The sequence below is a fragment of the Pantherophis guttatus genome, chromosome 2 (genome assembly GCF_059756535.1).
Source record: "Pantherophis guttatus breed Tessera chromosome 2, ASM5975653v1, whole genome shotgun sequence".
Classification (NCBI taxonomy): Eukaryota; Metazoa; Chordata; class Lepidosauria; order Squamata; family Colubridae; genus Pantherophis; species Pantherophis guttatus.
In genome coordinates, this window is record NC_142064.1 from 240,806,288 (window position 1) to 240,875,784 (window position 69,497).

A 69,497-nucleotide genomic window follows, 5' to 3' on the forward strand; every position below is an offset into this window, starting at 1 on the left:
TTTATTTTATCTTGTTTATTTTGTATTTTACCATATTGTCAGTATTAATTTGTTTAATTGTTTTTAATTTTATTATAAACTTGTGAGGTTTTTTTAACAGGGAACAGTATATTTATTTATTCAGGTTTTTTTTTTATCACCATCTGGCTCTAATATGAATAATTTTATATACATTATAAGTATATAATTTTTTTAAAAAATAAACAGCCATCAGATTATCTTCTCAGACCAGTTCTGAAGAAGAACAACATGAGGGAGTAGGTATGCATCACAGCAAGGCTGACCTTGCATTGCAGCTTAACTAGAGTTTTAATATTAACAACAGAAACGAAGACCACAGCAAATGCTTTTATAAAACGAAACTTTTGCACTGTCAAGGTATTGTGGGGTTGGTACAAGGTTATTGGAAAGGCAGGTTAAACAGCCTTTTTTGGCAACAGATATATATTTGCTTTGGGGGAGTTAATGTGAACTTTGGAGCCACTTGAAACGGTTGTACTACTCTTGAATCAGTTTCTGTAGCCACATGATCCCAGGAGATCAGTTCTCTTTGTCAATTCAGCCCAAGTTCAACCTGGGCTGAATCACCTTGACCCTATTAAGGGAAACAGAAGCATCATGCACAGTTTTAGAATGTTATTTCCATTGGCAGAAACACATGCTTTTCTCTTAATTTTCCTGTGTTCTCCCTCCTCCTTGCAAATATTAAGCTGACTGATAAAACCCCAAATATTTCAGACTGAGCAAAGGAATGGTGTTTGGATGCCCTCCTCTCAATGTTGAACGCCTACGTTTTTTTCCCCAAAGCACAACATGATAAACACAGCATGAATTATAAACATGAAAGAAGAGGAGATAGTGATCAGATATCTTTGGTGTGCCTCTTTCTCCTGATGAAAGGAGCACGAGTTACCTTGCATGCTGTTTTCTGCAATCCAACATTGGAAAGAGTGAGGACAACTGGGTTGTATTGAAACAGTTGCTCAGGACTTTGGGAGGGTTTAGGGAGAAAAGGGTGTAGAATTCCAGAATTATAAAAGCTAAAATCTTAAGAGACCTAGAGATGTAAGTAACAATAGATATTGTAGGATTCCAAATAATGATCCAGATACTCCATCAACTAACCAGCTTCTTCCACCTTGGCACCCTCTTGGTGGGTCATTTTTCAATGCCAAACATCGCCAGAATCAAAGGCAAAAGAAAGCAAAAACAAGGCTGTGCTCATACCACTTGTTCATTATGAGTCCTATAAAAATAATAATATTTTATAGGATATTTAAAAAAATAAAGTCAATAAAATAAAAACTCTGGATTTGAGAGGGACTGCAAACAGTTCTATCTTGACACAGTCTGATGATCTGCTTCCAAACAAACCCACACAGGATTATGCCGTTAGAAATTAAGGAAAGACTGGGGAGAACTTGATCATTCATTCATTCATTCATTCATTCATTCATTCATTCATTCATTCATTTTCTATAACTTGCCATCTCAGTTAATGACTCTGGGCAGCTTAAAGGACTCCCTATGGATTTTACTATGGTGGTACTCATCTCCATTTCCAGGTCATTGAGCCAGCGCTGTCCAAAAACATTTCCGAGTTCATGTGGCCAGCATGATGTCATGCAGCACGGTTACCTTCCCACCGAAGTGGTACCTATTTATCTGGACAACTTATAGTTCATAAAATAGATTATACTTAAAATTTAAAAAACACTTTAAAACAGTATGGGATTATTTCTTGACCGCAAACAGAATTTGCAACCAGGCCTACTCTTCATTTCAGTTTTTAAATTGCTGTAGAAATCTTATCTTCTTACTCTTTCAGCATTATAATCTAAAAGAAAGCTGCAACCTTGTGTTGTATACTGATCTTCATATAGTCCCTCACTCTCAATGGTACTGACTCTGAATTTTAGTACTGACCTTTCTAAGGACAGCTGTGACAAAATTATTGCCATTTCTCATTGAACTGTGCATGAAAAATGTTCATGGAAAGGATTATGCTTTCTTTTTTTTTTTTTTTTTAAAAACCCTTTTGTTTTATGGGGGAAAAAAGAGCAGAAAATCATGTTGCTGACCTTTCTTTGGTCTTAATGAGGTATTTTCAGAGCAGGAAAATAATTATGACGAAAAGAAGATGTCTACTTGTATTTGGCTGCAGGGTAATTTCATTGTGGGGGGGGGTTGATAGGAGCTACCTTTCATATATTAGAGCAATACAAATATGTCTATGGAGAATACCATTATCCTCGGCAATATATACAATACATTAAGTCATAGCAGCTAATCTAAAAACCAAAAGCTAAGCCTGATTAATATTTAGATGTGAGACCACCAAAAAATACCAAGATCAGACAGGAAAGTCAAAAGATATATTGGAGAAAGGCAATCACAAACTACCTATTTACTGTTGCTAAGAAGGGCATTAAAGATTTAGCAATTTCCTTCCTCAGTATGATTGCATTGGGTAATTTTTCCCCAACACTTTGTATTCTTTTGTTGACTGATTCTGTTTTTGATTTCCATTTTATTGGATTTTATTGCTATTTTATTGATGATGTATGCCAACCTAAGTCATGGGTGGCTATAGAAATCAAATAAATAAATCAACCGGCACAAAATATATATCTATGTAGTCACCAAGATTGAAGTTCAACTCAAGGAGATTTTATTTTAAGTATATTAAATGGCAGAGCTCAGTGCTTGAGGAACATTGTGTCGATATTACCATCCCTTGGTTGAAATTGAATTTATTTAATGCTGAGATTGATCTAAGCGCTGACACAGAAATGGATGACTCAGTTTTGAATGAGGGTATCCAATTTTATGTCAATAGCATCATTTTCCAGGAATAACTATGTGTTACACATCATTTTCAGTCTCCATGAAAAAAAACAAGTTTAAGTTTGCGTTGAAAGTTAGAATCAAATCTTGATTGCTGCTACATATTGTCCAGGTGCTCATCCTTAGCATTCATAGTTAATATTACATATTTTGTTCTCTTCTCAATACCCAGCTCCTACAAAATCAAACAGAAATCACACCTGGGCCAAAATCTTTACAAAATCATTAAATCCTGAACGCTCATACAAAATTGCATTTCAATTTTGCAATGTTCAAGAGAGATATTGGATCATAAGAAAAAGGTACTGTAATACTAACTGGAAATGCTGGGAATTGTATATATAACTGTATATTATCTGTATATAATTAAAAATTCATACCTGTGTGAATTGACCTAAAGCAAGGGGCAATTTGGCCACTGCCATTTCTGCTGTTACTATAAAAAGCTACCGTAGCTTTGCAATTAAGCATACTATCTCCCACTTCAATTCACAGTAAGATTGCAAACCTTAGCAACTATATTTTTAAAAGAAAAATAATACTGGTTGGTTTCATCATCTGCATTAAACACATTCAAGACGCCTTGCACAGTTATCTGTTTAAAAGATAGGTACTTCATCTGACACCTTTAACTAGATTTGTGGCCATCACTCCACTCCTATGTAATAATCAAAATGATTAGCATTTAACTACTTTGGAAAAAGCCGGGTAAATGAAGTAAATTGGATGTTTAAAAAGCCAAAGGTCATATAATGAATTAAAAGGCAAAGTTCATATAACAAGGAGAATGTCTAAGACAGCACAAGATTGAACTCTAGTGGTTCTTTTGAAACATTGCAAACAGCTTTGAGCATTGTTTCCCAACAACAGATATTTTGCTTTCCAGCTCTTGAGGAAGACATCAAACTAGTAGTCAAAATGCTCCTGGAGAGGAATAACATATGTTTTCCAAAATAAAGGTAGTGAAAGAGAGGTTTTCTAGCACTAGACAGAAATCCTCTCTATTCGGAAATCAAAATCAAAGATGTCTGTGTTTCATTTGGGCCCTGTTGTCTTCCTTTGTTCTTTCCAGGTGATCAAAAAACAGTATTTTCCCCTTGCATGCATATTAGATTAACAGCTAGAGGGGTTCTTTAATTTCTCATCCCCAATTTTATTGACTCAACTTGAATGAAATAAAGGCATGCCTTTATCTACAGCTTTCAAGATTGTGAGTTATTTATTGTACTGATATCATTTTCCCAAGAGCTGTAGCTAGCTTATATTGGTACAGGGATGTCTGCAGAGTATGATTTTTAAAAAATCCAAAATGGCAACCACAATCAAAGCAAGTGACACACATAAATGAAGCAGTGGAAACATCTTTAGTTGAATGGCAAGGTTTACATCTGCTAGCAGCCCAGTCAGTCAGTCTCATTTGCCTATGAGCTGCCCAAAATTATGCTACAAATATACTAATTCTAGGCCACAGGCCTATAGTATATTATTCTAGGCCATAGGCCTAGCAGAACAGACAGGTTTTACAGGGCTCATTTGAACGAGGGTAGGGGGAACTGGGTATTTCAGAAGAGATGCTATTCCAGAGACCGGGTGCTGCAACAAAGAATGCCCACTTCTGGAGTCCTATCAGATGCCACAACAAAACTCAAAGCTGTTAACTATATTGGATCAAATACAGGAGTATAGGGGACAGATAAGTCCCTCAGATAGCCATAGATGTCATGCAGGGATTTATAGGTGATAACCATCAACTTGAATTGTACATGGAAGCATACCGGTATGGCATATCTATAATAGTATAAATACAAAGATGGTTAGGGGACTGGAGGCTAAAACATACAAAGAACAGTTGCAGGAATTGGATGTCTAATGAAAAGGACTAGGGATGACGTGATGGCAGTGTTCCAATATCAAAGCAGTTGCTACAAAGAAGAGGGAGTCAAGCTATTCTCCAAAACACCTGCAGGCAGAACAAGAAGCAATGGATGGAAACTTAAGCAAGGAGAGAACCAACGTAGAACTAAGGAGAAATTTCCTGACAGTTGCAATGATTTGCCTCCAGAAGTTGTGGGTGCTCCAACACTAGAGGTTTCTAAGAAGAGATTGGACAACCATTAATCTGAAATGGTGTAGGGTTTCCTGCTTGAGCAGGGAATAGATCAGAGGTCTTCAAACTTGGCAGCTTTAAGACTTGTGCACTTCAACTCCCAGAATTCTCCAGCCAGCTATGCTAAGCTATGCTGGCTGGAAACTTCTGGGAGTTGAAGTCCACAAGTCTTAAAGCTGCCAAATTTGAAGACCTCTGGACTAGATAGAAGACCTCCAAGGTCCCTTCCAACTCTGTTATTCTGTTAGTATGCCCTAAAATGCCTGTGCCACCACATTCTGTAATTTGTATCAGCTGTAACTTCTGAATAATGTTCAAAGGGAGTCCTTTTGCAGAACATGTTTCAACAATTTCAATGCCACAAAATATGAGTGACTAGCTGGAGGGCCTCTCAGTCCAGAAATGGCAGTACAATTGGCACACAAGATGTAATGTTTGTAAGAATGCTCCCTTGTTATTTTTAAAATTAGGTATGGCGCCATCTGTGTGATCCAGTAGTAAGAACATGGGGTTTTTTGCTCTGTTCCTTGAATACTGGTCATAATAAAAGAAGCTAGCATTTCGTTCTAGTGTTACCTAATACCGAAACTCATAAAGAACACCAGCATGCTGTTTCTTTGATGCTTGCATAACAGCTGTTGTTTTCTTTGAAGTCTTTTACCTGATATTTGCCCAGGTAGCAACATTAATTGATAAAAAGATCTGCAAAGGCTCGGTTCTGTTAGCGCTCCGAAACATTTGCATAAAGAGGGGGGGAAAGATCGATGCATACATTACTCTATCAAGTATATTCTGCTTCTTAGACTGTGTCTGTGTGGGTGTGGTAGGTGTGTGTGTACATATGGATTGCATTTTTATTAAAGCCAGGCCATTATGTCCTAATGCAACAAATGTAGGAGCATCAGTAACATTCTAGTACTGACAGAACCACCACTATACAGATTGCAGAACTCCTGGGAAGCCATTTATAAATTACAGCTGGCAACCACCGAGGGGGAAAAAAAATTCTCTACTTGAACAGCATGCATACATTAGATGGTGAAATTTCATCAGATGAGGAAGATAAACATCATTTGCCAGTACACATTCACCTCAGCAAGGACTAAGATTTAGAGCTACAGGAGGTTTAAACCCCCTGTAGAGGAAACTATATATTTACCTTCTTGGAAATTCTTTTGAAATGCTTTGTTTTCCTGTTACAGATCGTATCTGATTTTGATTATTCATTCTATGCAAACACATCTATTTTTCAGTCACTTCAGACGTGATGAGTACACAGTGAGTATCCTAGGAGTAATTAAACATTACAAAGCATGGAAAGAAATCTCCAATAAAAAAGAAAACTTGCAGGGAAGTATTTATAAGAGGGTTTAATTTGAACAAGGATACTTAATATCCAGAATTAAATTTGAATATTACAAAAAAATATACCAAGCAGTTAAAAATAATGAGAATATCAACAAATGTGTAGAGAATACATTTTCCCACTTTGGGATAAGAAGACAAATTCAAAAACTAAGGGCAAAAATCTTGCAAATTTTAAGCCAACTGGGATTCTAACTATTATTGCCATTCCTCATGGCAAAAGTATTTCATAAAATTCAGCTTCTATGTTAATTAATTTCATAACAAAAACCTTCATAATAATAAAATCCATAGCTGCATTAAAATATATATTTCATTTGTAATAACAATGTTTATAATTTGTATAGTTACATAAAACTGTTCTGGAAAAGACTTCGTGGAATGTATATTTTGCAAACAAGATTTATTATAAAACACATAATGGAGTTTGTTTTAGTCATACTATAATAATAACAGGGCAAATTGTGTTAACCAACTGCACTAGAACTAGAACTCCAGTTACTTGTACCTATCAGTGGTATGATGTTAATCTTAGATGGTGAAGGGAGAACACCAGCCTTCTCATAAGTAAGTCCTGCAGGCTCCAGGTTGGCTCAGCTTAAAGGCTGCTCTGCTGAAAGGCCAGATGTGGGGCTAGAGAAGAAGACAGTAAAATGGTAGATATCAGAAAATAACAAAGCAGCTTGCAGAGGAAGTACTGGAAATTCTCTTATTGAGGGCTATATAAACAGACATTTCCATCTCTCCTTACTTCCTGGTTGGAACCCAGTTCATTTGTCAGGCAGTTCCTCTAATGCAGGGGTGTCAAACTCAATTTCATTGAGGGCTGCATCAGGGCTGTGGTTGACCTCAGGGGGCAGGGCGGGCCCCTCAACTGTGTGGGTGTGGTCAACTGGGTGGGCGTGGCCATCTTGATGCCACTCCCCAAACTGCTGGTATGTTTCCTCTTTGCATTGGGTAGACTGGGCCAAAGCTACACTGGCCTGATCTTTCCTCTTTGCATTAGGTAAACTGGGCCAAAGCTACTCTGACCCAATCTTTGTTCTTTGCACTGGGTAGGCCGGGCTGAAGCTACTCTGGCCTGATCTCTCCTCTTCACATTGGGTAGACCAGGACAGCCCCATGGGCCTGATCTGACCACATCTGGCCTGCGGGCCTTGAGTTTGACACCCCTGCCAGTGGTGGATTGCCCCTGGTTCACACCGGTTCTATAGAACTGGTAGTAAAACCAGCGGGAGGCTCTGCCCACCGACCCTGATGCCATCAAAACACTTCTGTGCATGCGCAAAAGCACGCGTGCGCGCGTGGCCCCGCTGCGAACCGGTAGTAAAGGTAACTAGAACCCACCCTTGACCCCTGCTGTAATATAGTGTTTCTTAACCTTGGCAACTTTAAGCTACGTGGACTTCAACTCCCAGAATTCCCCAGCAACACTAGCTTGGAAATTCTTGAAGTCCATCTAGTCTGCCAAGGTTGACAAACACTGCTCTATTGGAATTCCTTGCTTAGAGGTAAGGAAGGAGGCAGTCTTCCCAAGTGAGGAATTATCTGTTTGCTGTGGGTGCCCATTCAATCTGGTGGTGGAAAGGAAAATAACAAGTCTCCAGTTACTGCTGCTTATCCCATTTGTCTTCCTTGCTTTGAATATTTTGTTTGAGAATTTTTCTTTAGCATGCTTGGCTTGGACTGTTGACACACCAAAGAGTGGAGAAAGAGGAGAGAGAGAACAAACTGCAGCAGGTTTTCTTCATCTTTGGAGTCCAAAGAGTCTCATGAGTCAGCTCTCTGTCTACAAGAGGCTTTGCCACATCTGGATAATCACTTTTTTGTTTCTGCCATGTCCTCATAATGTTGACTTGGTCTTTGTCCCAAAACATACCTTTTTTAAGATTTGGGGCCATCTGCTCCGTACAGGACATTGGGCAGCAATTGTTCTTCAATAATTTTGATCTGCCAATCTTGTTGAATTGTACTTGTTGCAATAGCAAAGGGATTTTTTTAAAAAACAGGGGTGGATTGCTAAGGTTGGCAATGACAGAAACCATACCTGAAGCAACTTTAAGACATCCTTTAAAGATTCTAGCTTTAATAGAATGGAGGAAAATAAATTTTATGTTCAACAGAGAAGATTGGTAAAGATGTTTTATCATGGATATATGTTAATTCTCTAAAATTGCTAAAAAAGCTACTGAATAATTTTTTTTAATATTTGGTGTCCATGTTGTGAATTTCAACATTTCTGGAAAAGGATTTGTACTAGAATGAAACAAAATTTAACAGCTGAATTCCCATTTTAACCTGAAGTAGTTTTATTAAAGTTTACTAAAACATATATTTCCCCTAGCTATACTGAATTAGCTTTGTATATGTTAACACAAGGGTATTATGTTTCTCACAGAAAAGGATGTCTAATTCCCTTTTAACCAACATACTTTAATATGCAAAATAATTTTAAATTGACAAACATTTAATTAAAATAGGACACCAACTCTGGTCTATAACTCAATATAATTTTATACAATAAAATTTGAGTTTTTCTATGTATACAGTCAATATTTCAGTCCTATGGGATATTTAAAGTAAAACAGATTTTTAAATTTGATTGAATATATTGTCATTTATGATTTTATTTGGTGATTTATACTTGTTGATCATTGTTCTTAATTATCCTTGCTTGAAGCTTAATTATGATTTTAGTCATTTTTAAATGATATATTCAATCATTCAAAATTAATTTATACCAGGAAACTACTATCTCTTTGATATTTTAGATCCCTTGTTCATTTTGCTTTACTCTTTTATTCTCTTTGTGTGTTTTTTTATGTATATTTTTTCCTCAAAAACTTAATAAGTGGGGGGGGAATCAAGATTATAGTTTTAAAGAGCTTTCCCTCTTCTTCCAGCTCAGATTTTGCAGTGGATTTGATCTGCGCGCTTCACTGATTCTTTGGCAGCTGATGCAGCCCAGCTTTTATCGGACACAGACCTCCACTAACATTTTGGCTTGCATAAAAAGGAGGGATAATACTTATCTGCTTGTGTCATGCCATCTGGTATATTCCATAAGATATAGCATATCCTACACGAGCACCTTATAAATACCAGTATTTATAAAAGCTCTGTACCTAGTTTCAGTAATACATGATCTGATAGGTAGTAGTTATCAAGAGCAATGGAAAGCTTTTTGCTCTGCCAGTTCCAGTCCCTTAGTAGTTGCCCCTTGTTTGCTAGGCAACTTGTCAAGTACATAAAACCACCATTTTAAGCATCTGCCTACATTCACCTAACCCTGCCGCAGCTGTTAGAAAGTGTTTGAGTGATTGATAGTTTCATCTCCACTAGCAGATGACAATTGGCAGGAAGAAAAAGATGCCAGGAAAATCAACTAATCCCTTTCTTTAAAATGCCTTACAACAAATCAGTAAGAATAGAACCATCCACTGACTTGGTTGTAGCAGAAGAGACATCAGCAGTGGGGGCCCGCACAATTTATACCACCATTTTTTTCAATCAGCTCAAGGATTGATGGTTAGCACGTCAGCTCTGTCTTGAGAAACGGCTGTGCAAAATATCTTATTAGGACAAAGAATCACTTGGAACTTTTAGCTTAGCAGTTATCCAAATATGTCCTTTTTAAAATTAGAAATAGCAAGTCCTTTACAACAAATACCTTATTATTATAGCAATAACAATACCACTTATATACTGCTCCGTAGTGCTTTTACAGTCCTAAGTGGTTTACAGAGTCAGCATGTTGCCCCCAACAATCTGGGTCCTCAAGGATGTAAAGCTGAGTTAACCATGAGCCCAGATGAAACTCCTGGCAGTGGGCAGAGTTAGCTTGCAATACTGCATTCTAACCACTGCACCACTATGTCTTCTATGATTATGGTTAGTGACAGTCAGCCAGATATTTACACTGAATTTGGCATTTTTGTCCATCTATCATCATGTCCTTCTTAAAAATGTGGAATTGCCAGGTGTTGATGTTCAATAATACCAATGCTGTTGTCACAGAACGTAAACTGTTCTGAATCAAGATGCCTTTTGCAATTGACTGGTGGTGATTTTTTCAATGCCAATGGTGTTCAATGGTGCTTCCAACATTTTGGGATTGCATTCAAGACACCTATTATCATTGATACTATCAGTGCTTTATTTTGCCACAGTCATTCTAATTCAATTTGCATGTCTTTGTATTTTGTAATTTTTCTCCAGTTCTTTTTCTTCTATACTGCTGTCTTCAGGTACGATCAGATTATCTAGATTTTTTTTCTTATCTTTCTTTTCAACAACTTGTTAAATCTGGGGTGCTATGTGGCAGGTTGTCTGGGTTCTAAACTCCCAGAGCACTTTAGTTCTTCATTTTCTATTATTTTGGCTATTTCGTGGTCTTACCAGTTCTTGTTTGCAGGCAAATGGTATTGACTGATGATGCAAAGTAGAATCATATCATGCATATATGGCTAGGAATAAGATTCACTCCTTTAGGAAGTGAGAAATTGGGGTGTTCCCTTTTTTAATCTGCAGTTCCCATATGCTTATTCCCTAAACTAACTCACTGATATTTTGGCAACTATGGTTGATGGGGTCCTTTAAGGGATTTAATTTTGCCAAACCCACCAGATAAAGTCAAAAGTAAAATAGAATGATTAACTTAATGCTTAGATATGAATATTGTTCTTTTTTAGATAAGTGTGTTATATTAAGTTCTTGCAGGCTTTGGTCTCTATGTTTGTTCAAATCAAAGGACATATCAATATTCTGAAAGGGCAATTGGACATGTCTCTGTGAGTTCTCTTTCAGCAAGCATATCTCACTATTTTATTCTATGCACAAGATTACCTTCAAATACAAAGCAAATAAAATACCCTGAAAGAAAAAAAAATTTTTTTTCTTTCTTCTCTGAGATTCTTCTTATAGAAAAGTTTTGCAGAAGTGGTATTTTTTTACTGGAATGTTAAGGACCAAATCTTGGATCTTCCAGTGTAAAAAGTGCTGTGGGTTGCTGTGCGTTTTCTTTTTTTTAAGAAAAAAAACTTGCATGTTCTATTATATAACATTTCTCTACTCTTCTAGAACAATAGAAACAATAGAAACAGGAGTACAGGTCAAAAATTCAAGTATAAATTATCCTAAAAAAATTTTTTTTTCATCAGCTAGGACAAGTATACTCTCAGTTCTTTAGTAAAAACAAGATAAGGCTTAGATTTGCAGTACTGTAAAGCCAACTCTAAGTAATTGTCATGTATCCATATAAAATGTGACTATTTTAAAATTTGATTTCATGCTACAGGTAGTCCTCGACTTACGACCACAATTAAGCCCAAATTTTCCTTTGCTAAGCAAGGCAGTTGTTAAGTGAGTCATGCCCCATTTCACAACCTTTTTTTTTGCTACACTTGTTAAGTGAATCATTAGGCTTTAAATGGATCATGTGGTTATTAATCTTTTGATCTGGCTTCCCCCATTGACTCTGCTTGTCAGAAGCTTCCTAGGTACAGTTGCAAATGAAAATCACAAGGCCCTGAGATGCAGCAACCACTGTAAAGACATGGTGGTTGCCAAGCAACCGAAATCTGATCACGTGACTGTGGGGATGTGTAAAAACTGCTCATAAGTCTCTTTTTTCAATTACGTAACTCTGAACCATCATTAAACAAATGGTTGTAAGTTAAGGACTACCTGTATATTTTTAGTCACTTTAAGGAACAATTTTCCATTCAGAAAACTTTGAATTAGATTTAAAGTTCACTTGGGAGGTTTGCCCCATTCTTTAGTCCATTCTCATCATTCTTCAAAGGAGCTGTTTCATTAACATCTTGGATTTTTTCTACTGCTTTTAAGTTTCCTTCATCCTTTTCTGTCCTTGCATCCTCATGATCTTTCTTTTCTCCGTCTTCCTTCACCTTTTTCTTCTCTTCTTTTGCAAGCATTCTGTAGTTGTAGTAATTCATAATGAAGAGGAATGTCCCAGCCAAGACCATCACTGCCCCGCATTTAATGAACATGTATTTGTAGTCTCCAAAGGTGTCAATCAGAGTACCTGTGAATGGAGAAATGACATCTTAATTATTAGTGATGCTTACTGATCAAAATAGAATAAGGCAAATTTTGAATCTAGATTGCTAAAATGGTTAGAGAAAATGGCATCTATTCAATCCCACAATTAAGGATGGGCTTTACTTAAAATAAGAAATCTCAGCAAATCCTAAACTAATTTTGAATCAATATTTTGCCAACTTTTTCACTTGCGGTACATGCATTTCATCCTCCAAATTAATGTGCAATCATGGTTTCCTTTGACCATTTTCTTGACCTTGAGATACTGTGCATTTAATAACCACCATGGCGACAATTTATTGAAAGCATGGTACTTAATTATTCTAACGTCTAATCAAACAAACCATACATTTTGTAACAAAGATGAGATGCTTCCAGCTTGGGTGGATAAAAATACTGCAGCAAGGAACAACATAGCCCACCTTCATGCTTTAATATGGTGGCATTAGCAAAAACATCAAACAGAGGCTAATTGCAGCTATTCTCAATCTCTGCTAATCAGGATGACCTTAAGATCTGCAAAATACATTTCAATGAGAGTTTTAATGAGAAGAGTACTGGAAAATTCAACAGTAGAAGAGTATTTCCACCTCCTCCTTTGAGAATAAGAGAAAGTCATAAAACACACCAGGAAAAATTACTTAGTCCATTAAAGTAAAACCCACTAGTAGGTTGTTAAATGCCAAAGAACCAATCAATTTACCACTTATTAAATAGGGAGCAACATACTGAACTCATATCGCAAACTATTATAAAGCACTTTCTAGCCTCATTAACAGTCTTCAACAATTAGCCCTAATCTGCTTCTTAAAACTGCATACTGAAGAAAACATGCATGCTGACCTCTCACTCTAAGAAAGAAGCCAAGTCCTCGCATTAAAGAAAGGATAATTGAATAATAAATATTTTTTGTAAAACCATTGAAATCTGAGGTTCCTTTTCACTTTTTTGACAATTAATGGTCATCTGGTATAAGTTGAAGTATCATCATCCACTAAACATCTGTATTTCAATTATTCTCTCATTTACACCACATGCATTTAAGGGTACAGCTTTTTGTCCAAAGCCATTTTAGTTCCACTAGAGTCAACAGGGTTAAATCAAATTAAATCCTGTGGAGCAATTATTTTCTTAACAGCAAACCGCAATAACTTAATATAGATTGCAGTCATTTTGAACCTGCCACACATGGTCCTTAACTTCCTCGATTCAATAATACTGTTCTTCTAAAATAGAAACAACAGATACTTCCTATATCTAGATTTAAAATCTAGCTAAATCATCCTAAAATAAATCAAAAGGAAATGGGCACATAAAAGCTGTTAAGCAGTGGATTCTCTCTTGCTGGCAGTTTTCAGATAGGGATGGCTTTCAGGAATGATTTAATGGATTCCTGCAATGACCAGAGAATCAGATAAGCTGATCTGTAACTCAAACATTCTATGGTTCTAAAGTGATGCTGTTACCAGCAGTGATCCCCAAGGATTTATTAAGAAAATTAAATATTTACCTTTGATGCACCTGGCTGCATCCATTTCAACTTATCTTAGCAATATCCTCTGATAAAGATTTCAAATGTTTTATGAAATTGCTAAACGTGTATTAAACATATGTCTTCAGCATATGAACAGTATTGCTATAAATATTCACATATTTATTTGAAAGGCGCCCCAGGACATGTTATCAGTGAGATAGAAGGCATCTCACTGTAATCAATAAAAATAAATGAAGTGTAAAGATCTGAATGATTATTAGATGGTCATGAATAATTAGAACTATCCATGTATTTTAATGTCATCCAATGATCATCTGGATTTTTGCAGTTCAGATGGTAAACTATGTCTGTGCAGTCCTAATCCAATGCTTTAGCTATCTGAAGACTGGTTTTATCTTGACTGCTGCTGGTTTTAATCTTATGACCACTGTTTATTTTTATATTTTGCCTGTTTAACTTTATATTAAGAATAATTAACTACTCAGCAGTACAGAAATGTAATGAATGAACTGAGATCCTATTTATACATTTACTAAAGGAAATTACATGAATATATTATGTTAATCTTTATCCAAAATCTAACTATTAAACTTGCCAGCAAAGAAATTTGAAGTTTTGCAAGGCACAGAACATTTAGTTAGCAAGGTTCATCTAAACTGATTTTTAAGCAGCCTTTAGGTAGTTTTAACAGTTTAGTTCTGCAACATCCATTTTAATGAATGAAAATTCCAAGGGAATGAATTTTCTTGCTGAGTGATAGTTTTATTCCTTGAGGCATACTTCGGATGAACCTAAATGAAATTTGAAAACTTCAGAGAATGTGGAATTGATCAGGACAGTGCAGAATCAAAAAATCAGATTTTAAGAGTAGGAGGGAAAGCGTTAACATCTAATGCTTCTTCCTTGAAATTAAAAGTAATGATTTTTTTAAATTGTTGAGCAGACTAATGGGAAAAAAAGAGTATAAATGTTCTTACCCCCAATAGGTGGCCCAAGTAATATGGTGCAACATTCCACTATAGTGACTAGTCCTACAGCACTCGTGAAACGGCTGGCGCCAACAAGATCCATGAGAGTTTCGAAGAGCATTGCACAAACCATACCAAAGGCCAGGCCAAAAAAGATAGAATAGATGACTAAGCCCATGTAACTTGTTGCCAATGGGCACAGCAGGTGGCAAACGCCATTAAAAGCTATGGAGAAGCTGAAAAAATACTGAATCCTTGGCCGCACCCATTTGCTATTTGCAATGATCCCAGTAGCTGGCCTGGCTATCATGTCAACTATTGCTAGAATGGAAAGGAGAAAAGCTGCTGAATATTCATCAATCCCACGGTGCTTTGCATAAGGAGCCAAAAAGACAATCGGTGCAAAAAATCCTAAAAACATCAGCACGTTCCCTATCAGATAGATCAGGAAGCCTCTGTGTTTAAAAAGCGAAAAGTCAAGGAACTTGTTGACGTTTTCACAACAATCTCTGTCTTCCTTTGTTTCCATATCCTTGTCCCCCATTTCGTCAATGCCTCCATCAGGTTTTTCTCTTGCGTCCTCTTTTGCATCTTTGTTTTTTTGCCTCTTGGGTGTTGGTCCAATTGGTCTGAAGAGGGCTCCAGCTACGCAGCAGTTCAGCAGAATTGCCCCAAGAATAAAAAAGCTCCCCCTCCATCCAAAAGTGTCAAAAAGGAACTGGTTCAAGGGTGCAAGGGTGCAAAGCATGACAGGACTTCCTGCCATGGCAAGTCCATTTGCAATGGGACGTCTTTTCAGGAAATACTTCCCAATGATTATTACTGAAGGCTGGAGGTTCAGGGCAAGACCAAGTCCTGTAATGAGAGAATAAAAAAGAGGAATGTTACATCATTAGATTAAAAAAACATGTTCTATTATCATAGAGACTAATCAATTAAAGGGAGTTCCAAATAGTTCAGTGGCAGGAGCATATTACTAAATCTACTTTGCCCCAACTCAAGATTCCTTAGTGGTCTACATGTTTTGAAATTACGGATCCCAAAAATCCACTCAGCATCACCAGGTCTTGGGAGGTTGGCCCATTTACAGGTCAGATATTTTCTAAAACTCATCTGCGTGAAAACTGATGTGCAGATTTATTTTTAATAAACTTTTCAAAAGTAAACAATAGGTTTGCTAACAAAATCTGTAACCAGAATCTATACGCAGCAGTATTTTGGACAGCCCTATCTGAAGAATAAACTGCTGTGAAAAGGGCATTATTTTAAAGTCATCATGACAAGAGCCAGAAATACATATAAGCGGATGAACATTTTATAGGAGAAGGTTCTTGACTGTGCTTTGAAAACAAAGGAAATCGTATCTATTTTCTGGCTCTATTATAAATCATGACCAGCATGTGAAATAAAGAGGTCTGGCAGCTATTCTTGCTCTTTATACCACATTTCTGAACTTGTTCTGAAAAAAAGTAAATATATTGTCATAGAGGATTTTGAGGACATGGTAGCCAGGAAATTAAATAAATTTTATAACTTCTTTTAAACGAGAATAGTCTGTTCTTGATGACACTTTATGCTTTGGTGCCACTGAATACTAAGTGCTTATTTATTTATTTTTATTTTACATTTATGCTGCTTTTCTAGGAACAGCCCCAAATAACATACCAATAAGGACAACAAACTGATGAAGGGAATGATGGAAACCATCAAAGTATACTACTGGAGAAAGGAATTCTCTACCACCTACAATTCGCCCGAACCTATTCATGAACATATATGCCAAAGTGTTCATTCCACCAAAGTAAATCTTGAAGGAAAAAGGGGGCTCTGGAGAATTATATGTATGTTTTTGGTTCTGATTCTTGTTTGACTCTTGAGAGTCTTCTCTTGGGCTTTTGGCAAAGTGGCTTAATACAGTATGTGATCATAAGAGCTCAATATTACTATAGCAATGCCTCAGTATACAACACTATGGTCAGAATGTGGCACCATGGTCATAAATGAAAACCACCAGGTATCTCTGGGGTCTTCTCTTGGGACATATAACTTCTGTAAACTGGGCTGTGGTGGCGCCAGTGGTTAGAATGCAGTATTGCAGTTTAATTAAGCTCACTGCCAGGAGTTCGATCCTTACCAGCTCAAGGTTGACTCAGCCTTCCATCCTCATGAGGTCAGTAAAATGAGGACCCAGATTGTTGCGGGCAATATGCTGACTCTGTAAATCACTTAGAGAGGGCGGTAAAGCACTGTGAAGAGGTATATAAGTGCTATTGCTCTAGAAAAGAAAAAAATTACCTGTGATGAATCCAGCACAAATGTATAGTTGAAAAATGCTGGTGCAGAATGCTGCTGAAACCATTCCTATGCCACATAGTAGCCCTCCAAATATGACCACCGGCCGGCTACCAAAACGATTCACCAAAATACTGCTAAGGGGACCTTTAAAAAATGAAGGGGGTGGGGAGAGGAGAGAATGAATCATTTTTATAAATATGTCTCTAATGTGACATACTTTAAACATTGATAGGTTTGACAGATAGGTTCTTAAATTCATGAATCAGAATAAGCATTAATTAAGGTGTAGGAATGTCTCCCAGCTGAGTAGGAGAAGAAAGATGCTTGTACAAAGTCTGTCAAAAATTGTCATTTTTGGAAACATTTGTTTATGTACCTGGCTAATCCAACCACTAGCCATAGCATTTGAAAAGAGAAGGTCACATCTGACAAAGGAACATCTAGAAAGAAATTGGAGGGAAAGGAGAGCAGAGGAAAATGGGAAAACACAGGTTGCTTAGCAGTAAGTATCATTATCGTATGATGCATGAATAGTATGAAGGAGAGGGAGGGAGGGAGGGAGAGAGAGAAAGAGAGAGAGAGAGAGAGAGGGAGGGAGGGAGGGAGAGAGAGAAAGAGAGAGAGAGAGAGAGAGGGAGGGAGGGAGAGAGAGAGAGAATTGTGTCAGACCAACAGTTTTTTCATAGGTTCGTGACATTCAGTCTTTCTATTTCAAATGCAGTCAGAACTCATCTTTCCATTTGTAGGCCAGAACAAGATATATGGGTAAAGACATGAATTCAGTGCTGTTTTTTTTTCATTAGGGCTCAGTACCTGAACTGCAAAACTCTAGATGATTATAAATGGTAATACACCATTTCTTTGCTGACAGCTAGTGATTGCCTGGGTTTTTAAAGGTCAGATCTGATAGCCATAACAGAGTATTGCCAGGAGGTTAGCGCAAAACATAAGATAACATGGAAACTATCATAATTCATTATAGAAACACAAGTATGTTTTATCACGAAGATAATACAATGTTTACTAGCAGATTGCTAGATGCATTAGTCTACCAAAATGAAAACAATTGACATTAAACTCTAACCGATCTTTTATGATATACATTTATATGTAATAGAGATGCAAAAATGGATGGATGGATAGAGATTATATCCATAAATATACAGAAAAAAAATGTTAAAAGTGGAGACAAAACACGTGAAATGCAAGACACCCTGTTCGAATTTCTTTCAAAGCTCAAATGTGATTTGGAAATATGCAGTGACAAACTATAACAGCAAAACCTAACAAATGCTAGGAAGATGATATTATGACCATTTAACATTCACTTACCTTTGGTGCACGTATTTTTATATAGAAACGGCATAGACAAAATCTGAATGTTCTGGCTTTGTGACTTCATTGAGCTCACTCGTGCACTTCTAACCATATCAAATCAATGCCCTGCTAATTGTTTATGAGGATATAGCCTGAAGATGCAGATTTTTTTCTTGGCCCGCCCTACAGTTAATTTAGTGTTTTCTATAGCTGTTCCTGTAGCTGTTCCTCTTTTCTACTTATGCTTTTCTGTTTTCCCAACACAAGTTTTACTCATATGAATGGCTTCAGTCAGGATTCAATCCTGGGCTTCATAGTTACTACACGAGTCTAACATACTTCTGAAAGAGCATTAGATTATCTGGATTCTTTTCAATCAGGATTCAGACCTGGGTATGCAATTGAATTGATGACAGATAATAATCAGACCAACCAAAAATCAGAATATCCTACTTTTCATCCAACCCAAGAACTGGAGGAGTGAACATTCATGAAGCTATGAGAAAAGCCCTTTATGTAGACTTTTTATTTCTAATAAATAGCTCTATATATAAAATCTACCAACTGAAAGGATATATTTAAAATATCTGTTGATGATTTCAGGCTAAACTGGATGGAAGGCACCATACGATTCTTTAATTTTAATTGCTATTTTAAGATTTTTTTTATTTTGGGGGGGGAAATATTGGAATTTGATAAAGAGTTGGTTGGAAGAAATTTTGTTAATAATTAAGTCAATTAATTATTTAATTAATTGACTTAATTAAGTCAAACCGGAATTTTTCCTTTTGGGAATGACAGAGGGCAAATATAAGAAAGACATAAATTATCTATTACTGCATATACTTACAGCGGCACGGATAGCCTTTACTCAGAAGTGGAAAGAAAAAGACACCCCAACTGAAGAGGAAAAACTAGTAAAAATTTTCAACTGCGTGGGACTGGATAGACTCACCTTGGAACTCAAGGATAAAAGTGAAACATTGTACTATAAAATCTGATAAAAATTCTACAAATGGTTAGATAAAAGGAGGATAGCCGAGACAAATGTGTAGTGTTAGACTGGAAACATATATGTTATTATAGATAAATATGTATGTGAATTGAATAGATAAGTATATGTAGGTATAGATCAGCGGTGAGTTCTATTCACCTTTACTACCGGTTCGCAATGGGGCCGCGCGAGCGCTCGCTTCGCTCGCTCACTCGCTCTTCTGCGCATGCACAGAACTGTTCTGATGATGTCGGGGTCGATGGGTGGAGCCTCCCTCCAGTTTTACTACCAGTTCTATAGAACTGGTCCGAACCAGGGGCAACCCACCACTGGTATAGATATGTATAATTGTATAGGAATAAGGTATAAATTATTATTATTATACTATGTTTAAATAATGTATAAGGTCTAAGGAATATATTATTATATTATCATTAGTATATTATGTATTAGTTTAAAGTGTTGGAAGATACTTGGGACTAGTGATGTCATATCTATGTCCAATGTTTTTAATTTTGACTTACTGATAAAAATCTTTTTTTAAAAAAAAATTTTGGGGCGGGGGGAAATGAATTAGCATTCTTACTCTTATGGTTCTATGTAAGAGAATTTATACCCTCGGATTATATTTTGGATTGTCCTTCATTGTATAATCTCTGCTAAGTGTCCCCTTACTTTTTATGAAAGGCTTTAAAAGGTGTTTAAATGTCTGCTTCTTAATTAAGAAAGCAAGGTGAGAATGAAAGTAGAAGAAACAGCTGGCAAGGATCTTCTGCTATACTCATAAAGCTGCTCTTTACTTGTCTTGACCTTGCTAAGGAAGTGATGGTTGTGTTGATAGGTTCCCATGAAACATTTCAGAGCTGAGGAAGTGGCCTCAGAGGTTTAGTCAACAGCTGCTGGAAGTTTTATCAATATGGCCTGCAGCTTTTAAAAAAATGGGAGGAAGGGAAACCACCCGAGAACAATCATTACTAGTTGCTATGTGGAGTCAAACAAACAAATGCCTGGCTCCTTATAATAGGGAGCTTGGAAGACTCTGCCTTGACCCTTCTATCTATTAAGGACAGCTGTCTGCCTGACTTGATGAACCAAACACAGGATTTTAAGAACAAATATCTCAGCGATCAAATTAGACCAATTATTTTCTTTTAGTCTCCAACCCAAGCGGGGAAAAACAATTATGTATGCAACTTTGGCAATCTTCCAAATGCTGTCCATTATTTTCTACATATTTTATGCATCATCTCTCTGCAGACAAAAGAGTTGGGGGAAAACCACAGAAAATAAAAACAGGATTCTGATTTTTATGCTGCAATTAAATTATGAACCAGAAATTACCAAGAGGAGACACAGTCCAGGGATAGACTTCACAATTTTCATATGAAGTCTGTGTATACAAACAAATATACACCAACTACATTTTAGACTAATGCCTTACATCAGGGGTGTCAACTCACGATGACACATCATCACATGACGTATCGCAACTTTTCCCCCTTCGCTAAAACGATGGGCGTGGCCAGTGTGTGACGCATCAGGCCCACAGCCCACGAGTTTGACAGCCCTGCTTTATATGAACCCAGCCAATGTGATTTGGGATTGAATAAACCAAAGTTACAAAACGTGACAAAACGTGATCCACTGGAGAAGGAAATGGCAACCCACTCCAGTATCTTTGCCATGAAAACCCCATGGACAGTACCAAAAGGCAAAAAGATATGATGCTGGAAGATGAGCCCCTCAGGTCGGAAGGTGTCCAATATGCTACTGGGGAAGAGCAGAGGGCTAATACTAGTAGCGCCAGAAAGACTGAAGTGACTGGGCCAAAGCCGAAAGGACGCTCAGCTGTGGATGTACCTGGTGGTGAAAGGAAAGTCCAATGCTGTAAAGAGCTATATTGAGGGCAAAAGAAGAGGATGACAGAGAATGAGATGGCTGGATGGAGTCACTGAAGCAGTAGGTGTGAGCTTAAATGGACTCCAGAGGATGGTAGAGGACAGGAAGGCCTGGAGGAACGTTGTCCATGGGGTCGCGATGGGTCGGACACGACTTCGCAACTAACAACAACAAACCAAAGTAATAACGGTGTTACAAAAACTTAAATTGTTGGTAGAAGCAAATGAGTAGAACAACCGAAGTTTGACCATAGAGAATAATGAGTATGTGTAAGAAGGTGAAGAAATGTCTTGTCTAATGTCAATTTTGACATTAGTCAAGAACCAGAGATAAGAATGTTATCTGCCATGTAGCTTGCAAGGCACATTTGACCTAGTAACCTAATGTTCAACAAAAGGACAGCTTTTGTGATGATGAACTACAGTTGACAAAGAATGTAAAGGAAGGTGGAACAGGTCAAAAACTCCTAATACATGCACACGACTATGTATACAGGGCACTCTTGTCTTTCCCAGTCCCTGTACATCACTTAATCAGAGTAGAGTGAGGCAAGTGAATATAAATGTGTGAGTAATGCTTATGCAATTGTAAACTTTTGTAGGTTTATAAAAACCAGGAATAGGGGATGCTATGGCTTCTATACATATCCCTGGACTCTAGAAGATCTTTGTAATTCATTGAAGAACAACCAGAGCTATGGGAGGTAGTCCATATCTCTATTCCCATTGCTCCTGCATAAGAACATAAGCAGCGTCTTGCTGGATAGTCCAGCAGTCTGTTCTCATAGTGGCCAACCAACTGCACAGGAAGTCCACCAGTCTTCTAGTCACCCTGCATCAAGGTTAATAGCCATAGATCCCCAAGACTTGATCCAAATCTCTTTTGAAACCAGCCAAGCTGATACCCAGCATCACATCTAATGGTGGTGAATTCTAAAAATTAATTATGCGCACATTATATATGTGTGCGTATCTATATACCACAGTCATGTTTCTTCTAAGTCATTTCCTTTCTAAACAGGTTGGAAGAAGAGAGTGTTCCCACAACCTTGCAGGAATTGAATATATCTGCGTGGATGGCAGCCAATTGCTGTCTGGAACTTTTAGGGTATGTGTGAGAAGGTCTATTGATAGGAATCCAATTGAACTTCACCCACTATATTTTTATACCTTTGTCCTATGACATCATATAACAAGCCAAAGGGAATAATGCTTGGGGGGGGGAGAAATCAACATAGACCCCTAAATCAGGTATGTTCTACCTTGAAAAACAGTTTGAAATGATAAATTGTGGCTCTACAAACCAAACAAAATTAAGAAAAGTCCTTATATTTATTACGGTGTGTTACTTCAACATGGCAGATAAAGCGTTAATGCTTGAAGATTGCCTAGATCAGGAAACAGATGCCACTGGAACATTAAAGCTAAGCTTCTTTTGAGAGAGAACATTAACAGTGTTCTAGAAGTCTGGATGCGGGACAAGGGACTCAGTGGCTCAGTAGCTAAGACGCTGAGCTTGTTTGAAAGATCGGCAGTTCGGCAGTTCAAATTCCTAGTGCTGCATAATGGGGTGAGCTCCCGTTACTTGTCCTAGCTTTTGCCAACCTAGCAGTTTGAAAGCACATAAAAAATGCAAGTAGAAAAATAGGGACCACCTTTGGTGGGAAGGTAACAGCATTCAGTCTTTGGCGTTTAATCATGCTGGCCACATGACCATAGAGATGTCTTTGGACAGCGCTGGCTCTTCGGCTTTGAAACGGAGATGAGCACCACCCCCTAGAGTCAGGAATGACTAGCACATATGTGCAAGGGGAACCTTTACCTTTAGCTAGAAGTCTGCTTATACTGCATTGAGTCAGGGAGGATCCAACCTGAGTCTCTTCCTGATACTATCTCCTTTCCCAGGGCTGAAGGAATGTTTCTGCCCTTTTTGTTTCTGTAACAACTTCTGAGTATTCCCATCAAGGTTATCTCTATTGCTCTCTACAGTTAATGTCAATACAGATGGCAACCCTCGCTTTGTAGGGAATTTTCCCAAATATGAATGTGCCTATTATCAGAATAAGCTTCAAGCTGTAGATGAAAGATCATAGTAGAATGTTACTACTACAGAGCATTCCTCTTTGAATTCTCAGGTATCACTTGGCCCTACTAAGCAAGTAGAAGCATGCATTTCATGAAAATATTGCTTAAGCAATTGTAATTAATAAAACACTTGAAGGTTATCTGTATTCTGGGTTCCCTTGAGTATTTTCATACTGCATAAACTCCTGAAGTTCAAATCTGTAACGATGGGTAAATGTGATGTGCACATATAGCCAAATGCTCTTAGAATAATATTTGGCATGTCCACCAAGGGAGGTTACAATGAGCCCTGCCTTGGATAAATGAATGAAGCTCAAGGGAGTATAAGGCAGCATCATATGCTCATTTTGGCTGGGTTCATACATCATGACAAGCCATCACTTGTTTTAATAATAGTATAATGAATACGCCACAAATGGCTGAATTCACACATCATGCTAAGCCAAAGTACACAGATGATTAATTGAAGAACAATTTTCCATTTGGGGAAAATAGTTATAGTTTTATAAATTCATTGTTTGAAAATATTTATTATTAGTTGCCCAGATTTTGTGGAAGCTGGTTGCATACAAATCTTTTAAATCAATATACTCTCAATGCTGCTACACCTGAACATTTGCATTTCATTTTCATATTATTTAGTGAGCCAGTATGCTCTGACAATGGATCACAGAACTATGAGATGAGCCAAGAATCCATTCCTATGACAACAGAGATGACTTCCTGATGCATAATATATGGTGTTTCTCAAGTGCCATTTACAATATTGCCCTAAACAGGACTTCCCTTCCATGCCATTAGTAGAGGAATAGGACTGACTTTGAGAGTTTAGAATTTGCCAGAGCAGGAATGATAGCTATTTTAGATACCAACTGACACTTGGCACCAAGTCTGAGAGATACAAAACAAAGGGGAGTTTATTAGGTCATAGAAACAGTAGGAAAAAAAAAAGCTAGATTTTTTAGAAATCATTGAAAACTCCTACTGACAGTGAGCAATTAGTTGCTTAAAATGGCTTTCTTATCTAGTTTATTTAACTTTGCTGTGTTGAGAGAACTTTTTCCAATTTGTTCAGGGGCTTGAAACTTGGGTTACAATTCCATCTGATCTTCAAGGATTGGAGGACTCATCTCACCGTATCATTTGAGCTGTACATTCAAAAGGAAGTTGTTTTAATAGAACTGTTCTTGATTTGGCACAGGGAAAACAGGAAGGACCTGTACTGCTTTAGAAATGGCACATGTAGCTTGTTTCACATCATTAATCTTGATTGATTTGGCACTGTAGCTTAATAAAGTGTTGTCATTCAGTAACTCACTCATCCACTGTTAAAACAGTTTGACTAAAACATTTTTAAATGGCTGCAAACCAGGGGGTAGCAATCTCTTAATGTATTTTTTTTCTTGATGTATATTTTGAATCTATTCTTGAATCTGAGGAAAAACTGTTACAAAATAAAGTACCCTTTGCTAATCCATTTTAAGTATTACCTAAGCAATTATGCAAACAACATCACTCTGGCCTCTCTTATAGACAAAGGTGAGTGAGAACAAAGTTTCTACAAAGATATTTGACCTGTGAATAAGTATACTGTAGCTGGAATGCCTTCTCTGTGTTTGCAAAAATCACTGATTCAGAAAAGAATCTCTGTTCAGCAGCTTCTAAGTCTCAGTGTTATGTTCCTTCCCCTCAGCTGATACCATTACTGGGGTGTTTTTTTTTAATCAGGGCAACCTGGTCTACCCAATTATGGGATGGAGCATACTGCTTCTGTTTTCGCCTTTCAGCCCCAATCCAGGAACCTTCATAGGCAGTTGCTTTCGCGACAAACTATTTTTGTGTTAAATTTATGTTTTGCCAACAAAGAAATAAAGGGAGACTAGTATAGAGACTAGTATATGAGGTGGCTGGATGGAGTCACTGAAGCAGAAGGCGTGCGCTTAAATGGACACCAGAGGATGGTAGAGGACAGGAAGGCCTGGAGGAACGTTGTCCATGGGGTCGCGATGGGTTGGACATGACTTCGCAACTAACAACAACAAGTATAGATCTATTTCAAGCTATTTAGCTCTCATCAGCTAGCCATACCCTTCTGGAATCCCAGAATTCAACACATACATGCTACTCTAAAGGTCTTGAGAATAAAATGGTTACCAAATCTTAATAGAACACTAATAGTTAATTGCTGCTGAACTCCATTCTGGAACCTCAGATTAGTCTTGATGGCTCCTTGGCTGTTTGACTTGGATAGGCTTTGCTTCCTTGTCCAAATATTTATTATTTTATCTCTACCTATGTCAGCCTTCTTGGATAAGTCAGGCAGGAAAGACGAGTAGATGAGCCATATCTATTTTGTTGTAAGGCTACATTAACAGACTATTGCAAGTTTGAAAGTTCAAATGTCCTACTTGCCACATTTACTGTAATTGCTGGACCCATTAGGACGGACTTTCCTAAGTTTCGTTCTTTGACTGTTAAACCACTTGCGATTAAAACCTCCTGCCTCTCTTATCTGATCGTTTCCTAGGCAGCATCTCCTCTCTCCTTTCCTCAAAGTTATCTATGCATTCCATTACATCCTCTTTCGAATCATGCTTTCAACTTCACTCAAGGTTCTGCTTAAATTATTGACTCGGATTCATACATTACACTAAGTTGTAATGTGGGAGTTTTAATTACTTCCATCATAAATATTCTATCTTAGATAAAAGATTTGCATGGCTCCTTCCAGTTCCTGAACATGTTTGCAGTCTTCCGATTAAACTAATGCATTATTTAATTTACACCGTGTTTATATTTTGTAAACTATTTATTTACATTCTACTAAAATTATTGGAGCAAATATTATTGTATTAGCAGCTTTATCATATTGAACTCTCTTCTGGGTCCATACAACCCAATTTCTGTATTTGTGTATAATTGAATTTGTCTTTTGCCTGATCAGACTAAACGTGTTTCCAGCATTTGTATTTGATTTCTATCAAAAGGTTTTCCAGAGATGCATTCTGTTTAAGAAGTTACTAAAGAGTTGATGCAAGGATTGGTTTTAAGATATAATTCTTCCTCTGTCCAACTCCAATCTTCCTTGGTAATGAGATCATCATATGAAACTTCTTTGTGGGCAAGTCTCTACATAAGGTAGACTATTGCAATCATTTCTGTGAGCAGAATGGTACACTTGCCAGTCTCTGGAAATTCCAATAGAAGAGAATATATGTAGCTCAGGGTTGAACTGTGAAGTCCACAGTGCCCTCTGAGCTTGGTTGTTTCCTTGTAGACATTTCATTCCCTAATGTAGTCAGGGAATGAAACATCTGCAAGCAAATAATGAAGCTCAGAGGGCACCATGGAGAGTTCAACCTTAAAAAGAAATATTTCAAATATACTGCAGAACCTTACAAGAAACATATTATGTATTTTTTGTATTATGTTATGTAATCTTGTTATGACACGTATTATGTAATCTTGTGATCCATGTCTTGGCTGTTATAGGAGAAAGCTGGAACCCTATAGAACAGGGGTGTCAAACTGGCGGCCCATGGGCCGGATTCATGGCGCGCAGGCCACGCCCACCCCTGCTCTGCAAATGGGGAAAGTGTTGCGAAACGTCACGTGATGGCAACATGACACAGCAAGTTTGATAACTGTGGTATAGAAAATGTAATTTTCTTAAGAATGTAATTTATTTTGTTATACTAAATAAAATAGAAATAATAGAAATACACATACTGGTTTTTCCCCAAAGGAAATTCTTTCACCTTTGAGAGAGGTGGGGGGAGAGGAAGGGAAAGGGGAAGGGAGGGAGGGAGAGAGGGGGAGGGGGAGGGAGGGAGATAGAGGGGGGAGAATGAAAGAATCCCTTTCTTATCTGTCTTTCTTCCTTCTTCTATAAAGATACTTGGCTACATTTCAGTATAACTTCTGGAAACAGTTCTTTTTCCTGCATCAAAATATATGAACATAAATAAACACATATAGCAGGCAGATAATGTTACCGTGTATGGTGATGCCTGCTTCTCTTTACACAATAGTATCAGTCACCCCTACACAAAGGTAGCGTTATAGCTCTTTGCTTTAGCTTCTGTGTAAACTTTTAGGCTCCAGAGCACTTGCATATCACCAGCATCATGCCATTTATCTTCAATTTAAAGTCACTTAATCGTTATTAATAAGGTAGTATAATGTTTATATGAATAGGTAGAGCAGAAATAACACACACGGTGATGTCACTGACAAGTTAATGAGCTACTGTCATCTCTTCATCACAGACAACGGAATAGCTAATAACAGTGGATGGATATTTTTTTCATCCAAAAATGTAAAAGCGAATGTTTCATTGGGAACTTGCTCAGGAACTAAAAACTGGTTTTAAGATGCTAATTTCTATGAATCTATGATTTCAGTGCTCTTTACTGATCTGCTTATCTACCGTGAGTTGCAACTACAATCTCAGGCTTTACTTATGTCTCAGCTAGAATAGGCTTCCTCTATCTGCCACTGCAATTTATAATAAACGTTGGGTAATAAAACTATACAGGTTTGAGTATATAGAAAATATTCAAGGCCAGTTACCTACTAAACGTCCTAAGTGTAGTGCAATGGCCTACAGGCCAGAGATTCACCAGTTGAGAAACTGCTGGCTGAAGAAAGGGTTTGTTAATATCACAGGGATAAAAAGAGCTTCATATTCCAGAGTTTAATCCAATACTTTCAAAGAATAAATAATGAAGGCCAGTAATTAGGATATCTGTACAGTGTCTCAGATTAACAATATTTCAAATACTTCGGTACATATGTGGGCATATTGAAGACATAGATATTAATTCTGTAAGCCATCTAGAATCACTTCATGGGAAGATGGGTGGCAGGCAAATTTAATTAATTAATTAATTGATTGATTGATTGATGAATTAATATGCTACGTTAGAGGTTTTCTGCTTGTCTGACTCAGACACATGAGGATTCATACCTATCAGGTATGAAGCAAGAGGAGATATAGTGGCAAATGTTGTCTATTAAAGCTCCCTTTCTGTGGGCAATCTGCACTCTGAAATTAGGACAACCCCACAGAGTTTTCCAAAAATTAGCAAAAACCAGTCCTTTTATCTGGCCCTGTAGTATGACTTGCAAAACCACTGTTGCTTATTTTACTGATATATTCATGTATTGTGATTGTTATGGTCTGCAACAAATTATATAGCTACAACTTTTCCCAAGACTATAGGCTGCCCTCCACTGCTGCTGCAAACCTTAGAAAAAATGGGTTTGGGGTAAGATGTTGCAGAGATGGATTCTATTTATATTCCTTTTTGTCGGAATCCAAAGCACAGCACAGTCCTAATAAAAGCACATTCCTAAAACACCTAAGTACTACTTTACAGGGAAAGTCTACAGTTTTATTTGAAAGTAGCCCTGGTCAACAAACATCATTAAGCTTGCTGTAGATTGAAACAAATGTATAGTTAATTTCAGAGGAACAGCAGGAACTTCAAAATCCCTACTTCCTCCCCATCAGCTGGGACTTGGGAGGCAGAGAATAGATGGGGCGGGGCCAGTCAGAATTTTTACTACCGCTTCTTCAAACTACTCAAAATTTCCGCTACCGGTTCTCCAGAACTGGTCAGAACCTGCTGGAGCCCACCTCTGGAAGAGGGGCAGAAAGATTCCTGGATAGGTGGACTAAGAGCAATGGGGATCAACCTCAGAGAGCTGCTTCTGGGAAATAAATGTGTCTGGGTCTCATCACTATGGAAGCCATTTTGAAAGCAGACAAGCCTATTCCATCACACTCCATTTTTGCCCCAGGCAGCCATTGTGTAATAACATTTAACCAGTGGAATAGTTTGCCTTCAGAAATTGTGGGTGCTCCATCATTGGGGGCCGGACCAGAAGACCGCCAACATCCCTTCCAGCTCTATTCTATTCATTTCAGTTCTCATTCAAGAAGCTTCTTCAATTCTGATTTAAGGGGAATGGAAGGATTTGCATTTTTACAGTCATCTGGTTGTTGGCATTCTGAGAATCAGTCATTAGCTCTCTAAGAATTGTTGAGGTCACTTGGAGGTTTATTTGCATCCTCAAAGACACCTGAATCAGAGTGCAAATAGGTATGAAACCTTCTTGGGACTGCTGAAAGGATTGTGTTGCAAACAGATGGTGTAATATCTTTCCCCCTCTGTTGAGGGAAGACTGTTCAATTTTGACATAGATGGCCTCTTATCCTTCCGTTTGAAACAGAAGAGTGTTAACGACCAGATGACTGCAAAAAATATAAATCCTTCCATTCCCCTCCAGTCAGTTAGAAGTGAAGAAGCTTCCTGGATAAGAAGCTAAATGTTTTAAATATTTATTTTTTAAAAGTCTAGTTGTATTTTGGAAAAAACATCTTTGGGGCAACCATGACCTGGATGATTGAAAACGTCCATAGACATTGTAAAATAACATTCACAATGTATTCTTTAGATTCCAAACTTATAAACTAACCCTAAGAAAAAGGTTACCTGCCTTTTTCTAGGAACTAAAAGTAATTGTCTCATTTTAAGTAGCAAAACATTGAAGTGTATAATTTTTGAATTCAGGTTAACCTTCAAATTGCATGATTATAGTAAAGAGAATGCATATTTAATTATTCATGTATTAACTGCAGCTAGAATTGTATTTGCACAAAATTGGAAAAGTGAAGAGATCCCTACTGATGATAATGTGATTAGGAAAATATTAGAATGTGCAGAAATGAACAGATTAACGCTTGCAATTAAGGAGAAAGAACAAACTGAATATTATATAATATGGGGATTATTTTATCAATGCTTAAAGAATAAAAATTATTATTATGGCTATTAGAATTATTTGCTTAATATTATTATTATATTCTTATTAGAAGATATATTAAGAGGGAAAATGAATAGGTTTACTATGTTCATACTACAATTGTAAGATCAGAGAATTAATATCAATGTAATGAATGCTGTTGTAAACCTTGATGGTTATTGCAGAGAGATATTGTTTAAGGGAAGATGGAATGTTTATATTAAATTAATTAATTAATTATTAAAAATTCATTATTTAAAAAATTAAAATTAATTTAAAAATTGCATGATCCATTACTTTCTTTCTTCCCAATTCTTTACAAATGTCCTCACTTTACTGGTCAGTTTTAACCAGAGTATTTTACTATTTCTTGATATGCTTAATTACAATTACCTCTCCTTCAACTGAGAATTAGTATTTCAAATTCCACTTGGGGTGAATGCCTACAGATTGAAACAGCTTCAAGAATATAGCTCTTCTGTTTCAAACACCAGACAAAATTGAGCAGAGCTGATATTCTGTCCATGACAGAGAACCTCTCTAATGAAGATCAGAAAGAAATTATGAATAACAGCACATTTAAGAGGTCTACCAATCAAAACTATTATTGCCAGAATATCAAAGGCAGCCAAGCATTAGCTAACATAAATCAGTGTAAAATCACATTACTAAAAGCATGTTACTGATACACAACATCTGGTTATCAAAGTTATTTTTCTCCCAAATAATCTATCTGAAATAAATATTTTCATTGCTTAAAGAAGTCTGTTACTGAAAAATTGTACCACAACTTTGCATATTCAGTTTTACGCAGATGGAAATATGTTAATATTTTGCATAGTCATTCCTATACAGATGGAAATTTATCAATAATGAGGCATCCCCTTCTGTCTTCATTTTATGTAGAATTAAGATGGTTTATGGTTTGATATCTGATGTTAAGAAAAGGCACATGATGGGAAACTGTTCAGGGAAGAGCAAGCAGAAACTCGCTGGTTATTTATAATGAAAAGTTTGATCTAAAATTTGTAAGTCATTGTCACAGGACTTTTTGTTTTTTATTTCTAACATGTATGTTTAATTTTTCAAATTTATGTAGTATGTTTGTACAGCTGCTCACCTTACAAAAGTGTGATTCTGGGCAATGTATGACAATTAATTAAAAAGAAAAACCAATACATTTATAAAAGCAGTCATCTTTTACAAAACTATAACCCCCTCTGAAGGAGATCGGCAGTTTAGAAACAGGAAATATAATAATTAAAGGCTATAAAACCACATGAGCAATGGGGGAAGGTGCTAACTGTAATAAGAAAGACATCGCAAGATCTCCCCAGTCTCCACACCCAAACCATTCAAAGATGCAGGTTGTCCTTTATTTAGGGTCACACCTGGCATCAGAGTTTGCGTTGCTAGGCAAGATAGTTGTTAAATGATTCACACCTGAGATTTTTGTCATGTTTGTTAAGCAAATCACTACAGTTGTTAAGTGAATCATGCAGTCATTAAGCGAATCCAGTTTCTCTCTTTGACTCTGCTTGTCAGAAGGCGACTGGGAAGGTCGCAACAGGTGATCACATGACTCCAGGACACTGCAGTCATTGTGAATACATGCCAGTTGCCAAGCGCCCAAATTTTAATCAAGTGACAGTGGGGATACTGTAATGGTCGTAAGTGTGAGGACCAGTTATAGATCATATTTTACAGTGACATTGTAACTTTGATCAGTTGCTAAATGAATGGTTGTTAAGTCTAGGGGTACCTGTAGTCACAGAAGTGGACATGCCTCCCCCATCAGATGACCTCTAGAGCAGGGGTTCCCAACCTGTCAGTGGCTGGTTGGTAAGCACACGCACAGCCCCACTTGCAGGAACATCTTGGGGGCTCATGGCTCCACTCACACAAGCATCATGGCCACTCACAGCCCTACTCACAGGAATAACAGGTGTGCCTCTTTCCCCTCTCCAGGCTGCCAACCCGGAAAGGTTGGGGAACTCTCCTTTAGAGGTATTGGAAATTTCTAGATATTTATGAGATTTGGAAAACCAGAAATCATGTAACCTACTTTTGCTATTTACATAAACTATGTTTTATTGATCGTCCAAGTACTCAAAGCATGTCAGCTGGATCCAAAGTGCTAATAACAGGAGGCATATTAGTAAGGTTGTACTCAATTCTGTCTCTCTGGGTTTTTCCTTTTTTCCTGTTGACGCTCCTTCCAGCATTTCTGGTTTAATGCTAATGTAGCCTGACAGCAATACAGGCAATGGTCAAGAATGCTATGGGACCTGAATGTATAACATTCCTCAGGAAGTCTAGGACTGCAGCTAAAAGTGATTATGTGCAGCAAATCACCAACAGTGATATAAACCAGCCCCCTAAGTTCTGCTATATTAGCTAATCATTGGGGAAGGGATGAAAGAAGAATGCCAAGAATATATGCCATATATATATATATATATGTGTGTGTGTGTGTGTGTGTGTGTGTGTGTGTGTGTGTGTGTGTGTATGTATGTATGTATGTATGTATGTATGTATCACACCCCCACTAGCAGTTAAAAGGAAGAAACAGCTGCGATCTCACATTGCTCCTAGAAGCATGAAGCCGAAAACACCAGCCTGAAGATGACGAATGAGACTTCGTCGAAACGTCGCCAAGACACTTCCAATTTTACGTGGGAGAAAACCCGAATAACCAAAGACCTACATACAAATACCCGCGAAAACCTCAGAAAACATATATATATGTATGTATGTATGTATGTATGTATGTATGTATGTATGTATGTATGTATATGTATATATATATACACACACACACACCCAACAACAACGTTATCTGAGAGCATTAAGGTCTTTCCAGCTGCCCAACTAAAGAAGCAGGCAGCCCTGTTAGATGGCAGCAATATAGGAAGATGCCAGAAGCAGGTGATCCCTTTAGTGACAATAGCAAGGTTCATTTCATACTGTATAAGAAAAGACACTCTTTTAATTGATCAAGAAATCTTATATGTACAGACAATATAACATAGAAGTCTGGTGGTGCAGGCTAAACTCTGCCCCCAGCCCAGAGTTCGATCCTGATGGGCACACTATAAAAAAAGACGGTGAGACTCTAGAAAGAGTGCAGAGAGAGCAATCAAGATGATTAGGGGACTGGAGGCTAAAACATATGATGAATGGTTACAGGAACTGGGCATGGCTAGTCTAGTAAAGAGAAGGACCAGGGGAGACATGATAGCAGTGTTTCAATATTTGAGGGGTCAAGCTATTTTCCAAAGCACCTGAAGGCCAGACAAGGAATAATGGATAGAGATGCAACCCGGAAATAAGGAGAAATTGAGAGAGCAATCAACCAATGGAACAGCTTCCCCTTCAAAAGTTGTGGGAGCTTCATCACTGGAAGCTTTCAAGAAGAGACTGGAGTGCCATCTGTCAGAAATGGTGTAGGCTCTCCTGCTTGGGCGGGGGGTTGGACTAGATAACCTACAAGCCCCCTTCCAACTCTGTTAATCTGTTAATCAAGGTTTACTCAGCTTTCCATCCTTCCGAGGTTGGTAAAAATGAGGACCCAGATTGTTGGGATCAATATGCTGATATTGTAAACTTCTCAGAGAGTGCTGTAGAACACCTTCGGCCAGTATATAAGTCTGAGTGCTATTGCTATATAAAGTGACTGCCAATACAGTATTGGATGATGGACCCCTCAGGTGAGACAGCATTCAATAAGATACTGAGGGGGAAAAAAACCTGAGATCTTTCAAAATGCCAACAGTATTTATGATGCAGCCAGATTAAAACCTTTGGGACTTCTAGGTGCTGATTTTGCCATACAGGAAAATAAATCTGAAGCTGTAAAGATAGAATTACAGTGGAAACATAGAATGTAAGAAGCATGAACACGAGAAAACTCAATATAGTGAAAAATGAAGTCATTCTTCTACATATTAGGTAGCAATGAATTGAAATGGACTAGAATTGGGCAGTTTCTGTCAAAAGATTATACTCGGGACACAAAAAGAAGATGTGCCATTGCTTTCAAAGGCAGGAGAGATACAGCAAAGACAGTACAATGGATACAATGCAATCAATGAACAAACACTCTCAGTGGGGCTTTGCAGACAACTTAAGTTATCAAAGTTTATATCACAACCACTGTAAAAATGCTTAATTTTCTAGTCAAGTGCAATCTGAAATTCTCAGAACATGAAAGAATGATGTGCTGCTTGTGAATGTAGCTTCCAGCAAAGTTGGAAACAGTAAGGAGGAAAAGTCCATTATCATGTTTGGTCGTGATTGGGGTTGCACTGTCCCAGACAGACTTGGTGTGTAATCTGGGGCTTCTCTTGGATTCATGACTCCCGGACTCATAACCCCTGACTTCATATTGTGCACCAGATACACCCATTCCTGGACCCACAGTCACCCATGCCCTGGTCATCTCTGTTTGGACTGTTGCAATGCACTCTACTTGGGGCTGCCCTTGAAGAGTATGTGGAAGATTCAGCTGGCTCAAAACACAGTGGTCTGCATAGTTTTAAACAAGTCCAAATTTGCACATGTGTCAAGTCAATTTGCTTCTGTGTAAAATTCAAGCTGCTGATTATCACCTTTAGAGCCCTACATATCTTGGGGCCAGGTTATTTGAAGGACCGTCTCTTCCCAGTTACAGGAACTGGAGGGGCAGGTTGGGGACAGATCTTTCTGGAGAAGGCCTATTGATCTGACTGTTAAAATATGACACTTGATAACACACAATCAGTTCTAAATCATGTATGCAAAAAGTGCTGACAATTAGCCACACAAGCTCCTTCATGCCATCAAAGTAGGCAGGGGTTGAAAAGATGGACTTTCCCGTAAGTTTTAAAAGAATTTTAAGAGGCCAAATCAGTATTTGGGACACATTTAACCTGTTAAAAACCCAAGGCCTTTCCCAGAAATTTGCACTCATTTTGAGTCCAGACTCTGCCTGTTTTTCATATGTGACCCACACTATGCTGTGCAAAGCATTGTGTCCTTCAAGCCAACAGGCACTGCCAACACTCAAACTTCATTATCTAAAAATACAATTGCTGTAAATTTCCACGTTCTACTTTTCCCCATTCTCTCTGTAAGGAAGAGCAAGCTTAGACAAAGGAGCAGGGTTCTCATGTATATAATAGGAGCATACTTGGAAAGAGTATGAAGATCTGAATTTGTTGTTCTTTGACCCTTTGTTACAACACAAATACTGCAGAGGGAAATCTACTTTCAAGGACAGCTACTTGTCATTGGCTCAGAGTAAAAGTCCTTGTGGGGAGGGAGGAGGAATAAAATACATATCACCCTTTATTCTTTTACATGCTTTATACACGCAACAGCCTATTTATACATGAAACGATATTGATCCAGTTTGCGGTATTCAGCATAAATTTCTGAAGAGCACTAACATGACAATATGTTTCATCAAACATTAACCCTACAATTCTGTCTGAATTGGTGCAATCCTATCTGAATTAGTGACTAATCACTCTAAAATAAATGGCATTCTTCCCTTTCACGGAATTATAATATATATCTACCCGTATCTTGCGGCTTCATGATACTGGGTAATTTTTTTCAATGTTCAAATGATTAGCGGAAACACAGAATATTGAATATTTAAAAGTAAAAAGCATGAGAAAATTAAGTCTTCAGAGCAGCTTTGAAAGATTCAGAAAAGGACCATTAAATGATGCCTATTTGTAATTATTTAATTTAAATATATTTCAGTATTATCAGTGGATATAGAATGGTCACCTGTAGCAAGATGATAATACTTTAAATTCTTATGTTTCTACAAGAAACTATTTTGCAAATTTTTATTTCTATTATCCTCATTCATAATGGTTCTGTAAACTGATTGAACTCTACCTCATGTGAAGATGAGGAAAGAAACTGAACACAAGCTAGTCTAATATAAACTATTATACATTTTCATGAGGATACAGTGCCTTAGTGAATGTCATGATTCATTAGTTAGAAGTTGAGAATTTTGCCTGCGCAACTGAAAAATCAATGCAAAAACACAAAGTGATTCTTTAGAAAAGGAGTTCAATACTCTAAAATTTTAAGGACTTTTCAAATATGTCTGCAACCAGATAGCACTTGACCTGTGTTTACAAAAGGAGTTATCCATCTTATATTGCTGCAGAGCAGAATATCATTGGTTTATATTGCTTTATAATTCAGGTTATAAATTGCTTAGAATGTATAAAGGCACTTTAAATTTATAGTGTAATGTGAACAAGAAGAAACATTTCATCATGTTTGTAAGATGTGCAAAAAATGCTTGAAATTTCTGGATTCAAATGCATTCACTGATTCAGAGGATTTTAAAGATTAATATACAATTGAGAGCAGTAGTAGTTCTTTTGGGATCAATGCATAAACAGTTGGGGGAAAAAAGTTATGGAACTTTATTCCCATACATAATAACTGCAGTGAGATTATTGTATGCATAAAGATGGAAAGATTCAGCACTACCCACAATGGAGGAATAGTTGGTGAAGTTGATGGCACTTTTTTTTTTTTTAATATACTTTATTGAGTTTTTTAAAAATGGCACTTTCTGATTGATTGAATTCTTTGATCAGAGAAAAGACAATATTTATGTTAATGGTGATTGCAAATCCCAAATCCCACTTTTTGCATGAAACAAAAAATATAATTCACTTATGATTTATGGTTTTGATAATTAGACAGGATAAATTATAGAAAGAGGTTATGTTGTGACCACCACAGAGTAAGAGATATAGCTATAATTGTACTTATAACTGCTGTAAAATAAATCAAAAGTAATGCTTTGTATCTGTTTTCTTTTCTCATTTTCTTTTATTTTTTCCCATTCTTGCACATTTAGCTTTTTTTTTCTATTTCTAACTTTGTATGAGTTTATATTCATTTTAATCTTTCTTTTTAAGAAAAATATTTAATAAAATAAAACTTGTTTCCCAGAATTACTACTGCAGCAATGCAAACACGAAACATTTTGCATCCAACCTGATTACATAAGATCAGATTTGAAGAATTCAAATATCTGGTTGAACAACTATTTTATTTTGGTATAAACCAGTACCATGGACTACTATGACTGAGCATAATGTACCTGCCAATTTCAATAGCGTCTGCAGTTTAATTTGGGAACATTTAACTTCTACAAGTCAAAGCCAAATCAACAGATTACTCTCTTCTACTTACCTCCACCATATGTAGCAGCCAACATAATTGAAGAAACCCATGCAATCTCACTGTATGATGTACCAAAGAAATCCTGGATTTCTTTGAAGAAGATTGCTATTCCTTTCGGGAAAGCATATGAAAATCCAATGGAAATGAACGCTCCAAAGACCACTGCCCATCCCCATTGGCCATCTGGAGGGGTATAGGCCAAACCAGTGTCTGCTGGAGGTGGCATGGCAAGACTAAATTAAGTTCCTGTAAGCACTTTTCTGGAAACCCTGAAAAACAAAGTGCACACCCATAATAAGCTAATGACACATTTTCATAATTAGCTTGTTACTTTGGCATAATGTTTTCTTCGCTCTCTATGTACTGTATTTCTGAATTGTGGCAGCTCCTTTAATACACAAAACAATTGCTAGAGATACCTAGAAACCCTATTTTCCAGAAAACATTTACTCTGCAGCATGAATTTGACGAGAGGTATTGATGGATTGTTTCTTCCCTTCAGCTAGCTTCATGTAGCTTTTGGGATTCTCAAAATCTTAAAAAATAATCTCCAAGAATGTGAAGTGATTTATCTGTGGACTTCATCTCATGTTTTTAATGCAATACTATATCTCTATTTACATCCCATATAATATCCCAAATGACTATATTGTAGTCATAATAACAGATTGATTAGAACACCTTCTTCTGACACAAAACACTGATTTTTTTTTTCTCATGGTGCCTTTAAGTCAGCACTGATCCCAGGTGATTCTCTGGACAAGTTTATTAAGTTTTCTTGCTATGGTTTTTCAGAAAACTTGACTTGCCATTTCTTCCTCCTTAAGGCTAAGAGTGATTGGCCCCAGATCATCCATATGGTTTTAGGCCTAAAGTTGAACTAGAACTCCCAGTCTCCAGGTTTCTAACCCAATGCCTTACTCACTCTGATTTTTAGAGTGCATGAATCCTGCATGACAAGTCTGAAACTTGTCATATGAGTAAGTGCCAGGGATTTAAAACATAATCAGAACTGCATGAAAAATTAACCTATAAGACTAATTTTAACATCAGGTGCCCATATAATAATACAATAAAAAGTAAGTGGCACAGAAATTATTCATCGGGCAAACAAATTAATCATTAGCTTTTAAAATAAATTGAAATGCCTGGACAAAAAGGAACAAGAAGGCAAGTTATTAGCAGCGGTAATAACTCCCATAGGATGACAACATTTGAAAAATATTTGTATTAAGAAACAAATGATGAGTAATAAATTGTTGTGCTGCTTCCTAACCATTAATGCTCTGATATTAACCATGCACTTGGTTAAACTGTAAAATATAGAAAATTTGGGAATAATTATTTTTCCAATTAACCCTTCCACAGAAAATCTATCGATGTAACAAAAATGCCATCCATATCAAGGAGACCTTCAGAACAGGGACAGGCAAAAACCTCTTTGGCTATGCGTGCTACTCCAAGCTCGCTAAGGTGCTCCAGATAATTCAGTTTAATTTCCAGAGGTGGACTACATTTTTTTCATCTCTGCCAAAAAGAAGACTCGTTGACAATTCAATCTTCATGAGGGAGTAGCCTGAAAACAAGAACCAATTTAATAAGATCCCTCTCCTCCCAATTCAATACCATCTCACACAGTCTCAAATATTACTTCTATACTGTGTCCTGAAGAATATATCCAGCTGATGACAGGCTTATAATAAGTTAAGACATTGTCATGGTTGTCACTGTGGCCTGAAATCTCAGTTGGCGGCAGCATGGGAAATGAAATATTTTGGGATAAATGCCTTGTGGTTTGTTTGTTTTTAGCTCTGTCACATAGATTAATATGTGGGTTTGCGGGATGATTTTCCACTTTGTTTCTTTGTGTTGGTACCTAATTAAAAAAAATCAAATATTCATTCGCCATTGGAAAGCTACATAGATTTCTTATTGATGGGGAAGATTTCTTATTGATGGCCCTCTTTTTGTATTGGGCTGCATACTTATGCAGACAAAATTAACAGAGATTTATTCTATCCACATAATTGCAGCAATTAAACTTGCTAGGTGTTTCTCCTGTAAGTCCATAGTTTTCCATCTTGCCCTATGGAATGATGGAAAACATCATCTGACCTCTTTTTTAATTTTTTTAAAAATATACATCAATATCAATACATGAACATTGGGGCATCTGGGTATCATTCATTTGAATACAAGTAGTAATGATAGTATTAATATTATTTGTTATTTAAATCATACTTACATAATTATAATAATATTGTTATACATACCCTGTTTCCCCCCAAATAAGACATTCCTTGATAATAAGCCCAATCGGGCATTTGAGCGCATGGCAATAAGGCCAAGCGCTTATTTCAGGGTTCAAAAAAATATAAGACAGGGTCTTATTTTCGGGAAAACACGGTATTTGTATTAAAATATGAGCCTTTGTTATTTAATTGTTCAACATTTTATCTGACCCCTGATGTAACAACTTTTAGGTATTTGGAGAGTGACTATTCCTGTCATCTCAATTTCTTCAATTTCTCTTCATGGGCCTTAGTTTCTAAACCTCTAATTCTCCTTTCTACTCTTCCCCAGGTTTCTTTCGGTGTGCCTTACCTCTCAGGATATTAGTTATCTCCCCCAGGTTTGTGTAATCTGGAAATTTAATAAACGCTTGTTCTACCTTATTCAAGCATTAACAAAATGTTAAAGAGTATGGGGCTAAATACTCCACTTGATACTTCTTTAGGGTTTGGCAAGTATTTTTTAAATAGAATTTTTAATCCAGTTATGCATCCACTTTATTATCATGCTATCCAGCTCACAAGAATATATTTTTCTTCCATTGAACAACCCCAGTTTGCTCTACATGTTTTCTTGCTTTTATCTTGTTATATCTAACCATCTTATTTAACTGGGTTATCCAGGCTTCATCTTCAAACATTTCTAGCTTTGACCATTGAAATAGGATCCTCTATTCTATTTTTTCTCTCATTTGTAATAAACAAAAGGACTGCTTAAATAAGTGCAGGAAAAAACACCCCAAATATATGAAAAAGCAGATAAACAAAACTATGGTATGATTAAAAAAATTTTTAATTGTTAAGTTTAATGGAAAAAATAATTGATATTATTTGCATGTTTAAATAATCTATGTTTAAAAATTGGGCTGAGTGACTCTTGGTTTAATATTTTGATTCTTTTTTATTGACAACTTATTTGAACCCAAGAGATGCAAAGAATTATCCATTCACATATGATTTTGCTCAAGCACTAAGGACTGTCATGAAAAAAAGTCTCTCTCTGGATGTCTATGGAGATTCTCAGTCATGCAGGTCATGGTTGTCCCAAAGGTATTTTTCAAAAGGCAACTGGACCTTCTTTGTTTTTTGAAGACGTTCTGCTCCTGATCTAAAAACTGAAGAAGCTTCTTGGATGAGAAGCGAAACGTCTTCAAGGAAAAAATGAAAGTCCAATTGCCTTTTGAAAAACTCCTTTGGGACTCTCTCTGGATTCCTCATTGGGTAGTAACTGGAGGCCGCACCTTGTTAATAGTCTACTTCGATCTACTTGTCCTTATTTATTTATTGGATACAACATTGCCAACTTCATTTAGATTCATGAAATCTTACAAAAATCAGGACATGCTGTGATGATTATTCAAAGCAATAAAACATCATGGTAAGCACAAAGAATAAAATAATATCTACAAAGAACTGTAATCAACATAACAAAGAACTGTACAAATAATTAGACTCAGTAATTAAACAATCTTAACTAAATTACACAAGAGAACAATTTATCAACTGTAATAATAGGCAATATTCAGCCTTCAAAGTTCTTCAGAATAATTCAGTCTTTAGTGTTTTCTGGAAGGGAATCATAGGGGCACAAGTCTAACATTTATAACAAGGCTGTTCCATAAAGCAGGAGCAAAAACCAAAATGCATCTTCTCCTGCTTTAGTTTCTACACACAAGTATCTTCTAGAGCCGTCGTGGCACAGTGGTTAGAATGCAGTATTGCAGGCTAATTCTGCTGACTGCCAGGATTCAATTCTCACTAGCTCAAGGTTGACTCAGCCATCCATCCTTCCAAAATCAATAAAATGAGGACCCAGATTGTTTGGGGACAATATGCTGACTCTATAAACTGCTTAGAAAGAGCTGTAAAAGCACTGTGAAGTGGTATATAAGTCTAAGTGCTATTGCTATTCTAGTAATGTGGAAACCCATACCACCTTCTTCAGCGATGACCGCTGATGTTTAAAGAAGACAGCTGTAAAATTATTTGAAAGGGTATAGAATTTTTATTTATCTATTAAATTTATTTACTGCCCATCTTAACATAAGGAGATTTTTTTATAGGTCTTACCTATTTCACCACCACCACCACTCTTTTTTTTTGGTACTTGTTTTATTTTCTTGAAGTACTAGATTAAAAATGATGATCGCCTTACAAAAATATTGTACAAATTAAGTTTTCCTGCTTTTAAAAACTTGGTTAAGAGGATAGGCATACACTTCTAATTACCTTGATGAAAAAATGATGACACCAGAACTCAAAAACTCAAAAATCACAAGTTTTGCACCACAATGACATGATATACTTCCATCAATTGTCCCCCTGCCCCCAGTTTGGATGCTAAACTTCCACTATATTTTGAGGTCACTTTAGTTGGATGTTTGGGGCTTTTTTAATGCAACAATTCATTTCAAAGGATGTGGCTAGGGGGTTTGAAACATGCTCTTTCTAATGAGAATGATTTAACAGTTTCCAGAAGGTCTTTTTTTGTAAAAGTGGGCTGAAAATACCCTAATTTTGTCGTGTTTACAAAAAATGTCAACTTTACACACAATTTGTAAACTATTGGAAAGCAGTAGGATGAAATTTTATATTGAAAACCTTGTGTTGCTAAGTTATTACACACAGTTTCACTTTCTCATACCTTTCCTTCCAGAGATATAAAAAGCCAAACTTTAACCTTTTTTTTTTGAGCCGCAATATTTTCGGCCAACTTTGCTCCAAATTATCTAGATGGAGATCACACATGAGAATGTTTTTATTATTTTGTTTCATAGAGCACAAAAAGTTGTACAAGATGGCCAGGTTTTGTTTCTCTCAACAAAATATTGCCGGAGATATTACATCTCAAAGTTGCTGGAACCTGAGAGTCATACTGTAGAAGGCTGGGGTATGGGGTCACACAAATGACTATATCTCTGCAAGTATTGCATCTGCTCACATAAGACTTTACCAATGTTCATTGGGGACATGTGTGCATGTTCACACAAAATTTCATCGAAATCCGTCATGGTCGAGCAGGGCACTTTTTTGAAATCATACCACTTGACATGGAATGACCCAAATGCTATTAATTAACTTCAGAATCAATTATTACTTACGACCCAAAGGCCATGTTAAAACTAGTTCTGAGCCTCTAGGCAACTGCTCCTGAACAAAGAGAACTGACCAAAGATGCAAATCAAGCCGAAACCTGCCGCAATCAATTGGTGCTTTTCCCAAGAGCTGCTTCTATTGTTTCTTCCTTCATACTCGTATCTAAACATCGGTGCAAATTTCACCAAAGGAAAATGAAACATGAGCTGAATATCATTGTAAATATTCATGTTTAAAGAACTGTTTGGCAAATATAAAAAAGACCTGATTTTCCTGCAGTTACCTTGCATGTTATTTATGTTATTTAAATATAAATAACTGGATAGTAAGACACAACAGCGAGTGGCTGATCACAACACAAAATTAATCAAAGTAGGGCCTGCATACTTCTTGGATGGGAGACCACCAAGAAAAGCCTTGTGGGGCAGAATGGGAAGTTGAAAAAAGCATCCTAGAGGAAGGCAATAGCTGACTACATCCATAGACAGTTAAAACTATTTGGCTAGTCTACCAGATTCTAGCTTTACTTTCTAAAATTGAAATCAATAGGTCATAATCCTCAAATAATAAGATATTTTGTACTTCCAGAGCTGACACTCTTTTGGAGGAACACCTACACAAAAATGCACAGAGTCACAAGCTGCCTTTCTTTACATACAATGTGGTTTTATACCAAAACAGGTTGCAGTTTCGGCTTACACACACTACACTGCTGTATAGAGGCATATCATCTGTTGCCTGTATTTGGAAACTAGTACACACAGGTAGATTTAAGCAGGTAAAACAAGACAGCAGCTTATGCCTCTCAGCGATGCTGCTTCTACCATGCAGCCCAAAAGCCAACACATCCTTCTCTTTCCCAGACTGAAATACTCCTTGCCCAAGTGTCAAGAAAAAGAAACACCACACCAGCATCGCTGAAAGGCATAAACTATTATTTGTTTTTTTTTTAATCCTGCCTTCATTATTTTTATAAGCAACTTGGGGCAGCAAGCATATCTAATACTCCTTCCTCTTCTTATTTTCCCCCACGACAACCCTGTGAGATACGCTGTGAGAAAAAGCTACTGGCTCACAGACACTCAGCTGACTTTACAATTATAGAATAACAGAGTTGGAAGGGACCTTGGAGGTCTTCTAGTCCAACGCCCTGCTTAGGCAGGAAGTCCTACACCACTTCAGACAAATGGTTATCCAATCTCTTCTTAAAAACTTCCAGTGTTGGAGCATTCACAACTTCCAGAGGCAAGTTGTTCCACTGATTAATTGTTCTGTTAGGAAATTTCTCCTTAGTTCTAGGTTGCTTTCCTCCTTGATTAGTTTCCTCCATTGCTTCTTGTCCTTCCCTCAGGTGCTTTGGAGAATAGCTTGACTCCTTCTTTCTTCTTCTCTTTCATGCCTAAAGCAGGATTAGAACTCGCTGTCCCCTAATTTATAGCCTGGTGCCTTAACCACTACTAGACCGAACATCCCTCAGCGTGATGGGCACATGCAACTCTGTAGCAGATGGCGCCGTCAGAGGCTGAATCGTAGCTTCTGTAATGCCCTAGCCATGGTAACAGACCACGCTGACGACGAAACATTTTTCCCTAGTTTCTCGGGACACACCGAGTATACATTTGTAAGCGCGCACTCTTGCACACCCACAGGACACGCTGGCAGATGACGCGCGCCCACCAGTCCCGGCCCCTCCGAGCTCCACGCGTGTGTTAAAAAGCGCTCCAGCCGCCTGTGGAAAGGCTTTCCTCCACTTTCCCTTGACTTCGAAACCGCGGGGAAAGTTGAGCGACTTTGGCGCGCTTTTAGCCCTCCCCACCTCCCGCAGCTTCTGCTTTGGAGCCGGCGGGCGAGCGGGCGCTCTTACCTTTTGCTTCAGGCCAGGCAAGAAGTCTTGCCTGAGAGCGCTGGGGACACGAGGCGCTCGGGGGTGAGGGGCGGAGACCTGGATAGGCGGGGTTTTAGGCGGGGAGGGCAGGGAATATCCCCCCCCCCGCCCCCGGCCCTACATCTGACGCAAGAAGGGCGAGCTCCTCGCGGTCTTTCGCCTCTTTGGGGGGAGAAACCTTGCCCCGGTCAGCGCGCGCGCCCTGCCTGCAAGCCTTTAAATGGGTGCGCTCTGCCTCACGCTGCCCCGGGGCTGGGAAAGTCTGGCTGTGCTTTCGAGGACTTCGTTGAAGGCAAAGGCAAAGCACCAGCAGGGACCCCCAGAAATTAAGGCGAAGAGCGTCTCTATGGAGATTTTCAATCATTCAGATCATGGTGGTCCCATAAGTGCTTTTTCCAAAAGGCAATTGGACTTTCTTGGGGGTTTTTTGTTTGTTTGTTTGTAAGCGTTTCGCTTCTTATCCAAGAAGCTTCCTCAGTTCAGAACTTCTTGGATGAGAAGCGAGACATTTTCAAAGAAGAAAAACAAAGAGAGTCCAGTTTTTTTGGGGGAAAAGCACCTTTGAGATCACGATGACCTGTCCTGGATGATTGGAAATCTCCATAGAGAGGCTCTTCACTTTAGCTTCTGGGAGTCCCCTGCTGGTGCTTTGCCTTTGCCTTCAGTGAAGTCTTGCTGCCTGCTGTACTTTCTATACCAAAAAGTGTTCAAAAAGTGGGGAAGGAAAGTTGGAAGGAAAATTCAAACTTCTCGATTGCTTCAAAATATCTTGGGATTATTTAAAATCACAGAAGTTACATATAGAAGGTAGGCTACCAGTAAGGATTACTGGTTAGGAAAGTTATTGTTACAATAAGAACTCATGTCATTGGTTCAGTAAAAAAAAATATCAAAGAAAATCTTTAGAGAGAAAAAAAATCCTTCAAAAAAAAAGAAAAATGGAAACGTTGGCCAAATGAGAAATACAAAAAGGAACATAAAAGTTCATAATGGAAGGAAATGCTGAACCAGGCAACAAATTCAGGGGCAAATTCTATGATTCTCTGAAGAATGCGAAACAGAACTTTAAGAAAAATGTTATTAAGGCAAACATTACAAAATTATTTCAGGAAGGAATTCTAAAGAACTTAGTACGGTATCTTTAGGATCTCACTGCATCACTAGGCAAGCTTGATCTTTTGGATTCGTGCCTGTAATGTCACAACGCACACCAAAAAGTACTGGGCCTTGCATTGCAACATTGCTTCCATCAACTGGACCTTGCTTGCCTCATTCCACATACATATGGTATGGTGTTGAACTTAGATAAATCTGTTGTATCAACAAATGAAGCCACTCTGCAATTCTTGCATTACGCAAGAGATTGGATTAAAAGATTTTCATTTTCCATTTACTTTCCAGTCCTTTGACTCTTAGATTTTACTGGCAAACAGAAAACAAATCACTGTGTTCAGCTGATAGCTGTCAAACTCTTAAAGAATTTATCATGCGAAAATTGCTCCTGCCCACCCCCATGTAATTGTAAGCCTCAATACAAGATGACAGAAAATGTGCTTTATAATGATAATTTTTAAGCAATGATTGGATGGCAGGAAGATCTAGTAAATTACACATCACTTGGCATAATATTTATTCCAGGCAAATTGATACAAAATACCATTGTTGTGTTTCTTTGAAGCAGATATGACTATTATAAATGTTCAATTCGTGAAAATGCCTCTCTCTGAATTATCTGCTTCTGTGTTTCCGTTTTTCCCCCACCTTTGCTCCAGTTTTCTAACCTGTGGATTGTAAGAATAAACAAAGACTATTGAGAAAGCTCAAGCTTTGGTTTATCATTGAATTGAGTGAGGTTTACCTTTCTTACTAGTTAGATGAAGGGTCATACAACAAAAACTTTTTACAGATAAAATGATTAAGCATTTAAAAGGCTTTATGAAAGAAGATAAATCCTGTCTCATTAAGTACCAAGCATGTCAACAAATATGTAGATAGCGGTGGTGTGGAAGAAATTATTCATTTAATTTTCCAAAAAGATTTTGACAAAATCAGATTCAGCAATTAGAATAATAGAGGAGAGGTCCTGTTATGGATCACTGTTCTCTAAAGCTCGTCAGTAGCAGCCTTTGGCCTTCCATTATAAGGAAATCTTCCTAGGGTAGCGCAACATATATGCACTCATAAGCCTTCACATCCAAAAATGGCATTGTCCTTTATTCCTTGCAATTGGGTGGGCATGATGCAGAGGTGGGTTTCAGCAGGTTCTGACCAGTTTTGGAGAACCGGTAGTGGAAATTTTGAGTAGTTTGGAGAACCGGTAGTAAAAATTCTGCCTGGCCCTGCCCCCGCCCCCATCTATTCTCTGCCTCCCAAGTCCCAGCTGATCGGAAGGAAATGGGGATTTTGCAGTAACCTTCCCCTGCCATGCCCACCAAGCCACGCCAATCAAGCCATGCCACGCCCACCAAGCCACACCCACAAAACCGGTAGTAAAAAATTTTGAAACCCACCACTGGCGTGATGGCACAGTGGTTAAAGACGCTGAGCTTGTCAGTTGGAAAGCTGACCGCCCAGATTTGAGACCCGAGCAGAGTGTGAAGGGGTGAGCACCTGTTACTTGCCCCAGGTCCTGCTCACCTAGTAGCTCCAAAGCATTGCAAATGCAAGTAGATTAATAGGTACCACTTTCAGTGGGAAGATCATTGCTTTCCATGCATCTTTGGTATATAGCCATGCTGGCCACATGACCACAGAAATTGTCTTTGGACAACACTAGCTCCCTCAGCCAAGAAATGGAGATGAACACCTTGCCCTACAGTCAGACAACTACAACTACTGTAGACAGGGAAACCTTTGCCTTTTATTCCTTGCAATTATTGTTAACAAACCAAGAAAAAATAACATTCTGGTCCATCCAGGAATAATCCAATTGGTTGGCATGAAATTTACTTAGGCAAGCCAACAGCTCAAAGCACTTTCTGCTTTGTGCCTTTGTAGGACTGGTATAGCTAGTCTTAGCCAGCATAAACCCATTATGTAAAAAAAAAAAAAAATCTTCATTTTGCTTTTAGGTGCTTAAGTTAACTTTCCCTTTCCTGTTGCAGATAAATGAGCTAAAAGGTTTTGCATACTTAATTATCAGCCTTATTAAGTAGGAAATGAAAGGGCATTTTAGTAATGAATTGACCCGGGAGAACCATTCTCTGCAGGGCTGAGAATCCTTTGTTGCTTGTTGCCTGTTGCTTGCTAATGATCGTGTGCCTTTGTTTTCCAAAAGTGAATTAAAACTATGCCAATTTGTGTACAGATAATGTTTGAATTACAACCGTTTGCTTAATGACCATTTTTCATACTTATGACCAATGCAGCATCCCCACGGCATTATGAGCAAAATCCAGACACTTGGCAACTGGCATGTACTTATGACAGTTGCAATGTCCTGGATCATGTGATCACCGTCTGTGACCTTCTGACAAGCAAAGTAAATAGGGAAGCTAGATTCACTTAACAACTGCAGTGATTAACAGCTGTGGCCATAAAGGTCCTAAATGGGACAGAATTTCCTTAACAACTGTCTTTTTAGTAACAGAAATTTTGGGCTCAATTGTGGTCATAAGTTGAGGACTATCTGTATTGGGGTCTCTTGATTTGTAATGTAGTCCTGAGAGTACACCTGATCCCGCTGTGCAGAATAAACAGGTTGCAATTTCCCGTCTTGTGTGAGAATTGGCTTCTTTGCAGCAGGGAAAATTTGGCCTTGGCTGGGCCAATTCATGGTCTGGCACCTTATCTACTTGCGGAAAAGTGAATTCACCACTTTTCCTTCTTGGGATCCAGAGTTTTGATGGTACAGAGTAGGATTAAAACAGCCCCACCATCTCCTTAACTGGAGAGTTTGTTTTATAAAAAGGGAATTGAAAGCAAGCAGGTGCCAAGAAAAGAGTTAAGCTGGAAGACGGAAGATAGAGAGCTTAATTTTGTACAGAAAAACAGCTTTGCTTGTGGGGGTGGGGGGGAACAGATACAGGTTCTGCATTTGTGTTCTATACCCTATCAAGAAAAACATGTCAAAATAAATATGCTAGCCAAGATCCAAAGCATTTGGGATACATGGTAATCCTATCTGATGTTTCCCTCTACGACAGGGACATCAAACTCAAGGCCCATGGGCTGGATGAGGTCTGTGGGGTGCTTAAATCTGGCCCATGGGGCTGGCCTTGAAATAACAAAGGACCGGCCCACTGTGCCTCTGGCAGCCAAAATGGGGTGCATGTGGTCATATGCAGCCCCCCTACACCCCATTTTCAGCCTGGACGGCCTCCTCCGCTGTGTGCGGCCTCCCCCACCTGTTTTGGTCGGCAGGGTATTGCAGGAGGCATCAGTCCCATCTCTCCCCCCTGGACAGCCCATATAGGAGAACTACAATGCTGATGTTGTGACTCCGACCCCTGAGCCCCGAAGCTGATCTGGCCCTCGAAGAAATCCAGTTTGACACTCCTGCTTTATGAGGTACCTCAAGCATCTACGGGGTTTAGCCCGCTTGATTTGTTATACGTCAGACAACCTAGAGGGATATTGGATAAACAGTAATTAAGAAAGGTGGCATAAAAAGCTCAAAGAACGTTTTGGAATATATTCAGTGAACATTAATAAAACAGTACAGAAATACATTTGATAGCTGGTACGTTTTCCTGTCAGGATACGCATCCAAAATAATCAGTACTGTCTTGTTGGAAATTATATGTGCTGTTTATTATTTTTATTTATTTATTTATTTGTTAAATTTATATGCCGCCCCTCTCACTATCTCAAGTGACTCTGGGCAGCTTACGATAATATAAAAACATATCTGTAAAAACATTAAAATTAAGATTAACAATCAAATAAAAGGTTAAAATCAAGAGCACGGATGGTATGAGGCTGGACTATTGTGTATATATGTATATATAGAATGTAGTGTGTAGCATAGAAAAAAAAAACCTTTGTTGTGAAACTCAAACATAATTACTGATTACTCTAGGAATTTCTTCACACTAGATAATCTGTAAGTATTAAATCTGTGTTTATTATAATTTCATTATGATTTCAACCAAACATACTTCCACAGTAGCTTACAGGTTAGGCAGAAACATCACCTTCAGTTTTATCATCTAAAAGCACTTTACAAAAAGTGGAGAGAAGGAAAGAAGGGGGTTCTTGAAACAACTATCAAGAATCCCCCCTCCTCATCAGTTCTTGAAACAACTATCGTGAGTGGAAATAGTTCAGATAACCTGATGGAAAATGGGTAAATACTTAGGGTACTTACTTACTTACTTACTTACTTATTTACTTACTTACTTACTTCTCAACAGTGTCAAAGAAAAAGTTGTTTTTCTCTCCCCTTCCTTGCTATCCTATCTGAAGGATTAACTGAAGGTAAGCCTTTGAACTATGATGCTGGAGAAGACTCCTGCAAGTCCCTTGGACTGCAAGGCAATCAAACCGGTCAGTCCTAGAGGAGATCAACCCTGCCTGCTCTTTAGAAGGCCAGATCCTGAAAATGAAACTCAAATAATTTGGCCACCTAATGAGAAGGAAGGACTCACTGGAGAAGAGCCTAATTTATTTTATTTATTTTATTTTATTTATTTATTTATTTCGTCAAGCATGTATTTATGACAGATACAAGTGTAAACATAATTATAAATACATGAAAAGGATATGAATAAAAGAAAACATTAGGACAGGGACGGTAGGCACGCTGATGCACACCCTTAATCATTCCCCTAATGCTGGGAACAATTGAGGGCAAAAGAAGAAGAGGACGGCAGAGAATGAGGTGGCTGGATGGAGTCACTGAAGCAGTCGGCATGAGCTTAAATGGATTCCGGGGATGGTAGAGGACAGGAAGGCCTGGAGGAACATTGTCCACGGGGTCACAATGGGTCAGACATGACAACAAAGCAGCATTGTGGAGCTTGGGAAAATATCTGTCTAAGTAGATATAGGGTGGTGAAGTCCCATCCAAACCCATCAGGTAGATAGCAATGGACTGATTTTAATCATATACAATCTCACCAACGAAAAGTGCCAAACTTTAAATGCTTTTTAAAAGTGTTTCAGCAACATTGAAAGCAATCCAATTCCCTTACAGCTTCTTTGGTGTCACAGTTTCCTATTACTTCCTATCTTGAAGGTTTTGAAGTCTATAATCACTTCTCCATTAAACACAATTTATTATATTCAGAAATAATTTTGAATTCAATGCCATCTCACCCCTCGAGGAGATAAGACAGAAAAAAATGGTCTTCTTTTACAAATATTCTCAGGAAAAGCAAACAACTTTTCCATTTGGAAACATTATTTCTGTTGGTGATATGTGCAGACAGGCACTTTATGTATGTTTTATATATGAAGAAAACCTCTCATTAGATTATAAATCTCCTTAGGCTAGAATGCTCTGTTTCTCTCAAGCATAATCATGTTACTTGGAGTCTCCGAGCTGGCCAATAATCAGTTCCTGGGCACAATTCAGATTGCTGCTTTTGGCTTATGAAACCAAGTTGGCACAAAGATATCTTCAAAATTAACTGCTCCAATCAGAGTTGACTTGTTGAAGTTACTCCTAGGAAAAACCTGCTACACAGTGATATAGGGAAGTCTGAAAATCTTGCTTTTCTGTCTCAGCAGCACCCACATTGTGAGATAACCTCTCCTTAGAAGTGAGACAGGACACTACTGTAATGGCTTTAGAAAACTAGTGGAAACTGAGCTTTTCCAGAGTGTTTCTGGGGAGTGCTAGTTTGGGTGGTATTCGTTATTTAATTTGGTTTGTATATATTTGTTGAGGGGTGGTATACTGTGGTTGGAGCTTTACATTTTTATTGCATGTTTTCTATGTTTATAAGGGTTCCCAAAACATTTCATAGCATATAAATCCCATAAACACATAACTAAAGTTTATAATGAGCATTCCACAGATGTCTGAAATGAATTTTAAAACTTCTGTGCAAGTTATCAGTTCTTGTAAGGACTATTTGTCCCTAGCCCAGCTCAGATGAAAACAGCTAACTATCCTTGATTTATTGTGAAAAAAGGTAAGCAAGGTTAGGCTTAGTATTTGGTTGGGAGATCATTAAGAAATCCCAGGCCTATATTCTGAGAAGCTGAAAAAATACTCCAGAAGACGACAATCTCTCGGTATTGTTGCTGAGAAAAAAAAACACATATTGAGATGTCTTGGTAGTAGGACTGAATGCTTAATTTTAACAAAAGTTCCAGCAACTCTCAAAACTACTTCATGATGCAGTATGGATGTCTTGTTTTTAAAGAGAAGCAAGACCTTTTTTTAAAAAAAACTGCAATCTTCAGGTATGCGAGCAGTGCAGTGGCTCAGGTGTTAAGACGCTAGGCTTATCAGTTGGAAAGCCGGCATCCCAGGTTCGAGACCTGAGTGCCACATGACAGAGTGAGTTCCTATCCTTACTCCAGTTCCTGCCAACCTAAAAGTTCGAAAGCATGTAAATGCAAGTAGATAAATAGGTACCACTTTGGTGGGAAGGTAAGAGCCCTCTGTGACATTATGCTGGCCACATGACCTATGAAATGTCTGCAGACAGTGCTGGTTCAATGTCCTTGAAACGGAGATGAGTAAAATCCGCAGGGACTCCTTTATCTTTCCTTTTTTCTTCAGATATGCACATACTTGTACATTTGAGCTTACAGTCAAATCAGATCAAAACCCACAGAAGACTTCCAATATAATTCCTTGGTTGCACTGAATACTAACTGGAGAGTTTAATTTATGTGGCTACTATTACTCATCGGTTTATTTTACACCAGGATGTTCAAGTTCTTACTGTGGAACAAGAACACTGGATAACATTTTCTTTTTCAAAAGTTTTGTTTCCTGAAAAACTTTTGATGACTATGATAGAGCCCTCAAACGGAACACAGATATAAATTCAGAATGATTGTATCACATAGGAAGTTTGAGAAATATGAAATTAACTTTTAATGACTATAGTGCATTTAATATATAATGTTTACAGCATGCTACATGAGTTCAGTAGTTCTTTGCTTCTGATTGTCATTTGTATTCAGTGTCCAGTATACCTCATTGCAGTGTCCAATAATAATCAGCCAGCACTGATGGATTCCAATTGACCTGATATCAAATTTTCATTGTAGCCGTGTTTCATCACTGACTGCACCTAAAGAAGTCCAAGTGTCAATGCAGGAAATGAATCTTCAGTGGCATTCTCCACTTTGTGGTCTTATATGTTGTAAGAAGTTTGTCAACCAACTGAATGTAGATTGATGCTCTATAATTGCCAATAAAATTCTCAATGACCTCCTTGAATGTTTTTCATGGCCATTTCAAAGCCATTTTCTCTGGCCCCACTAGCAAATCTTTGAACTGTTTGTCATTGATGACGTATCTGATCTATGGACCAACAAAAATGTCTTCCTTAATCTTGGCATCAATTATTCCGTCTCACATAACAAAACTTCACCTTCCTTGTTCAACACTTTCACAAAATTTGAAGTTGTTCTGGGATCAAATTCTTTTGGAGTGGCCACTTCTTTTTAATGTAATGGGACTTTCTTGCACAGCTGTCCTATTTGCATATGCAATAATAATACTTGGTATATCCTAGCTGTATTCCAAGCAGCAAAGCCACTACTTGTGGCTCACTACAGATATTCTAGTTGTACTTCAACAACAGTTCCATGTTTTCATATGTTTGTTTTATGCGTGCAGTTAGCCAACAGGTACTGAAGGGTATACATTGCAAAAACAGATTTCTACAAAACGGTATATGATAAGTTACATTACAGGTTATTTTTGCGATTAGCAGCCAAAGATTGATAGGATACACCCAAAAATGTTCAGGAACCAATATGTTTGTTTTCCAAGCACAATAAATGTATGACACAAGTGATCCATAATTCCAAAATAATGTAACAAAAAACAGTATCTACAGAGATCATATTGGTTGCACTTTCAGAAGGAACTGTTTATTTCATACTGATAAATTATTCTGGAAAAATACAGAGTTTGATATTGCTTTCAACCCCTTTGGGACAAGTGTGTGTTGATTCAGCTGCTGCTTTGGAATGCTGTCCTACTAGCTAATGTTTCTAGCTTAGTATTGCTTTACTAAATCTTTTATTTTCTCATCTGATTATGAAAATCTCAATAACTTGATTACTTTTCTCTAGAGCAGGGGTATCAAACTCGCATCGTCACAGCGTCATCACGTGACGTATTGGGACTTCCCCCCCTTCACTAAACCAGGTGGGGGCAGAGCTAGCACGTGACGCATCCGACCCACGGGCCGCGAGTTTGACAGCCCTGCTCTAGAGTGAAAAAAATATCCTGTCTGGCAATTAGGAAAAAAACATTCAGTTGAATGTTAGAATTGTTAAAAACTGCAAGGCTATCTAGCATCACGTTATCGTACCCACATCTTAGTATGCATTTATGTTGCAAGAATATTGCATATGAAATATAGGTAATATTCAACAAATGTTAAATCTGACATAAAAATTGAAAAAGTTGCAAATTACCGTGTTTTTCACTCCATAAAATGCACTTTTTTGCCCCCAAAAGTGGGTGGAAATGTCTGTGCATTCTATGGAGTGAATATTGCAGCTGGGCTGCCGCAGTGTGGTCCTTTTACAGTGCTGAACCCTGCCGGAGTGCAGGAGTCAATAGGCAGAGCTGGCGCATGAGAGGACACCTATCTGTGTCCTCTCCAAATTTTAAACTATATTATAAAACAAGTTGCCTATAATGGGTAATAGAGTGGATGATATTCCAAAATAATAGACTAGGCCTAGCTAATGGACTTCACAGAAATTTATGTTACAGAGATACAAGAGGATGAAAATTTTTTTAAAAGAATATATTATCAGACAAAAGTTGATAAGATCATGGAATCTACAAGGAAAAGATACAACAAAAATAATTCAATGAAGGCTGGATCAGGTCATGGAAGGATGTGTTTGATAGGTTTCCTTATTGTTGGAAGGGTAAAATCTAATCTTAAGAATGAGGCAGGGATATTAAGAAAAAAGACAGAATTTAAAACACGTACTCAAAATGAAAACTATCTTTATATAAAGATTTATATAAACTCTTATTTAGATATGACCCAAAGAGAGAACTAATTAAAAAACTGTATGATAAAATGGATGCAAATTTTTTTGAAGAAACGGTCAGAACAGAACAGAAGAAAAACTATGGCCCAAATCTATAAAATTTACTCCAAACTGCAATCTAAAAGAAAATTGGTACAAACTGTTTTATAGATTGCACACAACAATAATCTACAGGATATTAAATCATACAGTAATAAATGTTGGAAATGCCACGAAATAGAGAGGTTTTCGGTTTTTTACCTCATGTGGTAGACATGCAAAAACTTCAAAAGTACTGGAAAAATATACATAGTACAATGCAGAAAATTTTGGCAGTTAAATTTGAAACTGAATCACAACTTTTTTTTACTACCATAGGTATAACAAAGTAAATATCATAATTTACTGTCAGGTGCAAAGGATCATGACCATACATTTAGTTACTGTTTAAAAAGTCTTTATTGCTCACACCTATACACAAGAATCTAGTCATCTAAAGTTCAGTACTAATTTGGCATCAGATAAGGGTCAGTGGAATTCAAGATTCTAATTCTAATTCCACATTAGATTGTTTGTGGTAACGTAAAGATTCTAAGCTGATGATGTGCCTAACTCCATCTCTCACCTCTGCCTGTTCTTCTCCTACATTTACTGAGATATATACTCAGAACAGTGAGAGCAAATTTTGATCAATACTAGAAGAAAAATTCAATTGTGATGCTATTGGGAACGTAAACTTGAAAAGCATGAAGCAATGGCAAAATTAACAACATATATTCCCAAGTGAAATTTAAGCCTACTCAAGCAAGAATGGTCCCCATATATACAATCCTTTTGTTTCTTTTTTCTTTTTTAATATGCATAAACAATAACAAGTTTAAACAGTGCAGTGGAGACTATAATGTTAAGTATTAGCCTTCAGACAGAAACCTTTACCATATAACGAACAATTTAAAATATATTGCTGTGTTTCACAGTAGATGTAAAATTTGAACAACTTTATGTTTAACAACATTAATATTTTAGACATTATAGCTAATATTGATATAAAATTATTATTTTTCTTTAGCATTATATATTTGAATTAGCTAAACATTAAAGTCAGCACTTTATAAATAGCACAGAATTTGAAGAATCTAATGTATTTCGTGCATACAATTTTAAAACTAAGAAAGGCAAGATTTTTGTTTTTCAGTCTGCTGAGTTGAATTGAAAAAAATAGGTGTTTTTAAATTTTGTTTTGCATAATGAGATTCACTCTTACTATGGAAAAACCGAGAAAGAAGGAAATGGTTACATCTCACTCACCTCCGCCATAAGTCGTGGAGCACATAATGGATGATACCCATGCAACCTGACTATAGGATATATTAAAAACAGTCTGGAGTTCTTTGTAGTAGATTGTCAAAGCTTTGGGGAAAGAGTAAGCAAATCCAACTGAAAGGGAGGCTCCAAAGACCACCATCCATCCATATCCACCATCAGGAGGGATATAGCTCAAGTCTTTGCTAATTGGAGAAGACATGGCCAGGTTACAGTTGACAGCTGAAGACAACTAGGAAGAAAAGTGAACAAAATGAATGATTTTCTCCTGAATCTCATCTCACTTTTTATAAAACATTTAAACAAACTACTTAAAAACGATAGTTTACAGATCATAAATATGCAATCACTTTCTGTACAGATAAAAACCAAAGTGGACAACATGCTTGAGAGTTTACTTCTATTTTTGCTATTTTAACAGACTCTAGCTGATCAATCACAATCAGGAAAAAAAATATTTTAGATCAATATTTTTTCTCTCTTTTGTTATATTTTAGTTAATACATTATTATCTACATATATTTAAAAAAAAAAACCTCTTAAATTAGAATGTACAGGAGTTATCTTAACTTCATAACATAACATTCATGGCCGAATAGAAAAGTTGGGCAATTTATGAAAGTATTTTGGATTTGCACCCAAGACTTTTAGAGGTCATATATAATCCTGGAGCTGCAAGATGTACATCTCTTCAACTCACCTCAATATATTCTTTTGCAGTAGTGTACTAAACTGGATAATTTTGTCCTTCCTTCATGAAAATCACTGCTTTAGTTTATAGGAAAACAAATGTATCCAAATCATAGAAACCAGAACTATTAAATGTATGAGAAAGAATCACACAGATTTATCTACGTAACGCCTGGTTAAGGATTCTCTTCACCGTTCTGCTAATTCCCCCACCCCCATTAACCAAAAAAAGTAGAAATTTCCACTTAGGTTTCTCATTCCCAATCTCCTGCTGGCACTTATGCTTTCTCATGTTTAAAACTATGAAAATTAAAATTCAAAACAAACACAATTAGGGCAAGGGGCTTCTGCTTCATTCACATGCCTAATGGGATCGTCACCATGTCTCCTACCTTAAAATGCTCTTCCAGTAAAACGTCCTGGGATCTCTCTTCTTCTGTCTTCACCTCTAATGTGAACTTTTTCTTAAGGGCAAATGCCTTTGTAGAGTTTTCAGACAGCAGTAAAAATGTCTTCTGGGTCTGTATGATCCTGGCTTAAAAGGATAAGCCCATTGCATAAGCAGCAGGTGATCAGCCCTACAATGTTCAGATTTTAGGATTGAGCATTTAAAATTACAGGGCACTGGGGAGGGTATCGAACAATCTCCTGAAACAACAGCAGAAAATTCCTAAAAAGTTCCCGAGAAAGTAATTCAGCAATTCTTACAAGGTTTGAGAGACATTGTTCATATCCTGGTGCCAAGATCTTGAGTTGGATCCAGAAGCCTTAGATGCTATTACAAAACTATTTTTTTTTATTTTGTTGTTGAAGTTTTAAAATGGAAATTCTTAGGAGCAAGTACAGGTTCCTCCTCCCAAGGGGTAAGGATGACAAACTGAAAGGGTTGGCCACTTTTGCTTCAACTATAAAGTAGAAAAAAACAAAACAAATAAGGCATAGATGGGGTCTTCTTGTAACTTCTACATTGTAAAAAAAAGAAAGAATGTGGTTCTTTTTTAGTTCATAAAGATTTGACAATGAATCACCTTTAGTAAATACGATATATGTTTAAGAGGGCAAAAGAGTTTAAAGATCAATGCTTTGTCTCACATCTTTGCCCATCTTTTTATTGAACTATTGTATGTAGAGTAGCAATTAAAAAATTTTATAGTATGGGAAATGTGAATGAACTCAGCAACCAGAGTATATACTGTAATAGGAAGTAGAATAAGACAGAAGTTTAATTTTGTATAATAAAACAGTTGTGGGGGAGGAGAGAAAACAAAGAGTTTTTGTGTCTGAATTTTGTACATATTAAGGGGGGGGGAAACCCTAACAAATGGAATCAGAATTAGAGAAATCCTGTGGCTCTACCCAGATTAAAGTTCAAAGTTAGGGTGATAAAAAAGGGTTTTATAAATGCAGTAAACCTGGGTACTTAACTAGGGACTGTGAGACATAAATGCCCAAGACGTCTCGGGAAAGTTCCAGCTTAGCTGTTTTACGAGAACCTCTAGGAAAGGAAATGATTGTTCCAGCAAGAGTAAATGGGAGTAATGTGATTGCTCTTCTAGATTTAGATTTAAAGGTGGACTTTAGCATGCTCTTGTTGGTAAAGGCAGTCCCTAGGGTGGGTAAAGAGGTAGGTAAGGGAGAACTCAAAAAGTCCCTATAGGGCAGGGGTTTCAAACTCAAGGCCCACGGGCTGAATCTGGCCTGCGGGGTGCTTAAATCTGGGGTGCTTCAGGGCCAGCCTGGAAATATCAAAGGACCGGCCCATGGTGCTTCTGCTGGCCAAAACGGGCCACAGGGGGTAGCGTGCAGCCCCCATGTGGCCCATTTTTTGCCTCCACAGTCTCCAGCAGTGTTTCTGAAGGCTGGGGAGCCCAAAAATGGGCTGCACTGGGGCCTCCCTGGGAACTATGGAAAGAAAGAAGGGGAAAAGCACATCTTGAGCCTGAGTCAAATGCCCACCATGACCAAGCCCATCCCGGCCATGCCCACCATGCCCACAACCACCCCTGGACACTTACCCACTCCCCGGCCCTCTGAGGACAAACACAACCCTGATGCAGCCCTCAATGAAATTGAGTTTGACACCCCCTGCTATGGGTTTTTTTTAAAAATACTTTTTTATTGGTTTATCAAAATATGAAATACGAAGATAAATTTTAAAAAGTAAGGAAAAACTAGGAAGGGGGAGGGGAGAAAAAATATGGTGTAAGGAGGGAAACGGAAAGAAAAAGACACCGACTTCCGACTCTCTTTAGCACAATAGAAGATAACAACATTACAACCACAACTTTTTACTTTTACACAATAGTATGTACAAGCCATTTCTATAACAATAAATCTAATTAGCAAAAATAAAATCAAAGTTTCTTTTTTTTTTTTTTTCATCACAAGCACGAAATCCGGAAGCAATTTTCAAAATAGAAACAAGGTTAGATATATTCTCTTCTTTGGATAAAAGAATCAATTAGACCATCTCTGTTTCTTTTTGCTGTGGGGAATAATACAGTATATGCTTTTGTTAACTCATTAATCTTTATCGTAATTCATATTAAGAGAATCCTCTATATTATATCAATTTTTTAAAAACCCAAAAGGGAGAAAATTCAAATCTCTCCTTCGAGTTTATGCTCATGGAATAGATCTTTTTCTTCTCTTGTTTTCAAATTTAATCAATAGTATTTTAGAAACTTTGGGAATTATTCAGCATTACGTAAAAAGACAGAAGACATGAATTTACAAACTCATTTTATACATACAAAACTATCTTAAAACTTTCTTTCAATACATACATCAAACTTATAAAAATCCATCCTAACTAATTTAGTCATTAAATTTAAGTCACTCCCTCCAGTTTATCTTCATAGGATGAAATTGTTTTACTCTGAGGGGTGTCTATCAAGTCTCTTTTCTTCTCAGCCTTATTTATTTCCATGAAAAAAAATGTCCCACAGCTGTTGTTATACTTTGTAGATTAACCTGGGACAAATCCTTATACAGTATCCTTCTCTAAGATGACTATCATATCTTTTTTTCTCAAAGAGTTCTCAACATTGTTAGTATCCATAAAGAAAAAGTCCCAAACTTGACCTCTTGAAAATTGTGAATTTACTTGGCACTCTTATTTCAGTTGCACTGGGAGGATTATATTCAAACCATCATCATAATAAAAGATGGTGTCAGATTTATATTAGAAAGGTTCAGTTAGATTAGTTACATTGTCCAGCATTTGGAGAGCTGACACAGTGGGTTGATAATTTTCTACACCTAATTGTGTCACATGTTCTTTTTTTTAATATCCTCTGTATAATCAGACCCTAACTGATTTAAGGTAAAAATAATTTTCTGTATTGAGTTTTCAAAAATTTCCTTGACTCCAGTTCAGAGTTAACTCCAGTTCAGAGTCAAACATCTTCATAGCTCCCTCTAGTGGTCAAATAATGTTATTTATTTCTTTTTTTCTTTTTCTTTTTTTTGAAATATTTTTTATTAAACAGTTTTTTTAAAAAACAAACAAAAACAGATATTTACATCTTCTTCCTTTCAATATCTTCGCATCAGTAATCCATATTTATACATTTTCTTTCTTATCTTAACATATCTTTTATACCCATATTTCTAGTATATCATATATATATCGTTATAATATATTCTATTATTCTAATTATTTTATTTACATTTGACATAAACATGTACCTAATTTCCTTTCCACAATTTTTATATCTTCCCATTTGTTTTTATATTTCTCCACCTAATTTAACGATTATTTAGTCTTCCTTTGTCCCCCCTCCCTTCCCCCCTCCTTTTTCCTCCAACCATTTATACCATTTCTACCAGACTAAGTAATATTCTGTTTCATCTTTTTCTTGTATCTCCTTCGTGAGCTTATCCATTTCCGCACACTCCATAATTTTTCTAATCACATTGTCTTCTGATGGTATGTCATTGTTTTTCCAGTTTTGGGCGAAAACTATTCGTGCTGCTATAATTATGTGAATGATTAAGTATCTTATTTCTTTTTCATATGACACAGTAATTATTCCCAATAGGAAAGTTTCTGGCCTCATTTCTATTTGTTGATTTATAATTTCTTCTATTTGTGTTTCAATTATTTGCCAAAATTGTTTTGCCTTATGGCAAGACCACCATATGTGATAATAAGTTCCTTTTTGGTGTTTAGGTTTCCAACATAGCGGGGAGCTTTTTGGAAACATCTTTGCCAATCTGGCAGGTGGGAGATGCCACCTATAAAACATTTTATATATATTTTCTTTATAGGGTACAGACATTGTTAGTTTGTAATTTATATTCCATAATTTCTCCCATTTATCTAATTCAATATTGTATCCAAAATTTTTCATCCAAATTATCATGTTTTCTTTGACTACCTCTTCTTCCAATTTGCATCTTAATAAATAGTTGTAATTTTTTTTATCAATTTGTCCTCTGTTCCATGGAGAATTTTATCTAATTCATATGTTTCCTTTTGAAATCCAAATTGTGCCAAATCTGTCTTGTATCTAGATTTTATTTGCATATCAATCAATGTCTGTACCCTGTTCTTTCAATTTCTGTCTTGTTCTTAATTCCCCTTGATTATTTAACAAGTCTTTATAAGTTTTCGTTTTACCAATATCTAGAGCATTTGGGTAAGTTTGTGCCTTCATAGTAGATAGCCATTCCAGAATTTTATCATAATGGTTCTTTTTTATCCCGCCATATTTGTAGCAATGTTTCCCTAATTAAATGTCTTTGAAAATATCCGTGCTGTCTACTTTTTCCCTCCCACAGGAAAGCATGCCACCCTCTTTGAAGGTCGTATCCCTCTAATGTTAATATTCTTTTGTTTTTCAGTTCCATCCAATCCTTAATCCATATCAATGAGATTGCTTTATAATAGGTTTCCCAATCCGGGAGTGCTAATCCTCCTCTCTCCCTAGTGTCTTGTAAATATTTTATTTTGATCCTTGCTTTCTTCCCCTGCCAAATATAATTCACTATAAATTTATTAAATAAATAAAATAAATAAATAACTTTATTGTCATTGTACATGTATACACAATATACCCATAGAACGAAAGATACAACAAAGATTAAAATCTTTAAAGAATTTTTTTCCCAATTTTATAGGTATCACTTGGAATAAGAATAACATTCTTGGTAGCACATTCATTTTGATTGAAGCTATCTTCCCTAGAAAAGATAACTGTAGTTTGCTCCAAGTTTCTAGGTCTTTCTTTATCTGTCTTGTTAATTTATTGTAATTGTCTTCTCTAATCAATGATCCTTTATTTGTTAGCCATATTCCTAGATATTTTATTTTCATAGGGACTATACCAAAACTCCTCTTTCATCTTTTTTTGGTTGCAGGCTTCTTGCAGATGCAGGTTTCCTGCAGACGGTTGCAGGAACTGGGTATGCCTAGTTTAATGAAAAGAAGGACTAGGGGAGACATGATAACAGTATTCTAATATCTCAGGGGCTGCCACAAAGAAGAGGGACTCAAACTATTCTCCAAAGCACCTGAGGGTAGGACAAGAAGCAATGGGTAGAAACTAATCAAGGAGAGAAGCAACCTAGAACTAAGGAGAAATTTCCTGACAGTTGGAACAATTAATCAGTGGAACAACTTGCCTCCAGAAGTTGTGAATGCTCCAACACTGGAAGTTTTTAAGAAGATGTTGGATAACCATTTGTCTGAAGTGGTGTAGGGTTTCCTGTCTAAGCAGGGGGTTGGACTAGATGACCTGCAAGGTCCCTTCCAATTCTGTTATTCTATTCTATTCTTCTCATTGGGATTTATTTTCTTAGATATTGGGAGTTAATGAAAGAACCAGATGAGAATGAGAAGAGTAAGATGCAGGTCAGTGGAATCAGCATAATGCAGATAAGCATTGAGGTCAACCAGTAGAGAATTTCTTTCTTCTCTGGGGGGAATGGGTGTTAGCACAATACAAAAAGAGTAACCTAATTGAGAAGAAAGGAAAGGACTGGGAGAAGCGAGCCAGGTTTGAAGAAAGAAATGGAATCTTACATTGGGTCAGAGCACATCCCTTAACTAAAGAAAAAATTGAATCAATCATAGTGCCTCAAAAGTACAGAGAGCAGAGTCTCCAATTAGCTCATGAGAATCTCTGGTCAGGACACTTAGACATGGATAGGATATTATATAGGATGCGAGAGAGAGTCTAATGGCCAGGCATTGCCAGAGATAGACTGTACTTTTTGGAGTATACAGTAAGACACACTTTTTCCCCTCTAAAAGAGGGCGGGAATGTTGGTGTGTCTTATACACCGAATACCACCATTTTGGGCCTCCCAAAGCCCTGCCCGTGTCCAGTGTGAAAAATGGGCCCGTTTTTTGCAAAAACAGAGTGTGCAGAAGTGTTGGGAGGCTTGCAAAGTGCTCCTGGGAACCAGGGAGGGCAAAAACTTTTTTTTTCTTGCTTATCTCTTCGAAATCTTGGTGCATCTTATACACTGGTGCGTTTTATAGTCTGAAAAATATGGTAGTACTGTAAATCATGTCCAGAGTGCCAGCTAGTCTGGCAAAAAGGGCCAGAAGATTAGCACCATTAGTGAAAACCCTGGTAGTAGCAGTACCATTTACAAAAGTGGCAATGGATATTGTGGACTCATTCCCAATATATTCCCAATATATTCTTGTCCCATGTGATTATGCAACCTAATACCTTGAAGCAGTACTTCTTTGGACAACCACAGCTAGAAGGATTGCTGAAAAGTTAGTTAAACTTTTCATTTTTTAACAGATTGGAGTACAAATTTCCATAAGAAACCAAGTACCACACCATTGAAAAGGAAGCATTAGCTTTGAGTGTCATAGATGTCCTCAAGGTATATTGATCAGGCCAGAATTTACAGTTGTACCAATAGAAAAGAATATTTGTAGCTCAAGGTTGAACTGAGGGGTTATTGGTGCTCTCTGACCTTGGTGGTCTTCTTGAAGATGTTTCATTACCCAAGTAGGTAACATCATCAGGGCTAGGGTTAGCCCTGATGATATCACCAAACACTAATGATGTTATCTAGTTGGATAATAAAACATCTGCAAGAAGCCAAGCTCAGAGGGTGCCAAGGATCCCACATTCACAGAAGTTGTGAATGTTCTAACACTGGAACTTTTTAAGATGATCTTGGATAACCATTTGTGTGAAGTGGTGTAGGGTTTCCTGCCTAAGCAGGGGGTTGGACTAAAAGACCTCCAAGGTCCCTTCCAACTCTGTTATTCTATTCTATTTACAGTTCTAACATACTATCAACCACTGATATATGGATACAACAGATGAAAGACTGTATTCCATGAATTACACAGTATCTATCATTGCAATCCTACAAGTTCATTATCTGGCACACAATGGGGGGAAAATATCCTTGCAAATCTTGTGTCACATCAAGAAAAAGAACAGAGACAAATAAAGAAATGGCTAATGAAAGTTGTGTGACAAAAGTACCAGGAAAAGATCTTGTTACTTAAAAGAAGTAAGTGGATTGAACAGGCATTTTTTTCTCTTTCTTGGGAGCAGAGCTTTGATATTACCTGGGTAGAAGGCTTAACAGAGTCCCACCCTCTCTAAAATTGGAGAGCCTTTTATAAAAAGGGAACCAAAAGCACTCAGGTGTGTTGGTATGTCAAGAAAGTTTAATTTTGTATATAAAAAAAAAACACCACCCAGTTTGAGAAAAACAATTACAGTCTCTGTGCCTTGTTATGTACCATATTAAGAAAAACCCCTAACAGAAAACAAGTGGATTTTTCCTCAGAATAAACAAAATAAAATGCTTCACTTGTTTACTGCATCCCCCAGGCTGCTTATATAAAACAGAAAAATAATGGGGTGTTTTCCATTATTCTGAGATACAGGCCTATGGGGCTTTATCATCCCCAAACAGTTGCATCAGATAAGATCTATGATTCAGTCTAAACAAATAGAGACCCTTGACGATTATATTCTGAAGTATAAGTATAAAGATATACTTATTTCTAATGATCAGAATCCTAGAGTTTTGTTCCAGATTCCTGACAAGTATTCTAAAATTACTTTTACATTTAGATGCGTTTTGTTTTTTCCTATCCTGATTTGACTTGCAGAAAGGGGTGTTACATTTTATATTTACAAAATGAGCTCCAACAAGTTTATGGAAATTTTTCACAGCAAGCTTTCCTGGTTCAGAAAGGATATTTTATGCATATCACTCCACCACCTCCTAAGGCGGTTTGTTCTATTCTTGGGCAGTTATTACTTTCCAGATTTTTTTCCTGGTACCTAACCAAAATATATTTCCTTTTAATTTGTATGACATATTTGATAGCTATTTTTCCATAATGGGTTTTCAAGGCTGAACAGCCTTGAAGTTCCTCCAAAGTTCCCTTGTACTTTTTCTCTTCCAAGTTCCTTATCATCTTGACTTCTTTCCTCTGAACATATCCCAGTTTTGTAATGCCTTTCCTAATATGCAGTAATATTCTTATATTCATTGGCCTGACCAATGCATAAAATAGAAGAATGAAGATTTCTCTCTTGACATTATACTTTAGTTACACTGTAGACATCTATTGATGTCAAGTTGTGCATAGAAGAATAACGATGCCACCATATTCTCAAAAGTAAACTAATTTTGCAGATGCTTTCTTCCACAGAGAGCTCTTGAAGCTTAAAGACATTTCTATTAATAATGTAATGCCACAGTTTTGTGCTTTCATTTTCAAGATGAATTGATGGATGGATAGGGTAGGAGATAGGTAGGTAGATAGGTAAAAAGTAGAAGGAAGGAAGGAAGGAAGGAAGGAAGGAAGGAAGGAAGGAAGGAAGGAAGGAAGGAAGGAAGGAAGGAAAGGTAGATGATAGATATGATAGATAGATGATAAATAGATGATAGAGAGATAGAGAAAGAGGTAGGTAGGTAAGTTAGTAGATGAGAAAGAAGGAAGGTAGGTAAATATAGATATGATAGATGATAAATACATAGGTGATAGATAGGTTAAGAGGTAGGTAGCTACTAGGTAAGTAAATACATAGGAGAGATAGAGAAGCAAGGTAGGTAGATGAGAGAGAGAAAGAACAGAAATAAATAGAGGAGAGAGAGGGGGGATTTTAAAAAAGACATAAACTCTCACACAATTAAAGGAAACTCTATGGGCAGGTATTATATTGCTTATCCTTGTACTTGAGACAAGACTTAAACATTGGTGATATTTTTTTCATCTCCACATTTCATTGCCCAGATTTTAATGATTTTGCCTCATGAGGAGTTCTTGGAACTGCAAAAGATAACTGCTTTTAAAGTACAATTGGCTTAATAGAGATAATGTCCCAGCATGGATTTCGGATTATAAATGGTATTGAAAGCCATGGATTTTAGAAGGTCATTCAGAAAGACTCTTTACAAAGAATCGCAGAAATCAGCATGCTTTTGAAAGATCCCAGCAGAGAAAAAGAAAGAAGGAGCTTCAGTTTATGGAGGTATACAAAGAATGATTAGATTAGGAACAATAGCAACCGAAGACCACATAAGGCATAAAGAACAAACAGCCTCTGACTATTATAGGGACCACACAGACCAAACAACAAAATATTTGGATTCAACTAAAAGACAATGATGGGTCATGGAGACATGAAAGCAAAGGTCAGGAGCAGATAGGATTCAGAGATCACGTCAAGGAGCTAAACAAGAGCACAGGACAGTCAATTTTGCAATTGAAATTACGAGTTAGATGGGTGGGAAGAAAAATGTACAGAAAAATATAGGGAAAGAGAAAAACCCAGAGGACAGAACAAGTAAGACATTACAAGTAGCATGCATGCTTGGCTGACAAATGTAGATAGCTAAGCAGACAATGAGAGCCAGTTTGGTGCAGTGGTTCATCATGATAAAAACCAGGAGTTTGTAAGTTCTAGTCCTGCCAGGCACAAGGCTAGCTGCATGATCTTGTTCCAGTCCAGTGGTGGATTTCAAATTTTTTACTACCGGTTCTGTGGGTGTGGCTTGGTGGGCATGGCATTGCTTGGTGGGCGTGGCAGGGGAAGGATACTGTAAAATCTCCATTCCCTCCCCAATCCAGGGGAAAGTTACTGCAAAATCCCCATTTCCTCCTGATCAGATGGGACTTGGGAGTCAGAGAATAGATGGGGGCGGGGCCAGAATTTTTACTACCGGTACTCAAAATTTCCGCTACCGGTTCTCCAGAACTGGTCAGAACCTGTTGAAACCCATCTCTGGTCCAGTCCCTCTCTCTTTCAGCCCTAGGAAAGAAGCAATGGCAAACCGCTCCTGAAATTTTGCTGAGAAAACTACAGGGACAAATTATTCACGCATTGAACGCTGGCCATATGGACCCTTCTGGGATCAACACCGCGCAGCCTAGCCTTGCTTTGCTTCCCTAACACAAGCTCTGCAGCATTCATCCATTCAATGTGGCTGCTCAGAAAATGGAGGCCCAGCAACACAGCGGTCTGCCCTCCTTCCCTCCTTCGGCCTTCTGACCTTGGAGATCTAGGAAAAGTAAATGAATTAACAGGATAAGCGAGTTGGAAGGGACCTTGGAGGTCTTCTAGTCCAACCCCCTGCTCAAGCAGGAGACCCTATACCATTTCAGACAAATGGATTTCTTAAAAGCCTCCAGTGATGGAACATCCACAATTTCTGAAGACAAGCTGGTTAATTGTTCTGTTAGGAAATTTTTCCATCGTTCATAGTTGCTTCTCTCTTGATTAGTTTCCATCCATCGTTTCTTGTCCTGCCCTCTGGTGCTTTGGAAAATAAGCTGAGCCCCTCTTCTTTGTGGCAGCCCCTCAAATATTGAAACACTGTTATCATGTCACCCGCGGTCCTTTTCTCTAGACTAACCAATTTCTGCAACCGTTCTTCATATGTTTTAACCTCCAGACCCCTAATCATCCTTGTTACTCTTCTCTGCACTCTTTCATCATCATCATCATCATCATCATCATCATCATCATCATTTGGTGATAAAAACAGGATGCAGTATTCTATGTTTTGTCCTACTAAAGCTTTATAAAGTGGTGCTAATACTTCATGTGGTCTTCATTCTATCTCTCTGTTAGAGATGCAGCCTAGGATTGTATTAACTTTTTTTGGCTACTGCTGCACCCTGCTGGCTCATATTTAAGTGTTTGTTCCTTAGGGCTCCAAAATGAGATGGGGCCTAGTGGGCAGGAAGCAGATCCAAGCCCTGTGGGGACCCAGTGTGGGAAATGGGGGCAGAAGAAAGGCAGTGGAGGCATTGCAGCATCCATGTGGCCAGTCGTAAGGACAAGCAACCATGAGGCTCTGCAGCTATAACATCAGGACCAGGTTGTAAAACCAGGAGTCCATTTTGACATCATTAAACAAGGACTACTTGTATTAGATTTCCAATCTATATGACTTGGGCAGTGTATTGAATAAATAATTTACTTGACCACCCATCTTATAGACTCCAAACCTGGACTCTGGATGGCTAGCACTGGATAGTAAAAACATCAATACAATAAAAAAAAATAACAACAGCAACAAAAAAGCACAGGAAAGAATAAAACAGAAAAGCAAATAAGAGCCCACTACAGAAACCTTCCATTTGCAAAATATGAATCTATGTTGTTTGTGGAGTAAAATGCAGCATAAAGTGGTGACAAATCATTTGATCCACAATAGAACAAACTGTGTGGAAAATTGAATGGTACAAGACCTTGAAGATTTGGCTCGTCGTCCAGGCCCTTCGTTCTTTTTCATTTATGTCTACCTAGTCCAGAAGATCTTTTGCTGTATTTTCAAAACTATTCTCCTTCCGATTAGGAGGAAAATTCTTTCATATCCCCAGTTGAAAAATCCCCACAATATATACCAAAAATCCCAAATCTAACTATCTGACTAGCTATTTATGAGCAAGAAGGTTGTAAAGAATATCTGAGAACTTTGAGTGTTTGTCTACCCTGAATTTTTGACTAAAAGCTTGAAGGGCAAAGTCTAACCTAACCTACTGCTCCTGTGTTTTCCAAACATCCATAAGAAGTACGAGTTACTTTGTGCCCCTTTACTCTGGGAAAAAGCAGTTATAAACACCCTCTGTTTCTTTCCTTTTTGAATCTATTTGATTAATCGACTAATATCCACTATCATTCAAACAAGCATGTAGTGCATTAAGCCCAACCTTGACATGTCAAAAGCATTGCCTTCCATTTTTTATTCACCAAACACAATTTTTTCCACTCAGTATATGATTAATTTTGTTTGATTGGGATGGAGGCTGAGTGGCATGGTGGCCTAGTGGTGAAGATGCTCGCCTCCCATTTGCAAGGTTGAGAGTTCAATCCTAGGTGAGTAGCAGATGTTTCCCTCCTAGGGTGCAAAGAAAAAATATCTGTTGTGAACTCCACGTGGTGTCAGGAAGGGCATCTGGCCAGTAAATGCTCAGCTTCACCCAGTTGTCCTGACTCTACCCTGAATTAAGGGATTACAGGATCATAAAAAGGGAGTGTTTTTTAAAATTGGAATGGAGGTTATAATAAACAAACACTTAAAATACATTTGTCTGTCTTTTTCATTGTATATACACAGCTAAACAGTGGACCCAAGTCTAGGATTACTCTGTTATCTGTTTATTGTGTTTAAATGTGCT

General features: G+C 37.5%; 1 protein-coding gene and 1 long non-coding RNA gene across 3 annotated transcripts; one reads left to right on the forward strand and one right to left on the reverse strand.

Annotated features, from left to right (window-relative positions):
* Nucleotides 1-8,604: 8,604 nt before the first annotated feature.
* LOC117679018 (monocarboxylate transporter 2-like) lies at nt 8,605-44,850 on the reverse strand. 2 transcript variants are annotated; one of them, XM_034440608.3, is made up of 5 exons: nt 44,705-44,790; nt 37,463-37,722; nt 17,141-17,284; nt 14,855-15,700; nt 10,452-12,365 (listed from the first exon to the last, which is right to left on the reverse strand). In XM_034440608.3, the coding sequence occupies exons 2-5, from the start codon at nt 37,677-37,679 to the stop codon at nt 12,064-12,066; spliced, it is 1,509 nt and encodes a 502-aa protein (XP_034296499.2). In that variant the 5' UTR covers nt 37,680-37,722; nt 44,705-44,790; the 3' UTR covers nt 10,452-12,063. The 2 variants fall into 2 exon arrangements, with proteins under 2 accessions (XP_087744084.1, XP_034296499.2); XM_087887958.1 differs by lacking the exon at nt 37,463-37,722 and having other exon boundaries at nt 8,605-12,365; nt 44,705-44,850.
* LOC132709715 (uncharacterized) lies at nt 22,809-27,158 on the forward strand. The gene is made up of 2 exons (XR_009620717.2): nt 22,809-22,919; nt 26,927-27,158. It is a non-coding gene; the product is annotated as an uncharacterized LOC132709715 (long non-coding RNA).
* Nucleotides 44,851-69,497: the final 24,647 nt, after the last annotated feature.

Bases quoted from the DNA above. Each gene is read 5' to 3' on its own strand.
- LOC117679018 (XM_034440608.3), bottom strand. From the start codon at position 37,679: ATGCCACCTCCAGCAGACACTGGTTTGGCCTATACCCCTCCAGATGGC. The intron at 17,285-37,462 runs GTAAGTAGAAGA...CATTTTTTAAAG, and splicing joins GGCTGCTACATATGGTGGAG to GTCCCCTTAGCAGTATTTTG. The intron at 15,701-17,140 runs GTAATTTTTTTC...CTCTCATTACAG, and splicing joins TTGTGCTGGATTCATCACAG to GACTTGGTCTTGCCCTGAAC.